Below are 71,107 nucleotides of genomic sequence, written 5' to 3'. Positions count from 1 at the left end.
CTCTAGACCTCAACGAATTCTTTACAACACGTATGGCACAACATTTGGAGTAGATGCCGAGGGACTCTCTTTGCAAATTATACTTTTTGCGACTGTCATCTCTCAACTTCAGGGCCTTGTCATATTTGAGGGAGAATTCATCTCCCCCCTCGGATCACACAGCGCTACGCTGCGGCCCCCTGAACTCGCCGATCTGATGGTTGTACGAGGCTCCAGTGCTGATAATCACATTTCAGTTGCGATGTCGACATGTGTCGACGGCCAGGATTATATCAGTCACCTAGCTTCTATAGTGTCCACATTCCAAAGCAATCATGACATCTGCAAATTGGACAGAGCCAAAATCGCAGGGAAATTCATAAACAGATATGAGGCTTCGTATGTCAAGAAACCCATGAAGGAAGGTTTTACATCCCGAATCCAGCGATTCTTGTGCCGTCGGGGACCGTCGCCATTCCCGCTGTTGCCTCAGTATCAGCAGATGCTAGAACTTTCTATTATAGTGGAACATAGCAGCACACGCGAGCCTAGACCACCTGCAATGCAGCCCTGCGAAGATATTTGGAGGTGGTCGCCCTCTTTTCGACTAAATATATGTGTATTCATGGATCTACGCAAAGCTTTACCCTTGGTACGGTGCAAGATATTGGATTTCCGAGGAAGCGCCATGGAGCCTCCCGTATCCTGAAAGCCAATAGTTTTCGCCCTCTCTCGACGAGTCGTTTAACCCTCTGGGCTGAGAACAAGAAACTAAGACGAAACAAAAAACCCAACACCTTTGCCAGCGCGATTGGGCGGCCCGCAATTCTCAGCAGCGGCGAAATTCGCGTCCTTATGCAGCCAATTTGAAAGGAGCTATTCTGATAGAGCATGGTGGTGCTCCTCAACAACTCGATGCGAAACTGCTTGCTCGGACAATCTCGCTCATGTGGATCGAATCTGCCGAGGCACCTCGTTTGATTGACCTCGAATGGCAAGGCATGGTACGACAGTCTTACTCGAATGGCACAAAGTCGCATCTAACTATGACATAGATGACTGAGAAATGCTTCTTGTACGAGAGACGGAAACTCCGGGGTCTGCTGCAAACGCCTTTTTCGTCCTAGATCACAGACACGTATGAGGTGGTTGCCTCCTTCGAGAATCGTTAGCATCTTCTCCGCCTCTGACGAATAGTTGGTGTGCAAAGGGATGTCGAAGTGGTTACCAGATCGGATCCGATACGCACATCATACTGGATGCAGTCGGCGCCCCAATGGCTGACAAACTCGCCAAGGCTGAGCTCCCTTTCACTAGACCAAAAAAAAGATGGGTTTCATTGCTGTCCGCCCTTCAACTTCGTACGAGCCGTACATGCCTGCAGTTCCCCAGCCTGGACGCTGCAGTTGCGGGGGTCCAGATCGGTCCTTGCGAGATGAATGTATCTTTCTAGGCACTAGCATCCCTTTTTTCATCCATGGTTCGGCCTGAATGCGTACGGATGTGTCGTACCGTTTCCGCAGCCAGGCTATTTTGTCGTACAACCGGCAATGAGCGGGGAAGCTCTCAGGGGACGGAACGATTTACTAGCAATGCAGGGTAGCTGGACTTCAAGGATATATAAGAAGGAAAGAAGGTAGATTGAGCTGAACCCATTGCCGGGAGAGCACTTGCATATCCCATCCTGTTTTTTTGTTCGAGATTGCGCAACAGCCGCAATGATCATCGAGCGGGACGTCCCCATCTCTATGGACGATGGCCTCGTCCTCCGCGCAGACGTGTTTCGACCCGATTCTGGTGCTCATCCGGTGATTATGACACTCGGACCGTACGGAAAGGGCGTACCTTACCGTGTAGGCTTCAAGCCGCAGTGGGAGTGGCTGATCTCGACGTATCCGGACGTCTTACCGGGCTCTTCACGCGAGTACATGAACTGGGAGACGGTCGATCCAGAGACCTGGGTTCCGTGGGGGTACATCTGCATCCGCGTCGACTCAAGAGGAGCAGGCCGCTCGCCCGGTTACCTTGACGTGTTCTCGCCGCGGGAAATCAGGGACTACTACGAGGCGATCGAGTGGGCGGGCACGCAGCCCTGGAGCAACGGCAAGGTCGGGCTCAGTGGCATTTCCTACTACGCAATCACGCAGTGGCTGGTCGCGTCCTTGCAGCCCCCGCACCTCACAGCCATGATCCCTTGGGAGGGTGCGGCGGACTGTTATCGAGACATTGCGCGACACGGCGGGATTCAATCCAATGCTTTTTTTGAAGCCTGGTATCCCAGACAAGTCGTGTCCGTACAACATGGAAATCCGAAAGCGGTCCTGGATCCCTGGATGAACGAGATCGCGAGCGGTCCGGAATCTGACTTGCTCTCTGACGAGGAGTTGAAAAACAATCGCTGTGACCCTATCCAGGACGTCCTTGCCCGACCTTTAGACAGTCAATGGTACCGATCTCGCTCCGCCGACTGGAGCAAGGTCACGGTACCGTTCTTAAGCGCGGCGAGCTGGGCTGGATTTGGCCTCCACCCGCGAGGCAACTTCGAAGCTTTCACGCAAGCGGCTTCGAAACAGAAGTGGCTCGAATGTCATCCGGGTAGGCACGAGGAGTGGTTCTACCTGAACGAGCCGATGGCCATGCAGAAGAGGTTCTTTGACCATTTCCTCAAGGGGATCGATAACGGTTGGGACAGGGAGGCCCCTGTGCTCCTGCATCTGCGACGGCCATTCAGTGACAAGTTCGAGCTTCGAAAGGAGCCATGTTGGCCATTGCCAAACACAAAGTGGACGAGGATGTATCTCGAGGCAAATCAGTCATCGTCACCTCTCCTGGCATGGGAAAAGCCATCGAAATCTTCCAGTCTTAGCTACATGGCGATGGAGGAGAGCCTGACATTTACCTCACCGCCATTGGAACACGACACGGAGATCACAGGTCCATTGGCCGCCAAGTTGTTTGCGTCTTCATCCACGGAGGACATGGATCTGTTCGTGACATTCCAGGCCTTTTCACCCGAGAACCGCGAGGTCGACTTCCAAGGCACTATCGACCCTCACACTCCGCTTGCCCAAGGCTGGCTGCGAGCATCTCATCGGAAGCTGGACACATCCAAGAGTCTTCCTTACAGACCATATCACAGCCATGACGAGGTATTGCCTCTAGATCTGGGAAGGGTATACGAGCTCGATGTCGAGATATGGCCAACCAACATTCTCCTCCCAAAAGGGTATCGGCTAGCGCTACAGATCAGCGGCAAGGATTTTGAGCGCCCTCTACCACCAGACAAACCTAACGAGGCGTGGATTTCCCGGGGCTCCGGGCCTTTCTTGCACACTCTTCCCGCGGATAGGCCAAATGAGGTTTTTGGTGGGCGGACCACCATTTTCACTGGGGCAGAATCTCCCTCGTTTCTTATGCTTCCCATCATCCAGGCTTGAAATTTGGATAGAGTGTGCAGAAATTCTTCCATAATCTGAACATGAATACTCCGCCCAGTACCATTGATAGTGGTTGATTCCATGTTCCACCTCCATAGTAGAAAGAATACAATGCGTTATTGTTGCACACAAGGACAAGTAGGGTTGGGCCCCACGAGTGTGTGTGTAAATGTCTTTGAGAGAATCCAGCTTGAAGGTGAGTTGAGGCGAGCAGGTTGAGAGGCTGCTCAGATACAGAACCTTGACATTCTGGAGGATATTTGCAGCGTCCCTGTTAACACTCCGATAGGTCTGCTTGCTGTATTTGTCAATTGACAGGCACCACTCATCGAGGAAGTAACTAGTCTGCAGCAAGGGGTGAGACCAGGGCGCAAATAGGCAAATTCTAGTCCTTGTACAGGGGTACTGCCGTGCATGAAAAGGCCAGTCGGTCAGGACTCAGTTGTGGACCACTGCCGGGGGATGTGGCACCCTAGAATCAATCTCGAAGAATAGCGAAGGAATGGAAAGGAACGCGAAAACGTGGAGCGGGTAACCAGGGCTAAGACCATGTTTTAATGCAATTGAGACGCCCATGAGAGCTTGCTCCAATGGAGCCTGCGTTTGGGGACGTAGATCCGGGGTGGGTTGTAACTAGAACCAATTGCAAAGGCAAGCCAGTGGAAAGGCAAATGCTGCATCCGCCAAATGCTCCCTTCCATCGTGAGATCCGATCTTGCCCCGTCGACAGAGCCGCCTCATATGTCGTGCCTCGTCCCCACACACTCCAGTTGCTTTATGGGAGCCATCCTGGATTCCGCGCGGCAGTTTGGCTCTCCGCTTCCCAGTCCAGTCATAAATGGGGCTCTGAAGTGTGACTGCGTGCCAACGCAAGGTATATTGAACCGAGTCCATCTATTTGACAAGACTATGTCCTAATGCACATCAAGCAGACGCCGCCAAGTACGATAAAGAGGCATGAGTAGTATTTCGAGTACCAGGGGACGGCGAACGAGGCGTGAGCCTCGACACCATTGTAGCCTAACGCCCTGAAGGTAAATAACTGTAGGGCCGGAACCTGGAATTTTCACTAGCAGGGCTCAACAACCCAGTATGATTGTTTGGTAGTGGAGGTATCCTGAGCACGGTGGAGTGTGCGAAAAAGGCACCTTCGAGCAAGTAGCCAAGATAAGTTCATCCTACCCGGTGCTCCTAGGTGTGAGAGGAAACTATCATTTTTGGTATGTCAGACGCGGGGACGTCACAAGAATCGGGTTGCGGAATGACGGGCGAATGTACCGTGGAGGAAGACGCACTCCAGGTAGAGGAGGACACCGACAAGATCTACAGGATGTGCACCTTTTGAAAGTATACCGGGCTCCTAACGAGACTAAAGGAGGAAGATGATCTACAGTTCAACTGCAATTGGGTGAAAACAGAGTTTTCTGCGGAAGCGAACTTTGGTACAGTTCGGGGACTGGTGGGTCCAGCACATGCTGTACAGGCTTGAGAGGCGAACGGCAAGATTGAAAACTTATGGCGTCTGCATGCCAGTCACCAGCATCGGTTGGGGCATGCCGCTGCGTGTCGGTAGTCGGTATGCCGCTTCGAGGATGGCTGGGAAGATTCGCTCAAAAGACTGAAAGCAAACCCGGGCAGATGAGATTTCCATTCGAGTGGATTAAATCCCTGTGAGGTTGCATATAATCTTGGTCCATGACAAATCCGAAGTCTCGGAGAATTCTATTGAGCCTTACAAACCTGATTGGTTGGGTGAAGTGATCTGAAACTTGGGTGAAGGATGCCGCACCCTAGACTGACGGATAAAAATCGAGAAGTCATCGAAAATCAACTCTGCTCCGAATTCTGGCTAAGGCAGGGGCGAAGCGGTAGCGGGCTGGATGCTGGTGGGCCCCTGCTGCCATTGAGCTTTCGCATCAGTTGAATCGACTTGATGCTAGAGACAGAGAAAAGGCTTTCAGCATCGAAAATGCTTTTAGAATTCTGCTCTGAGCGACATCAGGAGATTTGTAGAGGGAGAACCTTCGGGCCTTAAGAATGACACGGCTCCAGACCTAGGTAGCAGACTGTTTAAAAACTTGTGGTGGACATGTGTGCGGCGTATCGGAGATTATGGAATGCCACAGCTGGTTCCATGGAGATCATGTTTGTGACCGCTGTCATATGGGACGTTCGTCACACAGACAACCCGTCGGTAGCCAGTCAGCGACAGCGAACCTTCGGCAAATCACCGCTCAGTCAGAATCAGGACCCGCCCGAATTCAACGCTCGCAGCAGCGAGAGCATGGACTGCATGCGGTTGTTGGGAAAGCAAGAGGAATGTGACTGGTACTGGCCCGTGCATTGGCAGGGGACTGTGGAGTAACCGTACGCCCCCTCCTAGAGCACACCGAGCAGAACCTGATTCTCATCGACTTCCTCTCTCAAAGAACAAGGCTCTTGAAAAGCTGCTTATTCGATTTGACCTTGTCTAAGTCAATATAAGCTCTCGACATGATTGGTAGATGGACCTGTGTGTTCAAGGGAAATTCCCGAGGTCCTCTGAAGGCTGGAGAGACCGGATGCGCTTCATGGAGAGACCCAAGGAGAGCTCCTAGGACCAGGCTACTCCTTTCACCGCTCACGACTCCTGGTACTCTGGTTGCATGGATGAGGCAGCCCGTGGAGTTACCCATTTTCCTTTCCCTTTGCTTTCATCGAACCGAAAACAAAAGGAACCGTTGTCAGAAAGCGACATTTTCGCCATGTTTCCGGATGCGGCAACAGCTGCAGCTGAAAGCGACCATCGTCGCTCCCAGAGCAACATGGCCGAGACTCTTGCCTATTGATTGATATGTTCACTTCTCAGAGTCTTTCTCCTCCCTTTTTTCTTGTATCAACAAAGATCCTCGTTTCGCTGGCAGTCAGTGTCTCGGTGTTGAGATTGCTATCCATCATCCCGCGGGTAATTGAGACAAACCCAACTGCTTCTGGCGTCATCCAAGTCAGTCTGGGAAGGCTGCCTTCCTCCTCACCGCAAGTATCACACTCCAACTATACTGCAGCATACCGACACTTACTCTTTGAACACCGCAAACCCCTTTTTAATCCTCTTCCCGTTCAAACGACGGGTTGCTGCGACAATTCATAAAGACGGATCTGCATCTGCAACCTAGTCTCACCAAGGACAACGGAGGTCTTTCAGCAATTGTTTTTGCCGTCAAAGCAGTGCCGTTGGGATAAAGCGCTTCCTCCATTGTACGGCTTCGTACTCCAACGGAGGGCGACAGATAGCAAATCTGACAAGCCTAAGACTTGTATTGGATGGTGCTGTCAGCTCGATACAAAATCTGGAACATCGACTCAGATAATAAAGCGAATGCCCCAAACAGTCAGGAGACAGATCAAACCCTTTCTATCCCATATAGTTGTCATTCGCTCCAGTCGGCAAGATATCTCGGTGCTTGATTATTTGGGTGTGACAACAAGGGCAAAAGGTCACGTTCAACTTCATATCAGCTTGCACAATTCCGTTTGCAATTGGAACGACTTACCGCACGAATGGCCCAACACTCTGTCACTAGACGCCCCCCATCACCTCCTCATTCAGCCGATGGCCATTACATCCAAGGCGACGATAGCAGATCAAGCGCACCAGTTATTGTGAAGCCAGAGCCCTTCACACCGCCAATGCCTCAAGCATCAATCATACCAGAGATTATCTCGCACGAAACATACGTAAGTTAATCACAGCACAAACATGGTAGGCAGATGCTCACCTCGTGCAGGATCCTTATGGCGACCCATCCCTTTATCACACAGCCCCCGCCCCGATCTACTCCACGCTGCAACAAGTAAGTTTGGAGTCCACAGCTCGCCAACGCGACACACTGACCAAAATAGACCATGGCTAGATCCGTTCCATCTCACACTCCTCCTCAAAATATCGGCATCTTGACGCGCAGCGGTCGTACAATCGGTACCCCGTCGAGCCCTGCAGGTACTGAATCATCACGTGCTTCACTGTCACCAAAGTCACGTAAAAATCTGAGAAAGAAAGCCAGCAACAAAAAGGGAGGACCTGCGGTCGACCAACCACTCAGCATCCTCACAAAGGATTATAAGACACCTGTCCGTGATATGGGACTATGGGTGAATCGTCCGGTCGAAGAGCGACTCGCAGAGGTTGAAAGAAGGAAAGGATATATTTCCAGGCCGATGAACTCGTTCATGTTATATCGATCTGCGTATGCGGAGCGAGTGAAGCAATTTTGCAAGGAGAACAACCACCAGGTTGTCTCACAGGTGACAGGCGCAAGCTGGCCTCTGGAACCGAAGGAGGTCAGAGATCTGTACGAGCGATATGCCATCATTGAACGTGACAACCATGCTGCTGCCCATCCCAACTACAAATTCGCACCAAACAAGGCAGGGAAGAGGGTAAGAAATGGTGACGACGTCAGTGACAGCGATCCGGAATGGGAAGGCTCGGTCAAGGGCTCTAAGCGCAGTCGCAGCACCCGTCGCTTCGAGAGCAGAAGTGCATCCTCGACGCCATTCGATGACAGGCCATCTGTATACCACCGGGTGATACCACCACAGCACCATCACTTGTCGGGATATGAGATGAGCAATCCGTACGCACCTGCTCAGATAATGGTCAGCTCCAACGGCATGGTTGGCGACTATTATCAGCCTGCAACCGCTATGGGACCGTACGAGCAAGTGTCGGATATCACCTATCGGCGGCTGGATGAGCCGTTCCCTCAGTACCAAACCGCAATGGGCCTAGTAGGGATGCCGCACGCCGAGCACCCGGAGCTGTTGACAACGTATCCTGCGCCTCAGCCGATGGTGGTACCCGTTCAGCACGACATTCTCGACCCTCGTCTCGGACAACTGGATCCCAGCTACCAGATCGTGTATTACGAAGGTGGTGCGGAGCCGGCACATGAAATCCCCAGGCCAATTGCATATCAATCTGCACCACAGCTTGAGCTAAATTACCAGCCTGAGGCGTACCATCCGGGTCTGGCAACGTTGACGGAGGAACATGATGTATGGGCAGAGCCGGAGCAGGCGGGATTGGACTTCGATTCAGAGTTCCAGAAGCTAAGTTGATGATTAGTCCATCGAAGGACGCGGTGATTTCATACTTGTATGAAGACTTGTTGGCTGGACTTTGCATTGCATAGCCTGGGAGTCAGGTGGTAGATTTGGACTTTGTACGTGTTGAGCAAGTCGCTTTGTATTATTCTCCGTTATCTTAGAATCCCAGGGCCATCAGACGAAGTGTCGCTCAAACCCGTCTCGAATTCAGTTCGACGAGAGACAGGAGGCTATTGAATCAGAACAAAGAATAATGCTTGCATTGCTTTTCCTTTTCTGCTTTTATGGAGAAGGAACAAATTTCCGTTTCAGGTCATCTAAAGCGCAGTAGTGTAGGACTAGAATGCATGTCGAAGTGTGAAGGATAATGTGAGACCTCAAAGTTCAAGTGAAGATGGACAAAGCGCACGAGAGAGTATGCATGGCCGTACAACTGTGCGGTGGCGCAAATGAGTCGTTGCAAGAGTCAGAATCCATCAAAAGCTCCAACCCCTCCACAAGACTCTAACTACAGTATCTCTCCATCTGCAGTTAACGACAAAGTCCTAGTCTAGCGGCCCTGAAGGAACCATCGTGGCAGCCCTAGCGGTACCGAAAGGTCCTCAAATTTTACCAATGTCGTAAAAGCGGTGCTGATCGACCAACTGGATGTGGACGTGAATCCTCTCGAAGCTCGGACCGAAAATCTAGGAGAGCGCCATCTGACGAACCTTGCCCGCCCTATCGGTCGAATCGCAAATCCCGTCTTCAACTTTCAAGCCATCCATATCTTGCCATTTCGTTGTTTCCAGGTTGTCTGGGCCGGGTTATAGTGGCCTTGATTGTGATGACGAGCGAGGTTGACGATGTCCAGTCCAGAGCCACTACCGGCCCTCGCCCCGAAGAGGGCCCAACCGGTACTGGACTATAAAGGATATTCCGACAGTCTGGATCTGCCAACATGGAGGCAGTGATGGAAGGTACAGGCGGCCGCAAAGGGGCTGCCGCCGTGGTAAGACCAAAGAAAGTTATTGGTTCCTGTCAACATCGTTGATCACAAGTGAGTGAAGATTCTTGAATGCGTTTCTCTTATGAGTAAACAGGCCAGATATTTCCGAGTCCCACTCCATATGTCCTTAGTCCCTAACATCAACACCCTATGTGATATAATAATCACTTCTTCTACTATGGGCAGATCTAGCGACCAGATCTCCGGCTCGATTGGTTATAAGCCGGAGGTCGACGGTGTTGAGCACTAGGTGTACATTGCCACCCCCATTTAGAATCCGCTGGTCCTTATCCCCAGGCCTGATATCGATTTGTCAGTGAGTCGAACATATCGGGACCGGCTGTACTGGTGGTTGAAGCTGATTTTAGCCACCCCTTGTACTTGGTAGGTTTGCATCTCTCTCCTGCTGGGGCCCACCAGAAGGTTCTTCTCCTTTTCCTCGAGGCCGCTGGGGTCGAGGAGTACTGCCATCGGAAGGACCCTTTTTCTGTCGGCGTCGGGTAGTATCCGAGTCTCTATATTGATTAGGATCTTTTGTATACTCCCCTGGAAAACCATCAGCTCCAGTATAAATTGTATTGTAACAAGGCAAAGTGGCTGTGCTGGGCTGGGCTGGAAGAGTGGTAGCAGGGGGAAGAGTTGTCTAGTCACATGTCAAACCAAAACGGACTGGTAGGGGGGAGTGCGAGACAGTTTACAGTGCTGTATGAGTGCCATTCTTTACATTTTAGACAGAGTATCAGTATTCCATGCTTTTGATGCCGTCTACCTATTCCTGAGTGTTTCATCGGCCCGTTCCTACTTCTCAATGTCGTCGCCGTGCTAGGCGCTCGCTGCCCGAGCTGCTGCCTCTCTGGGGGTGGTGTTGGTGGTGGTGTTGCCCTGTCAGAGTCAACCAGAATCGCGTTCTCAATTCCCGACCTGCTGAATAGGCCTGTGCGTTGTTGAACGTACACATCGAACACAGAAGTGCTCTGTTACAGTGTCTAGACATGAACTAGCGTACTACTTTGCATTTCCAGATCCCCGTCTTTGCATCATTGATGAGATCGCGAATGCTAGCCTAGACGCAAGGGAGAAGTTCAGTCATGAACCGATAATCGATAGAGAGGGCCTTACGGCATTCAACGCTCTTTTTACTAGGATGCTCAAGCCTGTTCGCGTTTTATCCCACCAAAGGTCAGCATGAGCCGAAGATATGTCCATTGCCTTACGAATGGATGGCGAGCCGTTGTTATCTCTACGGCAGGGTCGAGGTATCTTGTAACGTAGTCTACTAAGACTGAGGCGCTAATGTTTTCGCCGGGAACAAAGAAGTGGATGGGCTAAAGCTCGTCATCGTTATCATCGGAGTCACTGCCGTTGTCCCACTTTTGACTCTGCCGGTACCCAGCCCCTGACTCTTGTCTTTTTAACTCTGCAGAGTGCTCCTTTATGGCTTCCCCCGTGAGACCAGAGCCACTAGTGTCAATACGGGCACCATGTGCGAATGAGTCGAGAAAGTTGAGTCCAGGCCTCAGATTCGGACCGGATATCTCTTCATCGGAAGAATTGCTGTCTGCTTGATCCAACTCTTCGGTCGCAACAAGGGATCCCTGTTAACGGTTCAAATTTTCTTCGGAAGGACAAACAAGGCTAGATCTTCCAAGTGGCGACCTAGGTGTTTTTCAAGTAGAACAGCTGGCACATCAGCTCCGCAGTTTAACGGACAGTCTTGAGTTTATCTGGGTCAATCGATGGGATGCGCCTTATCCGTAAGTGTTGAAACCATTCGCGTCGACTCTCGTAAAGTCTCTCCCGGGCCGAACAACCATGAAAGACACAAACATAGAGCATCAAATCCCTAAAAACATGTCGGATCCACGATCGCCTATTCGAGACTGTGGTAAAGGAGAAACAGTATGGGCACTCGAAAGGCTTCCCGCTGGAGGATTCTTTTGGTGGGTAGGGAACAGTAATCTTGTCACTGCTGTCCAGAAGACTTGGAGTATAGGAGGTCTGAGAAGCCCCTGAGTTTGACGCTGTCTCCTCAAAGTCGATATGAGGCTCTTTGAAATTGGTCGCGATAGTTTCTGAGAGGTCAACAGACACAGCATCACTATTTTCTTCTCCATCGCCCCAAGTATTAACTACATGCTCGATACCTTTTCCGAGTTTGCTGCGATGTCTTTCTCGATACTTGAGTACACCTCTCCGTTGTGATATAGCAGTTCCTAACCCATCAATAACGATTTTGCTGGCGTTCAGATACTTATTGGCTGCATGGTCGCGATCAAAACTTTCAAAGACGACCGCATCTAGCCACTTGGTCCCTAGGAGCCTATCGTGAGCGGCAGGCCTGCAGATGATCATACTCAATTGGAAGAGGTAATCAATGGTGTTGACAAGACCACAATATATCTGCTGTAGCTCTGTCTCCTGTCCATCATCAGCCAATATATTTTCATATTTTTCCTCGCCTTCGGTCAGGAAATCATCAGCATCTTCGAGCGTTCGACGAAGCCGTTCGAGGAGCTTGATCGTTTGAGTCCTGCCATGGGACGCATCTCTCGGCGGATAGTCTAGAGCCAAATTTCCTGTTTGATGAGCGCCGATATTTCCGGCCCAGATTTGCAGCCTTCCGTGTTGATAAGCCCATGAATCTCTATGACCATCATTCGCGTGTGCAGCCAACTCGGCGCGCATCATCAGTCTGTCAAAAGATTTGAGACAATCAACGACCGCAGCCGAGATGGACGATGTCATGGTGAATGTAGTTTAAGTCGCTTGGTGCTCAGTCTCGATAACCAACTGATTACTGTAGAAAATCCCACCAGAGGAACGCCCGTGTCGTCTTCAACTAGGTAAGTGGTGAAATTGTCAGCTCCGTGGTCGAGTGGTAGGAGCTGTAATGACTTGAAGGGTCTCGTCACCCTTCCTCAATTGATCGATTTCAATAGGAAGTAGGAAGCAATCATATGCTAATCTTGTCCACGGCAACAATGGCGCTTGGACTCTGATCAGGCTGAACGGCAGAGACGAACTTCTGATGCGGCTCTATTGGCTCAGAATGAAGTGGGGTGATGGGGTGTGAGTGGGGTCTCCTCAATCGTCAATCGTCAATCGCTTTAAGCCGCACCACTGCGAGCGCCGCCTCTGCTCTGACCTCTTTGCTGCTCCTGCAGACCCGGTTGTCGAAGGTTGCGTCTTCGTCTCTCTGACACTGCGGAAGCGGCGATAGTAATCGGGGTTGAAACGACCGGCATTGTCCTTGCAATTCTTCCCCTGATTGTGAACCAGCTCGATTCATATGTGCAAGGGATTAATCTCTGAAGGGTTTTCGAACAAGGCGATGCCGCCGCTAGTTCGAAGAGCACTCCACAAGGCTTGGGGCTCAACATGCTATCTTGCTAAACACGTTGGAACAGTCTCTCGAAGGCCTTGTCGACTGCGATGATGAAATATCAGAGCTTATCGGCAACCCACAGGGGCCGCTTTGGAAGGATCCGCGCTTGCAGAACAAGCCAGTCAAAAAACTCGACCGAAACTTCGGTGCCTTTAATAGAACCATGACCGAGCTTCGACTTTGTTGGAATTCTGTCAAGGAAACTAGGGCTTGAATCTGCGGATCCATTAAAGGTAGGGTGCTACTTAGACCAGCGGGTTTTCGGCCATGCGTGGTCCCCGTGTTGGATACTCTTAACCATTCCTTTGGTGATGGTTCTCTCATAGATCTAGCGCACTGACTTTCGGTCTTTCGCTTATTAGATATCGTGGGGTGAGGGCGGTACTGTCGAATGAGAGATAAAGAAGTTTAAAGACATCTTCTCCAAATCCGTGTATATGGATTTGCTCAATAAGATCGACAGCGCCAATGCCTTGCTCAAAACTCTCATAGACCAATCGGACCATCGTCAGGAGAGTCGACATAAGCATCGGATATCCCAAAATCCACTTTTGCGGTACAGAGCAGCGAGAAATCAGGCGGGCAATCTTTCCAGCACGATGATGTGCGGTAAATATTGGAAATGCTCATGTAAAGATTCACACCGTGTACACCTTCGAATTGAGCCGCATGTCCGGGAAAATCACGATGATCACGACCTGAGCCTAATTATGCCCCGGCTTCGAATGGCGTTCTCTACGACAATAGGTCACTCAAAGGCCATGAGAATGTGGTGATAGGGGCAAGTTGAAACAGTACCAGTTCTGCTCAGCGCAACCACTGTACCACAGAAGGCAGCTTCAACTTCTCAATGTGCTGCTGGTTAACGGCCAGCGGTTGAGAGAAAGATCCGGATTGCGGCTCCGAACGCAACGACAACGCTGCAGAGCCGTCCTTGGCCTGAAGACCCGAATGTCCCACCAATTCTCCCCGTATCCGACTTTTGTTCGCTGCTACTTGGTACCACTGGTGAACTAAAAGACTATCTCGGGCCAATCTCTGAAAGTGATGGTAGTTGCAGGTACTGCTTCTATTTGATGGAGAAGCACGAGGATATCGTCGAATCCCAGTCACTAGAAGACCTGATGAGCTTGTCCTCACATCCCGATGGAGCGCATGACGCTCACCGAGCCTTCCTCTTCAGCTGACGTGACCGGTTATTTTTGGCAGCAACCCTCGCGTCCAGCGTCCTCTAGTTTCATGGAAATTGGCTGAAGAGTTATTGGCGAAGCCGGGATATCCTGTTTCCAAAGCCCAACAGCAGTAGGAAATTCTTCGTTGACCATCTCTATCTCTCTGGGCATGAGCTAAGTAGACCGGCGACGGCAGAGTCGACTACTGGGATGATGACCAATGCGCTCATCCGAAGCGAAGGACTGTTCCCACTGGGACTGGTCTTAGTTGAGTTGTCCCTATGCCAGACTATATCAGCCTTACGGATACCAGAAGGCGAAGATGTCGTAGAAGCAATTACCGTCTCCCGAGTGTTAGATCGGGTCTACTCCGAGAGTGGCTTCCGCTACGGCGACGCAGTGAAAAAATGCCTTTTCCGGTCGGAGACCAGGAACTCAACAGCGGACGACGACGAATTTCAACTTCTTGTCTTTTAGAACATTATAGCGCCTCTGATCGAAGATCTAAAAGACTTTGAAGGGAGATCTCGTATTCGCTGAACAAATTTACTCCTTTCACGGATGGGGTTCTCTGATCCTATTGGCATACTCCATCTCTGGACCTTTTCACAGGCTCAGAGATATTGTCACTCATACACACAAGCTGGAATACATTCTTCCTTGAGACAACTCTGTCAAGGTTCAGGAAGGATCGAAGAGGATCTCCCTGCTCAGTTGACCAACAGCAATATCCCTAGCTTGGCTGCAAGCAATATGAGACCGAAAGCCACACAAATAGTTACGGTGAGGGGATCGTCGGCAAGGAAAACCCTTGTACGATGTCAATCATTGCTTGTCCAGAGACACCAGATGCTCCTTGAAGCCAATCATTGACCAGATCCTGACAGGGTTGGGGGATCGATTCGGGGAGAGGAAATCAACGCCATTGTCCATTGCTGTGCATGAGATGATGATTACTCTACAGGGTGATATCGGCCATAATGTGACTGGATGACACGTCTTCGTCTATACAAGAAGAAATATGCTGAGATAGGACTTCGCGCTTTGTTCTACGCTAATTATGGTCTCTAAGACCACTCCTACCTGTTGCAGATGCCCCTCCCTTTGAGGACAGATGTCAAATTCTTCGATTCGAGGGATGTGTCAGCACAAATCCAGGTTTCAGGATCCAAAACGCCGAAACGCTGAAATGCCGAAGAGAGGAAGAAAAGCCAGAGGGAGGCTTCTTGGCCGTAAGCTAGAGTGGGTCAACCTTTGTTCATGTTCAGAAAGGGTCACGACTAAAACTAGGGAGCTTTGTGTGTCCTAGATATCCATGATAATAACAGGGCCATCTTTGATTGACGCACTGCTCCTCCTTCAACTCTGGGACCACTCTGCACCTCGTTGATGCGCGTCCTTTCAGTCCCTGAAGCGGTCGAATCGATGCACTGTGTCTGGCAACAATAAGAAGTTACTATTAGATAGCGTCTCTACAGATCTCATGCTCCGATTCAAGTATATTGAACAGTGGGTCTTGGAGGTTCTCATCAACCACACTGAAGAAGAAAGCAGTTAAAAATAAAGATCACAAACAAACAAAGCAGCTTCAACCAGGGAACGAGAGAAGATCTTTGGCCGGCTAATCTTCGGGTTCAATCTTAACCTATCACGTGTATTTGCCTCAACTTGTCTTGCTTGTCCTTGTTGTCATTGTGTTATTGGCTGGCCACGTCGCCTATGAAACTGTCAATCAGAAGCACTGCCTCCACCACGTCGTCACCGTGTCTGCAGATCGAGGAGTGATTTGACTGATGAACTGATGTGGAATTCTTGCACGGCTTCCTTCGCACTTGCCGTGCACTGCTGATTCCAGCTCAACCCCTCTGCCCACCAACACCGCAGGCTCCTTGCTGTTTGCAGTCACCGCAAACGGTACCATGGGTCGGCGAAGACGACCTCAACCCGTCAAATTAAGGAGAGCCCTGTATGCTCAACGCTGACTATGGCGCCTGCTCCCTACACCGCCGAACCGGGCAATTGGTTCCTTCGGGGAGTCCAGTCTGCAGTCTTCTACTATGTCTCTTGCTCGCCCTGTCTCGGCTATAGACACCGGCGGAAAAGGAGGAGGGAGGCGAAAGAGCAAGCACAAGCAAAAGCTGAAATTGTCGTCACTCAACCAGGCATTGTCACGCAGCCTGGGCCGTTTCAGACAAATGAAGCATGGGCAGAAGAATTAATGCTTGGGCCCGGACCACCAAAAGGCTGGAAAAAAGACACGCTGCTGCAGAAGCTGCAAAAGAAAGTGTACGAAGAGACACCCAGCTCGGATGCTGCTCCCTCGTCTCCTGAAACACCAGAATCGAGCCCTCAGCCGGCAAAGTCGTCTGCAAGACCATCCGCTCAGCTCACAGACTCGCCTCCTGAGTCGTCAATAAGGACATCTTCTACGGATGAGGTTGAGGATGTGGACTCAAGCTGTGCCAAGTCTGCTTCGTTTCAGGAGAGACCACCACGAGAAAGAAGGCTGTCTAGTGCAATGGAGAACCTGAAAGACTCTCTCCGCACGACACTCCATCCGCCAAAATGGAATTGGAAAAGATATGACCGAGAGGATGAGATTTTAGCTGGGTTCACAGAGAGAGTGACGAGAATGTGGAATCGGGCGACTTCAGGAATGCATCACGAGGATCTCGAGGAGCAAGAAGAGGTGGGAGAACTTTCGGCGTATCGACGGAAGCGTGCGCCCACAAATGAGAGTGAGCGATATGACTACAATCGAGTAAGGCATCCCGAAGTGAATGACCTACATCCTCCAGTTGTATCTCAGCTACCTGCTACAAGAGCCGAAGCTGCCTGGATGCTACTTCCGCCTCCCAGTGCTGCCGTCATGGAAGCCCGCAGAAGGCCTGCCGCGGAACCTGAAATGCGCTTCCCATTATGTGTTATCGGCAGGCCGCAAAGACAGACGGAACTAGCCAAAACGCTGTCGTCCGAACAAGTCAACACCCAGGACCTGGTTCACTCTAGTGATGCTGAAGATGAAGATGACGGCCTCAGCATCAGTGAGGCACAGAGTATCGACCAAAGCACCCACAATCACGAGATGCAAAGCGAAAATAACAGTCCAGCTCGAATCAAGCATTTGTCGGATCCAATTGTCAGACCGCCGCCAGTTGTCCACCCGGTATCACGGATTGCAGGAGACTTATTTGTCCCAAAGAGAAGAGATTCCTGGCAATTTCATTATGTTGTCCCATCGAACCAGCCCATGGAATGGTGAAAGTCGCACAGCCTGGTACACTCCCTTTTGATAGCCTGAGGCGGCTACCGCCCTTGACTACAACGCATTATCATGGATCGAAGTTGCTTCTGAGGGAATTGTGCCAATATGTGCAGGTGAACGTTGGGAGTTGATAGTTTGATTGACGGTTCTTTCCAGGTTTCCGGGCGCTCTGCTAGAGAGCAAGGTGTTTATGATCACGACGCAGGACATACGGATTGAGCGAATGTGTGAGTGAAAGAGTGCACGGACAGGAATGTTACATATTCCCCTTGATTTTGCATGCTTCACCAGCGTCCTAGCTGCTTTCAGACTGCGTGGAGTCCTCCGTAACCAAAGGAGCGCCGTAGCTGAGCGCGACCGACGCAAGGTACATGCGTGCGGTTGGGTAGCTTCTCTGGTAGATTGCTGGTCCAGGGATCATCTCGTCTACATTAACCGGGGAGTCTAAAAATTAAACGAGCCAGGCACGGCGCTGGGGTCCGTTATGCGATCTGGAGAATGGAGATGAGATGGCACCATTTTGCTGCAGGTCATGGCGAAATGATTGGACGAGCGACCAACAGTCAACGCCTGAGCTGGTGTGGAGGTGGAGAACGAGGCTCCTGGTGGCTCCCTCAGGGAAAATCATCTGTAGTCGTGGTAGAGGAAGAGGAGAGGCTCAAATTACAGGGCGACTTAAGGAGCTGGAGGGGAATCGGGGGTGAAGGAGCCAGGGCAGCATCTCAGGAGAAGCATCAGCGAGAGAATGTAGTAGTGGTACGAGTACGAGGCAGATGGACATCGATCCATCTGGTAATCATGAACGGGGATGAACATCAAAGAAAAGCAAAGTGATTACCACCAACTAGTGAGTGAGTGAGAGATTGACAGATTCAATGGCTGTGCCGTTAGGCGGAATTGCCTGCGCTGCGCTTACGCTTCCATCACCACCAACACCAACACCACCACCACTGCGAAGCTACTCTCTACTACCAGTACCGCCATTCCTCTTTCACGGCTGTGTCACCTATCTTCCCGCCCTTCACCCTCGTATAACAACACGAGATCACCCTTCGTACGTGCACCCCAAGCACCACCCAACCCACCACACACCACAGTCGCTTCTTACCTGCATCATACGGAATCTCTCCTCCGTCCAACCATCCACCAACCACTGTCGCCATCACTCCACCAACTGCTGCCCTTGCGGCGTCCTCCCTGCGGTCTTCTCCACCTTCTCGCAACACATATCCCATTACCCTCCCTCTCTCGCGCGCCGCCAGACCTCCGCCATTCACGTTTACTGCGCGGCAAATAAGTCATTGCTCTCCGGGTCCTCAAAGCCTCGCCTAGGTACTCTGTGATCCTTCCCGTAGATGCCCGTTGGTTCAATCTGAGTCTGAGCCACTGTGAGAGAGCCGCCTTGACCCCGGATCTTTGGGTCTTGTTCTAAATTTCGCTGCATTTCGGCCATCCACTCTCCTGAGACATTTCAAGACCGTTTCCCAGTCATCGGCTCTCGTTCACCAGCAACCCAACTACTTTTGAGCTTGTCCTAGCACCCGTCTCCTTTGCAGCTACATACCACCTTCTTTTCTCCCCCAATTTGCTCCGACGCCTGTTGAGTTTGGGACAAGCCGCTTGGCCTCCGGCTCGAAATCATCCGTCGCATCATCCCTTGCTTCGCCACGTCTTCTACGAGTACCACCTCCCTCGTCCTGGCCGTTCGAACCTCATTTCAGAACCTTACAGCAGAAGAGGATCGTCTAACCCAAGATATCATCTGTGAGCCCGCCGTCCAGCCTTCAAACGCATCTCTATACCTGCGAACACTCTGGCAACCCCCAAGATGTGGTCCACCGCCGCCTCTTGGGTCGCCCTGCTTGCTCTGACCGCGGCTCTCACCCGATACTACAATCCGGACATGTTCAATAGACTTACCGGTCGGGCATTCGCACGAACACCACAACCGTCAGAAGGGTCGGAGAGGCTTCCTGCCAAACGACAGAAGGCCAAGCGGACACACGCCAGTCGACTGGAGACTAGCAACAGTGGCACGTCCACCCCAACCAGTGCTACTGAAGGCAAGGCCAACAAGAGAAGGAAGCTCATCTCTGCCCCCATTGAGGACACCGTTGTCGTTCAGACTACCGAGGGCCAACGGGTGACCCTGGCCCAAGACGGGGACGATGGAATGAGCAATAAAGAATTCGCTCAACAGCTTGCCAAAGCGCAGGCTGGGACAAACCTGGAGCCGGCCAAATCACATGTAACCAACAAGAAAGAGCGACGTGCCGCCGCAAAGACTGCGCAAGGAAAGCAAAATGGTCTGGAAGCTTCAGGGCTGTCCACTGAGACTTCTTCCACCACCGGTCGTGATGCAGACGATGATCTGTCTCCGATTGGATCTCCCTCCTCTGGTCCTGTGTCGACTGCGCCCACCTCCCGGGCTGGTGACGTCTCGGACATGTTGGAGGCCCCTGCAGCCAAACCTGGCGTTTTGAGATTGACAGACGTCAAAAATGGGAGCCCAAAGGCAACATCGAGCTCTTCCAAAGCTGCTTTCCAACCTGCCCTGACCAAGAAACAGAGACAGAGACAGGCAAAGGCAGCCGAGCGGAAGGCTCTGCGAGAAGAATCTGATCGTATACACGAGCAAAAGAAACAGGCACAACTACGGACTGCCAGAATGGCGGAGGGAAGCTCGAATCAAACCAAAGCAAATTCATTCACAGCGAAGCAGAATGCCTGGCAGAGTGGAAAACCAGCTTCGGAGAAGTTGGTCCAGACTACTACCAGCACTGAAGTTGCACCTCTTTTAGACACCTTTGAAGAGACAGATATACCCACAGTCACCGTGAATGGGTCCGTCACTTCAGAGCCTCTGTCAGATGTCGCCAACACTGTCCCGGAGGCAGCAAGTGTCAGTGAAGTTCAGCAAAACATCGAAAAAGGCAAAACCAATGCGTTGGGTGTGTCGGACCGAGAGAAACTTGCAAGACCCGCTCTGGGGAGCCGACCAAGCTGGGCTGATGAAGTCAATGAGGAGGAGCAAGATAAATGGGCGAACGAGCTCGCACAAGAAGAGCAATGGGAATCTGTGACAAGCAAAAAGGGTAAGAAGAAGGCAAAGAAGGATCTGAACGACACAAGCAGCGAAACGAGTTCTTCGATTGCAAGACCGATGCCAAATACCCAGCCGGTCATCAACGGCAGTCAAACAAATGGGGTCAAACCTCGCGTGGAGAACCTGAACCGGTTCCAGTCGATTGAGCCGGTGACAGATCCGTCGTTCAAGGATGCCGAATGGGAGGCTTGACCATTTCTAACAATGCTATGAGGACACTTGCCATGAAAGTGTTGATGGGCGGATGTGACGTGCCTAGTCGCCGATACTTCGTGGGCATTTGAAAGACAGGTGCATGTTTTTGTTTGTGTTTTCTTTCTATTTCTCTTTCCTTCCTCTTCATCATTTTTTTTTAAATTCAAGGCTAGCCCACATGGAGCATTGTTCAGGGAGTATTAGCATGGGCATGGATGTTCACAAGGCCAAAAGGCCAGAGGCAAAAGCAGAGCAGAAGTTGTGGAAATGCAGATGGGACTCAGCGAGGTCAAAACTTCTCCATATGGGAAAGGGAGAAAATATGTACTACTCTGGAAAATGGAGAAAAACGATTGCGCCACCGGCACAGTCCTTAAGATAGAATCAGGGAGGACTTGTGTATACATATGATATGCAAGTCATGTTGATGCAGCAGTAACCCAGCGGTGGCGGGTGTTCTGGAAGACACAATCCGTGGCTGATTCAAAAGAGGGATTGTGGACTTAGTCAGAACCAAAATCAGGGGATGCAGACGGGGCGCTCAGTCTTATTGGCCAGGTTGAGAATAGCACCGCCAGTGGTGCACAGAACCTCCCCTCAGTGCGGTGGCTGCTAGTAGCCAGCGTGTTAAGAATACCAAAGTCAGTATTTTGTGCCTGCGCTGAGCTCTGCTGTGCTGTGCCTCCATCACCACCCAACAGGGTTACAAAGTCACCCAGTTGTTCAACCTACCACTGGTCAATATAATCTTACTCCTCCTGCGTGGGAGATTTCTTGGGCAGTCGCTGCTTTGAAACACACGCACACGCCCAGTCTCTTACCACCACACCACGCCCTCTCCCTTTTTGGTCGCCCACCCGCTTCCTCCTTCTTTTCTCTGCCGAACCCAAATTTCGATTTGCGATCTAGCCCTTCCTCACCTGACCCGACCCAACAGCAAGCAACTGCCACCATTTACTTCCTCCCCAGCGTCAATATGGCGCAAATAAGAGGCACCGCAGGCTACAATCTGGGTTTGAACAACCAGTTCGGCTCTCAGCGGAGCGACAATGCCACCAACGATCCCAGTCCACTCGACCAGATCCGAGAACAGACGAGCAAGATTGAGGACTGGTTGAACACAATGGGCGAACCGCTTAAACCGTGAGGAGTGCCCCATTCCTCCTTTCTTTGGCTCCAAAAGCTATATGGATTGCTGGGAAGACAAATCGGAAGCTTACTCGAAGAGACTATACGCACAGATACCTGCCCGCCATCGGCAGATTTCTCATCGTCGTGACGTTTATCGAAGACGCAGTCAGAATCGTTACTCAATGGAACGACCAGCTGATATACTTGAGGGATTTCAGACACAGTGCGTGAACCGTGGGAAGGAAAAAGGAGAACTGCAGATACTGACGATTGTTGACTAGTCCCCTGGGGCATCACCCACCTGTTCCTCATCTTCAATGTCATCACCATGTCGGTCTGTTCAACACTTGTGATCATGCGCCGCTATGGCGAGTACGCCGTGGGCGGTTTGTTGTCCGTTGTGGTTGTCCAAGCTCTCGGCTACGGCCTCATCTTCGACCTGAATTTCTTCCTGCGCAACCTATCCGTGATCGGCGGTCTGCTCATGGTTCTAGGAGACAGCTTCGTCAAAAAAAGGGTATTTGCAGGCCTACCGTCGATCGATGAGAAGGACAAGAAGATGTACATCCAGCTCGGGGGTCGAGTCCTCCTGATTTTCCTCTTCATCGGATTTGTCTTTGCTGGCGAATGGAGTGTCTGGAGAGTTCTGGTCAGTCTGATTGGATTCGTGGCCTGTGTGATGGTGGTGGTGGGATTCAAGGCCAAACTCAGCGCTATTATTCTGGTTCTCTTGCTCAGTGTCTTCAACGTGCTCGTCAACAATTTCTGGACAGTAAGTGGGATTGTGGTTCTTTTTTTTGCCGGATGACCGTGCTGACGCTCTACATCTGCAGCTCCATAAGAACCATCCACACAAAGACTTTGCCAAATACGACTTTTTCCAAATCCTGTCCATCATGGGTGGTCTCTTGTTACTGGTCAACATGGGTCCCGGTCAATTGAGCGTTGATGAGAAGAAGAAGGTCTACTGAAAACGCCAGCCATTCACTGCGAGGATGGTCGTCAGGGAGAAACAGAGGCAAGCTATCCTCACAACACGCGTCAATGGTATAACAACGTGGAATGAGACCACACAAGACAACGACAAGGGGCAGGCGCATGAAAGGAGACAGATACAAGACACCGCGGGGTGTGTCGAAACAAGTGGTCTCATTAGTTGGCTGGCTCAATACCAGCCCCACGGAGGAATTCGACGCGCGGCTTCAGGGGCAAGGGCCATGATGAAGAAACAAGACTTGTGATATCTTGCATAAGCGGTTGCGTTCTCGGGGATAGAGCGTAGGTTGGGACAAATCCCGCTCACATGTTCCCTGTCTTGCCTTATGATCCGGAACTGGACAGATTTAGAAAAGCAATAACCTCCAAGCCAAGCGAGCACATTCTCCATTGAAACCTTGTTTTGTGTCGCGGCGTCTCGCCTTCCGTGACGTTTGATTTATACAAGGATGCGGAGCGTGGAGTATACCTAGCACGGAAATGAGGCTCGAATGCTGCCCTTGGACATGCGGATGTAATGCCAAGCCGTCGATCTCTCATCCTCGCCGAAGCGATATTATTAACCGGACATCGCCGAACGTGGGTGCCTTGTCCCTCAGAGAAAAGCTAGACAAAAAAGAAACACCACGATCTACTCGGGACAGAACATCATCGACCCGCACCAAATCGTCTGCTAACCAGCGAATCCATTAGGCAACACTACTTCCTTCAATTGCTTCTTTGAACCACAACTCGGCTCGTCCGCCTGTGCACTCGGCTTCTCCGTGACCAGGCTAGCTTTGTCAATCAACATCATCACTTCTCCATATACAAAGCCGTTCAAGTGGGATTGCGACGCCATGGCGCCCAAAAATCGCATCATCATCGACACCGACCCGGGCGTGGACGACGTCCTCGCGATCCTGCTTGCCCTCGCCGCCAACGCTGATGAGCTTGAAGTGCTCCTCATCTCGATTACTTTCGGCAATGTCGATGTACGCTCCTGCTTACGCAACGTCGTCGCCATCTTTCATGTTCTGGAGAAAGAAATTGCATGGCGCGAGCAACAGGGCAAACCAGTCGGTTTCGAAGGTCTCACCAAATTCAAGCCGATCGTAGCCATCGGTGCGGATGAGCCCCTGCAGGATCGCATCGAGAGCGCCGATTACTTTCATGGCAAGGATGGATTGGCGGGGACGCACACGAGTCATCCCCATTTCTCTCCCGAAGAGAGTTGGAATAGGCTGTTCGAACAGCCTCCACCGGACAGTTTCATCACTGAGAAGGCCAAGCCTGAAGTCGACCTCAAGGAAGACACAAATTCCTTCATCCCCTCGCTTGAGCCTGCACACAAGGAGATTCTCCGCCTCCTGCGGGAAAATGAACCGAACACCATCACCCTGATTGCCATTGGCCCCCTCACCAACTTTGCCCTCGCCGCGGCCGAAGACCCGGAGACCTTTTTGAGATGTAAAGAGGTTGTCACCATGGGTGGCACAGTCGACGGGATCGGCAACGTCACGCCCGTATCGGAGTTCAACGTCTACGCCGACCCCTACGCCGCTGCTCGAGTGTATGCACTCTCGTCACCCATCCCCGCGAGTACAATGCCCGTCGCAACCGAAGGGGAGCGCAGTTTCCACCTTGCGCAATATCCTCCGCACCTGCCCAGACAGCTGAGGCTCACGCTCATGAGCCTCGACATTACGGAATACCACATGCTCAGCCGCGGTGAATTCAACACCTTCGCAAAGCCTCACCTCGACGCCGGTTCGCCGCTCGCGGCGTGGATGACCGCGTTCATGACGCCCATGCTCGACAAGATGGAACGGCTGCACATCGGCCACGAGGGCGAAGGCGCGGCGTTGGCCCTGCATGACCCGCTATGCATCTGGTACGTCCTGACACACGACGATCCGGCATGGAAAGCCAGCGCCCGGAGTCCCGAGGATATCCGAATTGAGACCGCCGGCCAGTGGACCAGAGGCATGACGGTGGGCGATAAACGGGCCAGGCGGAGAAGGAACTCGGACGGCGAGGTGCCCCATGATAGAGGCAACTGGCTGGGAAACAGGAGTGGGAATCGTGTGTATCGCATGCTGGAGAGCCCCGGCAGGGAGGAGGCCTCGAAATACCTTATGAAGGCGATTTTCGGCGCCTGATGTGTCTGTCCTTAGATGGAGGGCGGAGAAGGGAAAAGGCGAGTTTGCGAAACCATGATGACGAGGATGGTGGACGGAAAGGAGGAACGTGGAGCGCGGTCACGAGAACCAGACACACAATCCATAAGATAGAGCTAGACTGCATCGGCTGGTAAGCTTCGAGAGACAGATAACGCCCTTCTCGCCTTTGGTCCCTTGGTTGACTGCTGCATACTCAGTCCAGACACTACATAGCTATCACACCCAGCTAGATAGAGTGAGACGTACGCGGACTGGAACAGACAGCTGATCTGCACCCTTGGTTACAGGAGTTACCAGGCAGCGTAGGTACAGGAGAATGAGATCGATGAAACTTTGATTGTCATATACCAGCCGTGGAGGATAAGTACATAGGGAGAATGGGTCGCCGGTGGGTGAGTGAGTGAGTGAGTGAGTGAGTGAGTGAGTAAGTGGAGATCTTGTGCACGCTTGATTCCCTTTGTCTTGCCTTGCTTTTTCCTTCCGGGGCTTTTTTTTCCCTTTGCGTTCTGCTCTGCTTCACTTTATCTTCATCGCCACTATCCACATGCCATCAGTCCGGTTGGTCCTATCAGTCCCATCGGTTCCGTCGACCGTCTCGATCTCTCCCTCTTCCCCTTCCCCTTCTCCCTTTGCCGCACTTTGGTCTTCCTGTCGTTCATGGAGATTTGCATGGTGTACACTAGTATATATATATTATATATACCCCGAACCGTACTTCGTCCCTTACCATTTTCGTTCAGGAAAGGGAGCGAGGCCGCTTTAATCGGGCACGTGACGGAGCATACAGGAGGCCCGACCGAGCACGGGAGAGCGTCGTGGGAGCCACGGCAGAGTACGGGGGAGCGCGCCCGAGCACTGGGCGAGCCATAAGGAGCGCTGCCTAATGCCCATTCGTAGAAGCCAGTTTAGGCTTAGGGGTCCTCTTTAGGCCTCGGCTATAGTTGCCCAGCAGTAATATCTCATTCTTTTAGCTAAGTCTACTACCTAATAACTTTCGATTCTTTTATCACTTAATCTAATTCTAGCGCTGATATCTAGAGAGTATATACTATACTCACTATTCTTCAACGATATAGTACTACCCGTAAACGGCCTCGCCGCGCAACGAAGAAGACGTGAAAGATAAGAGAGTGTTAAGGATCCCTACTGATCCTAACTAGGTTAGGGTTCTCAGCAATAATCCTAGAATAGTATGAGCTGGTTAGGGAAGACATAAGATATAAGTAGGGTTCTCCGTTACTAAGAACTATATAGTTCAGTAGATAATATAAGTTAGCTACGGAGAGAGTATAACTATCTAGGGTAATGAGGGTGTATATATAATGCTTACGCTCTATGCGCTCTATATGCTCTATGCGCTCTGTGCCAATAGAGCTAATAGGGCTAATAGGGCTAATAGAGTATATTACGTGACCTAGCCTTATTCCTCCGCGGATTCTTCTAAATATCTAATAAGCGTAATGAGTCGCGTCCGTGCAACTCGTGACCGATCTCTCCTAAGACTATATCTAACACTATTCTTTCTCCGATTAGATTCTTATTCTAAGAATTCGTCTTAGCGATGATATAAAAGCGAAACACTACTTAGCTTAAATTCGTCTAAGCCTAAAGATATCTTCTTTCCTTTTCTTCCTCTCTTCTCTTTCTCGGCCTACTATTTCTAAGTCTCTCTCTCGCGTTCGCGATCGTCCCCTTGAGCGTCTTCGTTAGTCTCGTAACGTTTAGTTCATCGATTACCGTACCATGGTACCTTATTTAAATTGTGATCGCTCTCGTTCGATCTACGTAATGAAGTATAAGGTCTCCCGCTGTTCCGAATACTTAAAGAAGAATATAAAGTATAATGGTTAGTACTCTAAATTAGAGTATTAAAGTATTAAGCGGAAGAAGTCGGAGTTACGGAATAAGATGTAGAAGGCTTAAGCTCGTATAGCCCAGCGCGCTTAGTGATATACGGGGGAAATGGCTCGTTTAGCGCAGTAATAATCTCTAAAGTTGCTTTAGAAATAGTTCCGCCTAAGTTAAGTGAAGCGCTAACTAAATAAGTTAATATAAGCTTAAAGTGATATAACGATCCGGGCCTATATAGTACTTAATCGTCTCGACGAGAAAGAGAAATATACGCCAGATGAACCTAAGCTACCGATAGCTCGTGAGTTTACTTTCGACGATGAATAGTTAAACGCTTTACTAGCGTTAGGAACCACTTAGAGTAATCCTTCTTTATTTTCTTTAGAAGTTCCCTCGAAAGATTAATCTCCGGCTCCCAGCTGTTCTCGCACTCGTCGTATTTTAATTATTTAATTAGATATTAGAGCTAGCCGCGCCTAACGCGTTTTCTAAGAACCTTCTTAACATTATATTTCTTAGATGCTATCTTCTCATCTAGCGAAAGTATTTAGATAATTTTAGCGTTCCGCGATACTAGTTTAAGAAGTACTTTATAAAATACATTATAAATTTTTATATTCTTCGATAATTCTAGTCGATATATAACGTTCTTAAGTTTATCTTTAATCTTAAATAGTCTAAGTTTCGTATAGTCTAATTTAGTACTTAGTCTTTCTATCTTAATGTTTTTTCGTAAAAGATAGACGAGGTCTCTCTTCTATAGAAGCGATCCCTTAATTCGTTTCTTATTTACGTAATTCGTTATTCTTTCTATAAGAAATTATAGATCTAATTTAAGTTATTTATGAAGTTCTTTTATAGTTAAAGCTATATTTTTAGCTCTTAGATTTAGACTTTCGTCTATAACTTCTTTAAGTTATAAATGAAACCCGTAGTTAGTAAAAAATAGACTTATTTCTATTATCGACTTATAGTTATTAAAATAGAATTATATAACTAGTAGTAGTTTTATTTAGTTCGTCTAGCTATAATCGACGTATATCCTTAGATATTACTCTAAGATTTAGTTCGTTCTCTCTATTTATTCGTTTATCTAGAGATAAAACGACGTCGATAGTTTATACTTCGTTATTAATAACTTCATTAACGCTTTCTAAAATTTTAATGTAAAAAGTTTATCTCTATCTATAATAATTTCTCTCGATATTCTATAATTAGCGAAAACTATTCGTAAGAATTTATATACGAATTTCTCTACTATTAATTTCTCGAGATATAGTCTAAAGTATAAAAACTTCGTTAGTCTATTATATACTATTAGTATACTATCGTAGATTACTTTCGTAAGAGACTCTTATAACTTAAATAGCTTTATAATAAAGTCGAATGTAATGAATATCTAGACTTCTTTAGAGACTTATAATGACTTTAGTAGTTCGTAAGATCTATATCTTATGTACTTAGTCTACGCGTATACTTCGCACTAGTTAATAAATTCTTAGATCTTCTATTTTATATACTTCTAAGGATCGTAATATCGGGTAATGAGCTCGATTATCTTATCGGCTCCTAGATGTCTTATTAGTAAATCGTTATAGTAGTATTTTATAATCTCTAGGTGTATAATCTCGTTATACACTCTATCTACGAAGTAATATTCTATTATATTAATTTTTAGATTAAATCGGTAGTTATCTCCCTCGAAGATTACTTCCGCTACTATAAACGCTAATTATACGTATATAAAGTATTCTCCTTTCTATCGTAGTAAGATTAATGGGGTTAGCTTTATATTCTTTATATAGTCTAGTCGTCGACTAAGAGTATCTACTCGACTATTCTCCTTTCCCTTATCGTAATAAATTTTAAAATTATATATAGTAAGTGTTTCTATTCATCGCACTTATCTTCTATTAAGTATCTTAGTCGTATTTTAATATAGAAGATTTTTATAATTCGAGTAGACTTTCACCGAATATTTAGATTCTTCTAAATATACTCTCTAGTGTTTAAATACTTTCACTATTACGAGTAATTCCTTATCGTAAATATTATAATAAAGTTCTAATTCTATTATCTTTCGTAAGAAGTAGGCGACTAGTCTAATCTTCTCGTCTCGTTCTATCTATACTTATTCTTTTTCTAATAAAGAGTAAAGAGGTCAAAATATAGGTTACTTTCTCTTTTATAGATATATTTTATGGTCTTATGGCTTATATTCTAGTAGTGTATTAGTTCCTACTCTTTTTTTAAACACTAATTTTAGATACGTATATTATGGTGGACATTCTATAGTTATATTATTAAAAACCCGTGCTAATCGCACCTAAATCATCTTTTTTACGTGAGTTTATGCTGCCCCCATCTCCATTTCTAGAGTTCTATTATTATAGTCGCAATTATCGAACCGTATCTAGAACTTAGCTTAGTCGATAATAGAATTGTGATACTTTAGCCATAGTATTCTAAGGACCATATCGTATTTTATTTCTATAATATCGAGGTCTAGCTTTTCTTAGTGATCATCGATCGTTAGTTATATTGCTTTTAACTCGTATATAAGTTATATTATAATCGTTCCATTAAATTCGATAATTATATCGGATTCTACTCTTAGAACTTTCTAGTTCTATAGTCTCTCCGCTATTCTTATATATACGAGGTTCTCTATATACTCTAAATCTATTAGGATACTAATCTCTTAGTCTTCGAGTATCTCTTTAAGAAATATAGCCCTAGCGTTAGACCTTATGATCGTATTCACTTTAAGTTTTAATTTTCGTCTTTCTTCTTTAGTCCTAACTAGATAAGCGCCCTTACTATTAATCTTCTAGTACTAACGCCTTCTAGAGATATGCTTTCGATGATATAGATATTCTCGATTCTCTTACTAATTTAATTTTTTAATTAGTGAAGATAGTGAACTGGGGCGAGGCTACTAGCCATGGGCATTAACTCGTACGGCGGTGGGTATGGTCTCTTCTCAACGCGCACACTCAACTAGGGGAAGTCCTCTCTATTGGTAACTTGGTTGCTTATGTTGTCTATGAAAGATAGTCCCCCAGAACTATATAAGAAGAACCATAGTCTAGGGTCGGCGCCCCAGCCAATCATAACTCTGTCCATCACTTCTAACTTCTCCCATTACAATAGTCTATTCTTTTATTTTATAGTTACGATATATTATAATTATAGTTACTATAGCGTTAGACTAACTTAGTATAAATCTACTACGTCTCTATAGCCGTTATCTCTAATTTCTCGGGCTATAGATAGTTAAGATACTATTCGTAGAGATACGAAATTAATCGAAGAGAGTAGTTATAGACGCGATTATAAGAAAATAGCTTAGTAATAAGTACATTAAGTAAGGTCTTAATATATCGTAGAACTAGGACTCCTCGTTCTTAATAAGCGCGTATAATTATCTATATTCTAGTCTTCGCTCGATCTATAATTTTTATATAGTTAATTCGCTCGCGAATTTCTTCTTCCGAAAGTCGCGTTATTCTAGTAATATTTAGAATATCTTTTTCGATGAGCGATCGTAAGAAGACTTTTTTCTAGTTCGTAGCTTCCCTTACTTCCCGAGTAATTTATTCCGTTTAAGCTACTATAGCTATGACTCGTTCGGTGGCTTCTTAAATTAGTTATCTAATCTCTTTCTTCGTGAAGGACTCGTTCTTAGGCTCTTATACTTAGCTTTCTCTAGTGTAATTAGAGTCTAAGTTATATTTAGAATTAGCTATATTATATTCGAGTGGCGTCGTATCGTCGGAAGAAATCTATATTAATAGTTATTCTTACGAATTTTCTCCTTAATAGATGTATATAAAATTCGGGTAAGTGTTAGCTTATGAATATTCTCGGCTTCGATATAGATAGATTCTAAAGATTATTTCCGCGTCTAACGATAATTCGTCTAGCTTATATATAGTGTAATTATATTCTATGGCTCGTCGTAAGTAGTAAAGATCGAAGTATAATTTTCTTATTTAGTACTTAGTTCGAATATAAATCTTATTAGTAGTGATCCCCGTAATAATCGCCTTTCCCTAATTTACAAAATTATCTAGGTGTATATATTCTCCTTTAGCTATATTAGCTTCCGGGGTCGTTTTAGCGATTTTTTTCTACTTCGATTATTTTTCTACGACGACGATTTACTTCTTCTTCTATTTATACTTCTTTACGTAATATTCTAGTTTTTCGTAGCTATAGTAGATAACTTCTTTCTTCTTTTCTAAAAGCTCTTTTAGCTTATTCTTCTTAGAGTTATTTCGTCGTTTTTACGTCTAGCTTAGATTTATAAGTTAAGGTTCGTAGTACGGTTTACGCCTTTTTTAGATATTTATCTATTATATCTTTATAGCTTATATCTTTCTAAAGTTATAAGGTTCTTACTATCGATATTCTTTAATATCGTTATTCTCTTTAATAGCGGCGGCTATTTAGTCTTCTAGAGTAATCTTTTCGAGATATCGTAATTCCCATTTAATCTTTAGTTTTAACTCTTCTCTAAAGATCGAAATAGTGATGTTATTCTATTATTCTAGAGCTACGTTTAATATTCTAAATTTTATTACGTATTTCTAAACTAATCTCGTTTATCGAAGACTTACTATTTTCTTTTAGACTTTCTTTTTCTCATTCTTTACTCTAAATATTAGCTTTATCGTTTTCTTAAACTCTATAAATATTTTAAATAGATTAATGGTTTTATCTTCTCTATCGTCGTCTTCGTTTTCTATATAATTCTTAATAAAGAGTCTTAGCTATACCTTAGTATCTTCTTTAAAGTAACTTCCTATGAAAAGGATCTTCTATAAGTTATTCTAAAAGTTAGTGAGGTTTATTAAGATATATATATTTACATAGTGAATGAAGGGTATAAGTTTAGATTCCACGCCGTTAAAGGACTTAGGTGGGTTGCCGATCTTTTTCTTATTAACTGTTAATGGTACGTCTCTTAATAAGCTTACTATACTTATTCTATACGCCGGTGGCGATACACTAGCCGTAGTCCTTAGGGTGCTCGGTGTTAGTCTTAGTGTACTTATAGTCGTCGATATCGTGTTATCGTTTAGTGATAGTCGTACAGTACGTTATATAAGTTCGTCTATGGGTAAGGTGAGTCGGTTCGGCCTACTCATAGAGATTATCCTCCACAACGAGGGTAATAGCTAAAGTGTTAAGAATCCCTACTAATCCTAACTAAGTTAGGGTTGTCAGCAATAATCCTAGAATAGCATGAGCTAATTAGGAAAGATATAAGGTATGAGCAGGGTTCTCCGTTACTAAGAATTATATAGTTCAGTAGATAACATAAGTTGGCTACGGAGAGAGTGTAACTATTTAGGGTGATGAGGGTGTATATATAATGCTTACGCTCTGTGCGCTCTATGTGCTCTGTGCGCTCTGTGCCAATAGAGCTAATAGGGCTAACAGAGCCAACAGGGCATATTACGTGACCCAGCCTTATTTCTCCGCGGATTCTTCTAGGAGTTCAATAAGCGTAATGAGTCGCGTCCGTGTAACTCGTGACTGGTCTCTCCTAAGGCTATGTCTAATAGAGAGGCACCGGGGAAGTTCGAGACTAAGCCGTGAAAATTCGGTATAGAATTGTCGTCGTAGCTTAACGCCCTAACTAGGTACTATAAGATATGAATTACCCGTACTCTCAATAGTTAGATAAGTCTTATAGCTCTAAGTAGTGTCCTTCTACACTCTTAATTCTTCTACTAAGTGGCTAACGCTAAAACGTCTCTACCTCTCGTTAATAATCGCTATCTAGTTCCGATGTTAAAGTCTTTCTCTTTACTAGCTAATTTAATGATTTCGATACCGCTTTAATCTACTTAGTCTTAAAATCTACTTACTCTCTTATAATAAATATAAACCTAGGAAGAATTACGATCGAGGCCCTTTTAACCGTGAGTTCCGTGATGCGACTAGTAGTTAAGCTAACTAACTCATTAAAACGGTTATAATTATTACGAGTTCCTGTGATGAGTGGAGACGACGCGATGAATTCATAAAAATAACTACTAAGTACTATCTATATACGTACGGAGTACTTTTAAATATTAATTATTACGTAATAATATTATATTCTATTGTTAAATTTAAAAGGAGCTTAACCCTAATATTTTTGAAAACTAGAGCGTAGTTATAGCTTAAATCGTAAAGATATAGAAAGCTAATCTTCTTTCCTTCTAATCTCGCACTACACTTATAATTTTTAATGGCGGTTACGTAAGTTAAAGACTTACCTAATCTACGTAAACGTTAATACTCCGTAGTAGAAGTTTTAATACTTCTACTACTCTCTCGTTACATCATTAATTCTAAATAATGTAGAATTAGACTCTATAGGACGGGTTATCGTACTTATCGTTAACCGAATTAGTCTTATTATATCTTAACGACATAAGGGTAATAGAGAAGATTATTAAATAAGGCGCGATAGATATTATCATTAAGTAGGGAGAGTATACGCTAAAGCTACCTCGAATTTTAAGATATATTAAGATTAACGGAGTGTCTATAGAAATTAGGTCCTTAACATCTAAGAAAGGTAACTACGATGAGCGACCCTCTCTTATCGAATCGATAGAGATTAAGAAAGCTATTTATAAAAGACTAGGTGATTACTATAGAATCGTACGCTACCATAATCTTAAATTCATCGATGTTTCGATTTAGATAGATCTAATGAATGACGATCTCCGATATTATCTAGCGGGAAATCGACTAGAGCGAAGGACATAACTTTCCTAGTTAACTAAAATAATATATATTATAGTATATATCTACGAACATCGCATTATTATCGCTAATGTTCGATTAAATAATCTCTTACTCGACGACGCTCTAGCAGTTAAATTTTATAACTTCAGAGAATCGACTTTAATATCCCTCGATTAGAATCTAGATAGTACTAATGATCTTAGTTTCTTAGTTTTAACCGATATCGAATAATTCGGCGCGGTAATGTACGAAGTTATAATTAAGCTTAGATATAAATTCGATCTAATATAAGATCGAAAGAAACCGGAGAATTTATATACTTATGTTAGACATAGCCTTAAGGAAGACTGATCACGAGTCACACGAACACGACTCATTACGCTCATTGAACACCTAGAGAGATCCACGGAGAAACAAGGCTAGGTTACGTAATATGCCCTATTGGCCCTGTTGGCCCTATCGGCTCTATCAACAGAGCGCATAGAGCGTACAGAGCGCATAGAGCGCAAGCATTATATATATATCCTCATTGCCCTAGATAGTTACACTCTCTCCGTAGCTAACTTATATTATCTACTGGACTATATAGTTCTTAGTAATAGAGAACCCTGCTCATACCTTATATCTTCCTTAACTAGCTTATACTATTCTAGGATTATTACTAAGAACCCTAACCTAGTTAGAATTAGTAAGGATCCTTAATACTTTAGCTACTATCCCCGTTGTGGAAGGCAACCTCTATGAGTAGACCGAACCGATTCGCCTCATCTATAGACGAACTTACATAACGTACTACACGACTATCACTAAACGATAACACGATGTCGATAACTTCGAGTACACTAAGACTAACACCGAGCACCCTAAGAACTACGACCAGTGCACCGCCACCGACGTATGGGACGAGTGTGGCGAGCTCATTAAGAGACGTGCCATTGACAGTTAGCAAGGGAAAGATTAGCAACCCACCTAAGCCCTTCAACGGCGTGGAATCTAAACTTATACCCTTTATTCACTACGTAGATATATATATCCTAATGAACCCCACTAACTTCCAGAATAACTTATAGAAGATTCTTTTTATGGGAAGTTACTTCGAAGAAGATGCTAAGGCATAGTGTAATAGGAGAAGTTAGAAGTGGTGAATAGCGTTATGATTGGCTGGGGCGCCGACCCTAGACTATGGTTCTTCTTATATAGTTCTGGGGGACTATCTTTCATAGACAACACAGGCAACCAAGTTACCAACAGAGAGGACTTCCTCTAGTTGAGCGTACGCGTTGAGAAGAGACCATACCCACCGCCGTACGAGTTGATGCCCATGGCTAGTAGCCTCGCCCCAGTTCAATAGTAAATTAATAAATAAGATAGAAGGTAAAAGAGATAATGAGATAGAAAGATAAATAAGTAATTAAAGGAAAAATTCTTATCTATTTACTTCATTTTTACTTCACTTTTATTTTACTCTTACTTCACTTTTACTTTACTTTCACTTATATTCGTAAGTAAATATTTATTATTTTTATTCTTAATTTTTCTTAACTCTTTTCTTACTCTCTTCTCTCTTTCTATACTTAAACTACTATTAATCTTATTTATTCGCTGTCTATTATATCGTCTATTATAACTAAATCGCTCTCGTTAGTATAATAGATAGTAAAACGCGTGAAATTAATCTACTAAGCTCTCTAAACTCTCTCGAACTAACTCCCGAGTAAGTAATCTCTTCTCTAAAGCGATATTAAGATTAAAGAAGTCTAACTAATATCTTAATTAATATAATAGCTCTAAAATATTATTACTACTACATAAGAAGATTAAACTTCATAGTGATTATAAGAGCTAGCTATCGTAAGAGTAGATTTCGATAGCTTCGACGGAGCTAGCAGAGATTAAGTAAGTCTATTATCTTTTAGAGTAATACTTTTTTCATAGTGATTAGCGATACTCTTACTAATTCTAAGAAGTCTAGTCGGAAGTCTAGTAGTGGCGTAGGCGAGCGACGTAAAAAAACGATAAACTATTTAACTAATAAGAATAGTGTTAGAAGTAAGCAGCGCTATAAGAAGATAAATAATATCTAGAAGGCGTTAGCTCGTACTACTACTATAGATCGTATAGCTAAGTCTAGAGCTCTTAAAAAGCTTAAAAATAGTTATGAATATTAATAAATAACCTCTAAAAAGAGAAAGATAGCTGAAGATCTCACGGCTACCTAAGTTCTAAAAGAAAGATAAGTAATAATTAATGTAATAGCTAATTTACTTACTAATAGGCTATTCGAAGACTTAAATAGAGATATTCGTAAGCGTATCTTCGTTAGAGTCTAGTTGCATAATAGACACTTCTTAAGGAAAAGCTTAATTAGTAATAAGAGTTTCTAGCGTAACATAGTTAGCTAGTATAAGATAACCTAGATAATACTATCTTCTAGGATGACATTAATAGTGATGTCGAGGAAGATTAGGGCACTTAGGTAGCAATCCGCCTTAGTCTTATTAATGAGGTTAAGAAGAATTCTAGGCTAAAAGAAGCTATTAAGTCCGCCCTATTAGACTTAATGTTAAAGGACTTTAAGCCTACTAAAAGTTTTTAAGACTCTCGACTATACGCTAATTAAGCGGCAGCATTTAGAATTAGTCGAGCTCGATAAAGGTGAGGAAAGGCCCTTAAATTTACTTATTATAATGGCTATAACTAATTTCACCTAGTCTACATCCTTAGATTACGTCTACTAGCTACTAATCATAGTTAATCTTTCGCTACGGTGTGATGCGGTAACTAGTAGCCTTAGCTAATAAGTGTAAGAAGCTTAAGAAGCTAGGAGATCGCTATATATACTTCTACGACATCGCCTAAGTTTTGTAAGCTATTTAGGCAGGGGAGATTAAGACTAACGTCTTAAATCTTAGTCTTTATCGTTAAGCGTAATCTTTTACAATTCTAGGAGAGATTACTACTCGTTGAGCGTATATGGACGTAGATAAGTAGTCTCCTAGTTATTATAATAGCTATTACTAATATGCTCTAGCTAGTTTCACCTCCCCTAATAGATACTTTACGAAGATTAATCGAGATCTTCTATGATCTCTTTAGGGTGTAGATACCGATGAGTGAATTAATCTTCTTAGTTCTACTAACTAGTGGTCTAACGATCCGAGATAATACTTATAATAAAGCTTTAAACTAAGATTAGGTTAGACTAATAACTATTGAAAAGGACTAGTAGTTATAAAGGAGAATAAGGTAGTTTCTAGGTGGGAAGATTATCTTCTTTATAATAGTGCCCCCTATAATATTATTTAGAATAGATTCTTTAGGGCTAGTACTATCTAATTAAAGATATGTATTTAGAAACTGTGAAAAGAGGTGATAATGACGGTTACAATATTAATATAAAAGGGATAATAAAGACTATTACAATTTCTCTACGCTTTCTTACACTTCTAGGGTACTTTAACTTAATAAGAGTTAGCTTTAGATATTGTAATTTAGAGAAGACTTTAGAGCCGTAAAAACTATATCATTTCTTACTTTTATTAGTCCACTCTAATAATAATCTACTCTATTCGAATATCTTTCTTCCGAAAATGCCATCACTATAAGGTTCGCTAATCTATTAAGGGCAGTTAACTTCCCCTAGACGTAGTCGAACGAATATAACTATCTTATAGATTATCGAATAAATCTCTTCCGAAAAAGATTAATTAGTAATATGATCTAATAAATAAGATACTATAGAAGTCTAGAATATTTAGTAATAATAAACGTAATGACGTCGTAATAATCTAGATATTAAGATCGTCTAGGATGTTTCAACTCTATCCGCATTAGTCTAGAAGGTATTTCGCGCTATTACTATCGTTAAGGATGAAATACCACTCGTCTAGTGTCTACGCTATTAGTGTACTCTCAACCATTCTAGTAATGATAACATAGGAACGACTACGCTTCGCCGATATATTGAACGATAAATATATTAAGAAATCGTAAATGTCACGAACCCACCGTTGTCCCTAAGTACTCTACGCCCTCCACCCGAATCGGGTGGACGGTATAGAAAGAAAAGGAAAGGATAAGGCAAAGGACGGTTGAGGCACAAGGCTATCGGTTAACGCTGCCTTACCCTTTTCACGTGACAGAAAGAGGGGAAGCTATAAGAGTCTCCTCTCACCTGAATCGGCTGAGAGAGAACTCTTCCTTTTTCTCAAGCGTTGAGTCGTTGTCAATAGGGCTACGTGAATAGAACAAGGCATTCAGCTACTCCAATTCCTTTGTACCTACTGCGTTGCGTAGGTCCCTGATAGTAAAACAGAAGGGCGTATAGTCTATTAAGGAGTACTTCCAAAAGAAAAATGAATGTTTATTATAATAATTATTATATTATTACTAATATAACTATAGTCTCGTTAACGTCTCCTTAAGAATACACTAAGATATTCATAAGAAGCGTTTAATCGATAACTAATTAATGTAGTCGCGTCTCTCTAAATATCCTTTAACGCTATTAAACATATCGAATTCTAGCGCCTTATTTAGATGGTAGTAGCTACGCCTATAAATGCTCCTCCTAAAGTTCTATCGGCCAAAGAGATTCGACGATAACTAGATATATAGATTAATTAAGCATAAAAAGAAATGCTAACGAGGATTCCGATAAGTGAAAGGATATTAATCGCGGTTAATTATTGAATAAGTCTATACTACTTATTCTTTCTCGTAATTACTAAGTAAGATCATAATATTAACGATATAATGATTCCGGACTAATATTAAAGCTACTTTATTAATTATAACTAATATTATTATAAAGTCCTTCTAGAGTTTAAATATATCACTAGGTCGTACACTAATTAGTAGCTCGCGTAAATTATCCTTAATACATTGAACGATTATAATCTACTACCTAATCGAATCCTTAGTGTTACTGGAGATAACGCTGCAAACAACGACACGATGGTTAACTAACTCCAAGATACTATTACTATCGTCCAGACCGAGCTACTAGATATACGTCTAATATATGTTCCCTATCTTACTTATATTATCTAACTAGCCGTAAGGGTACTTATCGATATCGTTAAGATTATAGTAAGAAATAGTAAGGTTATTAAAGAATAGAACGAGAAGAACCTAAATTCAATAGTACATTTTATTATAAGTAAGGATGACGGTGCCCCTTAGACTCTTCGAAAGGTAAGTAGAACCTTCGTAAAGTCGTCTATTATAACAACTATTGTAATAATTATTTTAGCTTCGAGAAGTTATTATTAAGATCAACGCTAGCCCCCAGCGTCGCTAGAAATTCCATAGTGTATAACTTTAACGTCGAAAGCTAATTAATCTTATTTAAGACGTAAATACTCGTTAGAACTCGACCCTATAAATGATTCGACGAGCTCGGAAACTTAAATACGTAATTAAGACTTTCATTAAACGATTTCTAGAAGAGAAGATTAAAGAACTATCTATAATTGAATGGAAATATATTAACTATCTCATTAAGATTCTCTACCTATTTAATAGATATACTAAGATAATTAGAATATCTACTAGTACTTTAATAGTTCATCGAGTCTTTACGGTCTATAATTAGCTTTTTAATTACCTTAACGAATATATTTATCTTCTCGAGAGAAAAAGGATCTTATAGAAAGTAAAGATACGTAAGGCTGTATTTAAAGCGAGAGAAAAGCTTTCGAAATACTACGATAAAACGAGAGATAATCTTAGTGACCTCTATATTACTGTAATAGTACTCGCACCAGAGTATAAGCTTACTTTCTTTAAGTTAGAAGAGTGAGAAGAAGATAATTTCCTACGCTATTACTAAATAAGGTTAGTACGTTATAATATCTATTATATTAGCTAATTTTACTAGCGAGATTATTATCGAAGCTATCTTAATAAATTAATTTCCGAACGCTAGGCTACTCTAACGAATCGAACACTACCTCCTTCTATCATTAAAACCGATCTAAGTTTAGAGAGTCGGATAATATCGTCGCTATTATTAACCCCGATCTATTAATACTCTACCTTAAAGCGGAAGTCTAGAGATTTTCTTAGTCGTCTACTCTTAAGTCGCTAATCTAAAAAAGTAAGAACGACCTAAGAGATATTAGAACTCAATGAATATCTATAGAATGTATTAAGTGAGGACCCCTTAATTATTATATTATTATTACTAATATAAGATATAGATTTTAGTCTTAAACTAGACTAGATTCTCGAATACTGAAAGACTACTTAAAAACGATGGCCTATCCTTGCAGTACTTACCCGAGAAATTCTCGTAATTCCTGCTGTAGGGGTGAGCGTTAAGCGTCTTTTTAACGTTGCTCGAGATATCTATTTATATCGTCGCTATAATCTTAAGGCTAAGACACTACGATTACTTATGCTATTAACGTATATTAACTATTCTTCTATATAAGAGGAATATCGATAGATTACTCTCTCTAACCTGGAGGAATAGAAGGACGAGACTCTAAGTTTCGACGATAAATTAGAGAAGGATTTTACTAAAGATGATCGAGTTTAGAATCTAATTAGCGAAGACGAGGACGAAGAAAATATTCTATATTAAGATACTGAGATCAATAATCGGCACGACACTATGGAGTAAGAGACTAGCCAATGTGACGATTAATATAACGATTAGAGTAGTACTCAAGACATTCCTTAGAATAATTATCGACAATCACAACTACGGAGATTCTTTCCGCGCCCATCGAAATTAGTTATACTAATTTATCCTCGCTTAATTCAGAGCTCTTACGGAAGTAGCTCTCGACGAGTCTCTATTTCTAAGTAAACGAGAATCGATACTCTTAATTTTGGTGGAGACTTATTACTTACTCCTTTACGAGTATTACGATCTTTAATTCCTATAAACGCATTAAATAATAGAGGTAGGAGGGACTATATACTTAATAAGGAGCCTTAAGGCTAAATCCAGGGAGCTAGAAGCGATAAGGGAAAAGATAGAGAGGAATAAAGGAGTTAGGAGTTCGAGGTAAACTATGATTAGCTATTAGCTATCGTATAATAACTACGATTATAATAATCATTATAATAAATATTTAGAATCTCTTATAAGAAGGTTCTAAATATAGTTATATATACTAAAGTTTTAGTATATATACGTAATAGTTTATAACGTTATATACTATATATAATCTCTTAGCGAGTTTTTAGGTCGGGTCGGGTCGGGTTAGATCTATATCTAATTCGTTTCTTAGCGGGTTAAGTTAGCCTAAATAGGAACCCAACCCGACCTAAAAACCCGACCCGACTTAAAATTCGCCGGGCTAACCCGGCCTATGTTAGAGCCTAGATCGTATTAATTCTCTAAATAGATATACTCTAGACTTATAATATTTTCTTACGGGGAACGCCTAATATCGGAGCGTCTAGAAAAGCTAATTATTAAACCTAACTTAATATTATTTAAGAAGGAAGTCTTAGTGAAAATTCTATATAATCGAGAAGGCGCTTTAGCCTAGAATATCGAAGAGATTAGAAGGATTTATTACGATGTAGCGCCGCCTTAGACGATTTAAACTATATCGTATATTCTATAGTAGGCGAAGAGTTTTCTAGTCTCTAAGATACTTAAGCCGATCGTAATTAAGCTAGTTAAAGATAAGATTTAGTCGCGTCTCTTCGAGTTTAGTTATAGCTCGTATAGGAATCTCTTCTTTCTAGTTAAAAAGAAAAAGTCTAGAGAATATCGACTAATAATTATTACTTAGAATATTAATTCGGTGATAATAAGGGACGCTAACTTATCTTCTTCTTAGAACGACTTTACTAAAGAATTCTTAGAGATGTGAATAACTTCTCTCTTAGACTGGCTTTCTAAATACGATTAAATAGAGCTCGTAAAGGAGAGCCGAGATCTTACGGATATTTATACACTTATTAGATTAGTTCGATGCGTAATATTATCTTAAGGAGCGACTAATTCTATAGCCTAGTTCGTACGTATTACGAATCGCATCTTACACGAATAGATTCCGAAATGTATACGATTATTCTTAGATAATATCGCGGTAAAAGAATTAAAGATCGATTACGGATAGAAAGAAATAGTTCTAGAAATACGTCGCTTTATATTAGAGTATTTAACGAATCTAGACGAGATACTAACTAACCTCGAAAGGATCGGCGCTACGATTATAGACTAGAAGCTATAGCTCTATATAAATGAAATCGAAGTAGTTAGGTACGTCTATAATTAAGATAAACGATATTCTTAAGAATCGAAGACTAATAAGATTCGAAACTAGCCTATTTCGACGAACTAACTAAAGCTTCATAGTGTAATGGGAGAAGTTAGAAGTGGTGGATAGAGTTATGATTGGCTGGGGCGCCGACCCTAGACTATGGTTCTTCTTATATAGTTCTGGGGGACTATCTTTCATAGACAACATAAGTAACCAAGTTACCAATAGAGAGGACTTCTTCTAGTTGAGTGTGCGCGTTGAGAAGAGACCATACCCACCGCCGTACGAGTTAATACCCATGGCTAGTAGCCTCGCCCCAGTTCAATAGCTTTCTTAGAATCTACGTATATTATTATATCTAGATCTTCTATTTCGTAATTATTACTAAATCGTTATACGCCTTACTTCGAAAGAATATAGTTTAGATCTAGAAAAGAGCTTACGATGAAAGTATAAGCGCCTTAAAACTTATTTTATCGTCGCCTTCTACTTTAGTTAGCTTAGATTATAGTGAGGGTAGCGAATAGATTATTCTTATAGTTAACGCGAGCGACCGAGAATAGAGAGACGTAATTATATAAATTAATCTAATTATCGAAATACGCCGAGCTATAAAGTACGAGAGCGAAGTATAAGTAAAAGCCGAGCTAAAATACGATATCCTTAAGAAAGAAGCTCGGGAATTACTAAAAGTTCTTAAGAAGTTTAAAAGATAATTATATACTATACGCTTTATCGTGAAAACTAACGTAATAACTCTCACTACGTAACTTAATCGATAATCGATAGATTTACTAAGAGTAATAGTTAATTAATAATTAGTCTAGATTTATAAATTCGACTTTAATATATAATATATATCTAGTAAGAAAAATATAGTTATGAATACTCTATCTCGTCGTCCTTCGACCGAGAAAGATCTTAAAGAGGCGAAGAGAGAAGAAGAGATTAACGATTAGATCGAGGTGAGAATACTAATCGTTCGCGGAAATATTCGTCCGATTAAATAGAACGCTACTCGCCGAGATTTCGTAATAGTGCGATCGATAGTAGTACGCGCGAAGAATCGATTCGCGAGCTTAGTAGTACCGCGCGTAGTTTAGCTCTTCGAAGATAAATACTCGGAAGGTTCGAAGTAGCTTACGAAGTATCTTTAAGATTAATAGCGTTCTCACGGAATAAGTAATAAGGATTTCCGATAGTTATAAAAGAATTTAATGAACTTCTTCGTCCGCGGGGACCATTTATTTAGAAAACTAATAGTGAATAAACTAAGTAGACGGATAGTTAATAATAATGCTAAGAAGAAGAGAATTCTCGAAGTAATGTATAATAATACTAGACACTTTAAACGTAAAGCTATATATTAGTGAGTGATCGATCGTTATTTCTAGAAGAGTTAGTATCGGGACGTCTAGAAATTCGTTAAGACCTACCCGGAATATTAGTTCCGCGAAAGTAGGAGATTATATAACGAGATGTTCTTAATATTAGTTGATATACGCTGAGAGTAAATTAGTATCGATTACATCTTAATGCCGATATCTTAAGGGAAAAGATATCTTATGAAAGCGCGAAGTAATATAAGTGGCTAGATTAAATCTAGAGATATTATATCTACTAATAGTATAATAGTGGCGAAGTTTCTATACGAAGAGATTATCTATCGTTATAGTCTATTTAGAAGATTAGTATATAATAACGGACCTAAGAATAAGAAATAAATAAAAAGACTCGCCGAAAAATATAGAATTAAACGCGTAATTACTTCGGCCTACTACTCTTAGATAAATAAATAAATAAAGATAGAATATAGAGATATTATGAATACTCTTTTAAAAATATACTAAACGAATGAGAGAGATATATAAATATACTATCTTTATATTATTCTTTAGATAAATCGAATAACTATTAAAGTCGATATCGAAATAACACTATATAAGATCGAATTCTTAGATAGATTAATTTTATCGATTAAGCTTAAGATTACGATCTAGAATATTATAAATTAAGATAAGATTATCGATACTATGGACTTAATTACTATAAGGCCCGGGTCCTCGAAAGACGAAGTAAAGATCTAGAAGAGATAGTAGCTTATCTAAATAGAATGCGAAGGCTCGGGAAGGAATATTTCGATAAGCGATATAGTTTATATCTCGAATTATTTAAAGTAAGTATACTAATTCTTAGTTATAACATCGTAGAATTAATGAATATATCTATAGAAAAGAAATTAGTCTTTCGATAGTTTAGGCCGTTTAAAATTATGAAAGCGAATTAAGAGAAGGGTACGTATACGTTAGCGAAGCTTAATGAGGCCCGGCTAAGTAATATATATACTACTAGTCGCCTAAAGAGATTCTATTCGAGACTAGCGGACTTTCTAGCCGATATATCTTCATTATTAGAAGACTTCGCCGACGACGAAGAGTAGTAATAAATAATAATTCCGAATTCGCCGTACTTAGCGGAGAAGAAAGATTCTATAGACGTAGAGTTCTCTTCCTTAGAGTAGAGAGAAATCTACTTACGTCGTAGTCGTAGACTTCGAAATAAGGCGACGAGGCCGCCACTCTTAATAGTAGTAGTCGAAATTCCCCTTATAATCGACTAAATATAGAGAGAGTATAATAGTTTAAATATTTTAGAAGAATCTTTTAAGAGATGAACTACGTAGAGTTCGTTACTATCTCTTTCGCTTAGCTATTACGAAGCGATAGGGAAGATAACGCTCTAAATTTAAAGACTTACGGAAAGTTTATACGGAAGAGAACGGCGGTAGATATAGTCTTACGCTCGGACCGAACTACGATGCGTCTAAATCTACGACTCTATTAGCTCCGGAACCTCGCTAATAAAAGGAAGAAAAGAGGGAATGAAGTATCGTAAATCGTTTAGTTATAAAGAAAACACTACGAACGTAAGGAAGTAAGCGCGTACTCTAATTAGCTAAATTTATCTAAACACTATATAGAGAAAAATGAAGTACGCTAATTAGCTAAAATTTTACGGTTATCGGGGTAGCCGTCCTCGTCTAAAACGTTAAAAAATAAAGCGAATATTATAGCCCGAAGTATACTTTCATCGGAAAGTAATGACGCTAGGGAACGAGAGCTTTAAGAATTCTCGCTCACTAAGTAAGAATATCGTAAGACCTTTATAGATAACTAAAAGATTAATTATAGATAAGATAAATTAGGTAGCCGTATAGACTAAAGATAACGAGAAAGATATATACTAATAATACTACTAGTAACGATACTATCACTAGGAGGTCGAGTCTAGCACGGGATTAGTTCGGAGAGATAATTTAAAATGTAAAATATCGAGGTTTTATTATAGAGACTCCGGGATATATATATTTTTACTAGAGATAAATATAAGTATCTAGTTCTTATCTTTCTATTAATCTTTCTTTCGATTGCGATTCTACGATTTAATTCTTCGTTACTTATACTATTTCGAATTATTCTAGACTCTCTCGACTCGTTCTTTACTCTTAAAATTATCTTTCTAAGTAAGATTCTAAAAGCGTAAGCCTAGATATCTTTATATAACTTTATTATTAAGTTTAGTATTTCGACGACGATAGTTTAAACTAGTAAACTGGGGCGAGGCTACTAGCCATGGGCATTAACTCGTACGGCGGTAGGTATGGTCTCTTCTCAACGCGCACACTTAACTAGGGGAAGTTCTCTCTGTTGGTAACTTGGTTGCTTATGTATTATATGAAAGATAGTTCCCTAGAACTATATAAGAAGAATTATAGTCTAGGGTCGGCGCCCTAGCTAATCATAACGCTATTCACTACTTCTAACTTCTCCCATTACACTAGATTATCTTTTTCTTTTCTTTCTTTCTTCTCGGTTTCTTATCTTAATAATTCATTACGCTATTAAGATATTCGGAAATCCTAGGCTACTTTACCGAGACTCCTAATGATTTATCTAAATTCTACTTCTATAGCCGCTATTAATAGAGATACTAGATATTAAGTATCTAATGTCGGAATCATCGAAAATTAGTCTATTCTTACTATTAAATATCTAGACTATATTAGAGAAGTTACGCTTAAAGAAGCTATAGCTACTATAAATTAGGATAATGCGAATCGGGTTAAAGACTTCTATAGCTCTCTTAAATTAAAATATCGGTAAATAGACGAAATCCGCGACTTTATAGTCTAATGAGTCTACGACCTCACTAAAGATCTTCTAAATATTCGTATAGAGTTTTAAAAATACTCTAGTCTATATACTAAAAAGAAAGAGTTTAATAATAGACGAAATCGTTGCGTAGAGATACGTAATAAGTTACTCTCTAAATACGGCCGAATAAATAATATAAGTCTCTTTAATTATAAGTATAGAGAGAGAGGCGTTCTTATCCCGCGCGGAGGATTCGTGAAGCTTTCTACTTAGACGTTAGTGGAATTCTTTAACGAATTAATTATTCTATACGGAGAGAATGTAACTATACTCTTAGACTAGTATTAATTCGCTCGGAAACACTCACTCTAGTATAACGTAATATCTCTTCGGCTACTGTAAGTCGCCTCGTATAAAATAATAGCCCGTCTTACCCGAATTCGATAGAATCGACACTATAATACTTCGTCGCATCTAGTTACGGGGGACATTTAGATCGTTCTCGACGATAAAATACCTAACGATAATAGGCGAATCGCTGAGCGTAACCGTCCCGAGTAGTTAGAGATACTTAGCCGGTACGGATTTATAGAAGCGGCTAAGCTATACTAGGTAGGCGTTCTTCCTATAAACTATAATAATCTAATTATATTCGAAGGAAAATCTAGGCTAGTAGTACTACTTACTACGTAAGATTTAATTACTAAGAACGTTTTAGGCTCGGGAGTTCATCGACTCGTCACTTATTCTGGCACTAATAATCTCCCTATATCTCGAACGACGAATTTCGCCGGCCTTATCGATTCTTTTAATACTTTCGTAAGACGTCCGAATACGTAAACTACCCGAGACGATCGGACTTCTACTTCTACGGCCTTTACTACGTCTACTCTTATTACTCTAATTTCTATACGACTATAGTAAAGCGTCCTTTCGATACGGCCTAGTTTAATAGATATAGGACGAAGAAGTTTAATATAGCTTACGAAACTAAGAGAAGAACGCTCTATTCTTAGGAGTCGCGAATAAATAAATTAAATAAGAAATAATTTAATTAATATCTTAGGCGTTGTAAAGAGATCGCGGCTATAGATAATAACCTCTAGTCTAGGCTTCGTAGCTCTAAGTCCCGGCTATAATTTAAGTATAAAGAAGCTAAGAATTTCGGAACTCTTTTACGGAATCGAGATTAGATAGTAATTTATAAACTAAGAAATGCGTATTATTAGTTCTTTCGAAGCCGTCTTATTACTACACTTCCTTAGAAGAGATACGCTCAATAACTTACTAAATTTAATTCTAAATTCTAGAAGCTCTATCGTATTTATATAGTTAATGATTTAGAAGTATATAAGATAGATAAATTACGGAAGAAATATACTCTTAATTAGTCGTGAAGATATATAACGATACTACGAATTTAGAGCTAAAAAGATAATTAATGTATTAAGCTTACTTACTAGATATATATCTAGTCGATATATATTCGTCTATTTATATATAGCCGAGAAAGAAATCGCCTTATATCTAGAAGAATTAGAAAGAATCGCTGCGCCTTATAAAGATTCTATAAAGAATCTCGAATAATTAATAAAGTAGTAGGAAGAAAGGTTCGAGACGATAAATTACTAGGTTTTACTTAGCTATCCCGACTATAAGGCTATCGATGTCTTAAGTAGTACTCTTCGGAGCGCCCTACTAAGTCCTAGATATAACGGATAGATTAATTAGTCTTTCATCGATGCGGGAATTATAGTAAGTCGGAAAGAATTATATATAAGATGTATTATTATCTTAGGCGCCGCGTTTCTTTTCTAGATTAACTAATGTAGGAACGTAAATACATCGATGAAATTTAAAGTCTAGGGAAACGTCGACGATGGTATAAGACGACTTATTATCTTTAACGACGACTTAATAGATAAAGAGTATTATTAGCTAATCTTTATAGTCGATGAGATAATATAGTCGTACTCGATTATTAATTCGATATAAGGTAGATTAGATATAACTAAGATGGCACTCGATTTCTTCGTTCGGTGATTAAAGAAGAGCGTTTTTAGTATTCCACCCTAGGAAATACGCCTAGAATCTAATCTTTAGTAGAACACTAGTAATTATGGGCTCTAGGTAATTAAAAATTCTTTAGCGATCATTAATGCGGAAACTTACGAGACGACTTATTTATAAATGATCTTATCTAATATTTAAGTCGATATCGAGGATCGTTTCACTATCGCCTTAGAGATCTATAAGATAATTATGCGTAAATCGAAGCGTAGTAAAGATCTAGGGGCGTTGAAGAGCTCGAGTTCGAAGGGGTTAGATGAAAGATAATTAAATAACTTCGTAGAGCGTTTAAAGGATATGAAAAAGAATTAATATTTCCGAGAAGAATAGGCGAAAATTACAGTTAAATCTTGAGCGAGGCCGTTAAGGAAGCGAGCGATAATGGGAGGGATGTAATGGGAGAAGTTGGAAGTGGTGAATAGCGTTATGATTAGCTAGGGCGCCGACCCTAGACTATGATTCTTCTTATATAGTTCTGGGGAACTATCTTTCATACAATACATAAGTAACTAAGTTATCAATAGAGAGGACTTCCCCTAGTTGAGTGTGCGCGTTGAGAAGAGACCATACCCACCGCCGTACGAGTTGATGCCCATGGCTAGTAGCCTCGCCCCAGTTCACTAGAATATCTATTATAATAAGACACTAGCGTTTAATGATCTAGCGAGATTATCGAGGGTGACGGCGTTTAGAAACGGCCCTTAGTAATGAAAGTATACGGAAGATTAAGGGAGCTAAATCTAGCCGGGAGCCCGAAATACTTCCTTTTTTAAGTCGCTAAGCTCGTAGAGGGGAATCACCGCGACCTAATGCGTACGCTCCGAGGACGATGCCTATCACTTAGAACGCAACGAGGTTTCCGATCTATAGGTTTCTAGGTTCGAAATAGTGTAAAATATCTAATGCTGTTAAATTTCTATATTGGAGGACTCGGTTCAAGGCCGAGGAATTCCTTCTAAATGCTCGAACCGAAGTCCTTAAGCAATGTAAAGATCGTGTCTATAACTTCCCTAGACTTAGTAGTAATATCACTAAATTTCTTTACTTCTATTTTCCATTTCTAGATATACCTCTCGAGCTTTCGACTATTCTCTCGGACCTTATTAACGACGATCTTCATTCGAGCCGCCTTCTCTTCTACCTTTTATCTTACTTCTAACTCTAGGCTGGCTTATGCCTTCCACTTATTTAGCTCGCGAGCTAAAATCTCCTTAGTCTTCTTAAGCTCGTTAATTCTTACCGTGAAACTCACGTCTAATTTCACGAAATGGCTCTACTTTCACATATTTAGTTAGCCTCGTAGCCTAGGTGAAATCGTCCACAATAAGTATGCCTATCTATATATTTCCTATGGAGTTCATCTAAGACGCTTTACCGGAAGGCTTCTAAGTTGCGGCAACATAGTTATCGTCGATACATTTACACAGTTATTGAAGAGATTTAATGAAGAATTCACTTAGGTTCTTTATAAAGAGATGACCTATCGCTTCGGTTTTTTCCTATATATATGGGTCGTTGTCGTTTATTTTAATCCGTACATGGGATGATTCAACCGTAATTCTAAGCCTACTGTCTAGAGAGGCGTTATTAGAGCATCGACCAGATGTTAGTGCATCTTACGGATATTTACCGCTAACTTTTCTCGATATTTCCGATTTCACTGGGTTCGCTTTTAGTTCTTAGACGGACGATTTACCATTCGTAGAACATAATCTCTGTTTGTGTCTCCCTACCCGTTGAAGAGATTTCTTTCCTCATATGTAAATTTAGGACGGTCCATAGTATGACAGAGAAGTAGAGGCCAGCTCTGCGAGCCGTAAATATTAACACTACTTTAGGATAAAGATAGGATCTTTTCGGGTTCCCTTTTTAACTATCTGCCCATTTCAGCCCCTCAGCTTAAGCTGACACTTGAAGTCCCAAAGCGGCTCCTTCGAACTTGGTTCGCTCACGATGAACTCGGTAGCTACTGTAGACAGTCTCACAAGTTCAAGGCCTGAGCATGTAAATTCTGATAGCCCACGGCTTCATGGTCATTGATTGATTGATTGATTACGTCATAGTCTGTCCCAGCCGCTCTATACAGTAAGCAGCTATGCAGCTGAAAAAAAAACACCACCCACAGTTCAGATCAAATTTTTGAAACGCGTAACTTTTTGAAATTTTCCTGGTAGACCCACGTTATCTTAGGCCGTTATCACGATTGACGCGTCCAAAACGCGTGATTTCGTGGTAATGGCGCCTAGATGGCCGCAGGTAAACAATGGCCCCGAACACATCAACGAGCATGCCACATACCTTAGAGAAGCGTGCAACCAACTGCAGGCAGCGGATAAAGGCAGAACCAATCAGATTCCATGGCACATAGTCCAAAGTTACACCGAATCCACCCTCGCACTCATTGGTAAAGTGCTGCAGCAGCCATCCGTGGGGGAGGTGCTCCATCACATCCAAGACGCGGCAAAAGACATCCAGGCCATTCAGAGAGACGTCACGGCTGTCAAGAGCTCCATAGGACTAGGCACTACATCACTCAACTCGGTAAATTTCAGTGGAGTTAAGACCACACGGACATTATGGGCCTAAGTCGCGGCACAGGCCAAAGGCTCAACGCTACTACCACCACCGTCAGTGCTAGTACAACCAGGATCACACACCACAAAGACACAAAGCACAGTGACCGCATACAGAGACCGACTGGTGACAGTTAAGCTCAAAGACTATAGCATCGTGCAACGGTACCGCAATCATCCGATCACCTGGACTAAACAACAAGTACAAAACTCCATACGAGACAACACTGCTACTAGAGCGATCAAGCTCGTCGACGCACATCAGCTCAAAAGTGGTGATCTGTAGATATTCGCGAGCACAAGGGCGGAGGCTCAACAACTCAAACAGAACATAGGATGGCTAAAAGGCCTAGGAGATCAAGCAGAAGTCATCGTGCCGACCTATGGAGTCATTGTCCATGGCATCTCTACCAAATCCATCAATATCAAAGATCAGAGGGCAACCATCCAACAGATACTAACAGACAACTACACCGTGATCCCCGATGCCAAGATATCATACGTAGAATGGCTAACCAGAGAAGGCCCCCTTAAACATGCATCCTCCATAGTAGTTAAATTCACTGCCCCAGAGATGGCGAATGCCGTCATTTATGCTGGTATGATATGGGAGGGCCAGATACACTAATGTTAACTTTACGACCGCGCCTACAGAGTGAAACAATGCTTCCGTTGCCATCATTATGATCACATCGGCGCTTAATGCAACGCATTCCAAACATATAGCTATTATACGGAGCTACACGAAACCAAACACTGTCGGCAGAAGGGAGTGGAAGGGTTCACTCCTCGATGCCCAGTGTGCAAAGGTGCCCATACGGCATGGAGTAACGCCTGCCCAGCAAGAAAGAAGGAATTAAAGAGAGTGGAACACGCGAAATAGAATCGGAGCATCTACTGGTACGTCCCCGCCAGAGAACACACTACACGCCCAGAAATAGACAGCCCACATAATGTCACCAGTATCCAGGAGACTGCTTTATCAGTAGGCCCGGCCCCGACTCCCACTGTCCCGACACAAACAACAACCCGGACCTCCATGGGATCTACGACGACTAGAGCTACACAAGCTCAGGAATAAGCAACGTCATCACCGAATCACGCCTCTCACCAGCTAGGAGGATATACAGAAACACCAGCACAGGCACCTATTGAAGAGATGGCGGTATAAGCACTCCTCGGTCTCCCTATCGATGAGGAGTTCACCACACCAGCGACATAACAAGAGCCTACATCAGAGGAGATTGGCTCGCTCATCGATCCACAGCTTAGAGCGATGGGTGAACCTCTTCACGCGACCCTAGTCACCGAGGATAATTAACACGAACCATCTCTATACCCACTAGATACAGGAGAAGGAGAACTCGGAATGCAGAACGCGGACATCTGGCTAAGCAATATATTCGACGGAGAAGACGGGGAATGGGTGCCGGACATGGCAGACGTAGAATCGTCACCACTGACCTCCGTAGTAAGCGAACCAGACACAGCTGGGGGAAGAATCTTCAGAGGGTGTAAATGCCCTGCACACCAACGCATTTACGACGACTGGCCGATGCACGATGCGGAGCTGATAATCGCTAAATGCATGACAGTTTACATGTATTGCGGTGTGGACTACCATCGACCGCCGACACTACGTATGCATTTGAAGTCCGCAAAGAAACACGCTCAAAACAACATCAGCGTCGTGCGAGAGACAATGGGAAGAGGCAGCTCGGACACTCCATCTTGGACACCGAAACCACGGGTGGACAGTGCCAACGATGCTCGAGTTACGCGCAGACAAGCCGCCACAAACAGTGCCAAAGTGACCTCCCGTCGATGACAGGACACCAATTATTACGCATCTTACAGTACAATGTCCAAAAGTCCAAAAATGTCGTCCTTGCCAGTCTCTTCCAGGACCGTTGGATCTCCGAATACGAAGTGCTGGCGATTCAAGAACCCTGGCGTAACCATCGTACCTCCTATCATCCATTGAAGACGCATTTCCAGTTGGCATATCCCAATGACAGGAACACAAGAGTGTGCTTCTACATCAACAAGCGGGTTGATGCCAGCACGTGGAATGTGTCATTCATCACCAAAGATATCATCGCTCTGGAGATCATCCACCCTGTCCTACACCATAAAGTTTCCATCATCAACGTGTACAATGAATTAGGGACCAGCACCCTGGACGACCTGAGATAGGCCATGGCTACGCTGACCACCAACCACGAGGTCATCGTTCTGGGAGATTTTAATCTACATCATCCTCTCTGGTCAACCGTGCATCGCTACGCTATCCAGGGGATTGCTGCCACACAGCCTCTGCTCGCGATCATTGAGGACTTCCAGCTTCGGTTGCTAACCGTGCCGGGTACCACTCATAGATGGAAGAATGGGGAAACAACGATCGATCTGACATTTGGCAGCGAGGGCGTGGCGTCTCGCACAATCTACTGCCGTGTGGACACCAGTCGAGATTGTGATTCCGACCATCTGCCCATTGCCACCGCCATCGCATGGGATTGGTAACCTGCCATCCCCGTGAGAAAACGATTATGGACCAAGACTAACCAGTCGCGACTTCGAGAAACCGTTAAAGAACAGCTCCCTCCCTGTCTGAGCGCCGCGGAGCTTAGAGACAAAGGACGCATTGATGAGCATGTGGATTCGATCATCAACGTACTCCAAACCGGCATCGATGCCTCGACCCCTTGGTCCAATCCTTCGCCACGGTCTATACCAGGCTTTGGTCCGGAGTGCAAGGATATCTGTCGCGAGGTTCAACGGTTGCGACGTAGGTGGTAACGGACAGAACTCGAGGACGATTATAAGGCCTATCGATAGGCCCGGAACAAAAAGAGAGGAAAGATTTAAAAGAGTCTCCGCAACACCCACCGAGAGCGAGTGGAGGAGGCATTAAGCTCGAAATCTGGCCTGTGGAAACTGGCTGTTACGGGCGCTACAGCGGTTACACCGAAACGGAAACGAAACCTCAAAAGAACAAAGACAAGCTGTCTAACATGTCGGAGACGGAAGAAGAAATTTGATGAAGCCCAACCAGTTTATGAGTTTAGCTAACTTCACTTCCGAATTGCTATTCTCTAATTTCTACACTCAATAGGCAACTAGTGTGTCCGAGGTGGCTTTACTAGTAAAGGCTACAGCGTGAGCGAGCGCGTCATTCCAACTAAGTCCCTTCTAACCTACACCTTTATACCGCTATAGTCTAAGAACGGTTAGGTTAATATATTTAATACTCCGCCTTCTATTGAGTCTCAGATGGAAACCGGTCATCCGAGTCGTCTACCCGCCCATTATGAAGGCGGTTATGCGAAACCGATACCTAGAGATAACAATGATGAGTAGCTTTCATCTCTATACGGGTCGAGCACACTACGAAACGAACCTTAAAATCGACCGTCTAATTATGATTAATAATAATAGCCATCGTAATAGACTTAAAGTTCTAGCTCTAACTATATTTCTCTTTATCTAATATTAATCGATTAGAGTAATCTTTAAGTGCTCGACCTCGAGAAATATCTCGATCGCTAACTAAAGGCTCATCTTACTCTTAATATTCTTTATCTTCTTATTAAGGTTAGTCTAGCGTATAAATATAATATCTTTCTAGTATACGGCATCGCCGCCTTATAGATCCTTATTCTTCGCTAACTTCTTCGCCATAGTAATAAAGTTAATAGTACTAACCCGAATATACGTTCGCGTATTCTTCATCCCCGAGTTATTTAATAGAACTAACTTATTCTCGAATGTTATCTTCTAGCTTCCATTATCCGAAATTTAACTTTAATATTTTTAGTTAAGAAGACGTTAAGAAATCTAAGATGTTGAGGTCGGTTTAGTATAATTACTTCGATTCGACCTTAGTGTATAAGCGCTAATAATACGAATAGGCTCTTAAAGAATATAATGCGGCTTATAAGCTAGACGGTGAACTTATTAAGTAGAAAGTAAGTAATCTCTTACTTAAAGCAGTTAATCTAAGTTAAGACACTACTTATAAATTCTCATCTCGGAATCATAGTAAATATTATATCGATCTCTACGTTAAGATCGAGGCGCCGTTAATATATATATATAGGTACAATCTTAAAATTTAAGATAATATAGATAAAGAGTGTACGTTTAACGATGCCGGCATAGTTAAAATTAGATCTCGAACTATTATCGCTCCCGGCGTCACCATCTTAATAATAGACTACGGTAAAGATTTTAAGTATAGAAAAGGCACCAAGGGTCTCTGGATCGCAGGGGACGTCATTATAGCTTCCGGAGTGGTAATCGGTGCTAAAGCTATCATCTATCCAGGTGTGAGGATTGAAGAAGGCGTAACGGTTGAACATTGCGCAGTGGTTCGCGGGTCGCTCAACGCGAACTAGATTCACCGAGCTAGCTCAGCTAAAATCATTAATACGATTTCTCACTAGGTGCTGGAAGAGGATCAGACAAGTTTTGGTCTTTCTACATGCTCGGAAGTGGACACCGTTATCTGATCCTGGACGGCATTGCCGAATGCGTCTTTGAATTGCGGAGTGTGTCAGAGCGTGAGCAATGGCAGGAGCTGTTATGTAATTGTCCACAATTGGAAATCCTTCCTCCTTTGGCCGCACAGCTGGCAATCTTTTGCCTGCGAGTCGGTGAGTTCAGTACGGAGTATTTCAGAACGGCGGAGCAGAATGCCCGAGGGAGGAAACCTTCCAAAAGCGGCGGGAAATTTCTCTGCAACCCGCGTTGAGCTGTAATGCCACGATGAGCGACATTCATACTCAAATACACTCGGCCTAGAGATAATTGCTCTGTTCCCCTTTTGCAGCCAAACTCCTATTCAAGGATAATCTCGCGCCAGCGAGCCATCGAGAAGGCTGCCCTAAAGACCTTGCCCAAGCCGACCCTTTGCCATCCTCGGTTCCCAAGTTTCAGGAGCAGAACGTATAACAGATCCCATTCAGAATCTTCCCTCTCTTTGGGGACATAATATGTCCAGGTCTCGCATTCCTCATTCGTGAACGACTTGGCTTCAGATATTGCAATAAACTCGTGCCTCGCCTGGATGAATTCCTTCACCTGCTGTTGCCCAAGGACGATCGTTCCGCACCAATCCCCGTTATCATCAGCAATATTGCAACGTTGAAGGTCCCCGGGCAGTGAATTATCCACTTTTCCTTCGTCCATGGGAATGACGTAAAGGGAGGCTTGCCAAGTCCAAAACTGCAATATTGGTTGATCCGGGAACTCGGGATTCGGACCACCAACGCTCTCGAGGACGCGATAGGGGTTTTCAGGCAGGGTTTTACGAAATGGCTTTCTGAGTGCTATGTATGTTGCTGGAAGACGGCGGCCATATTCGTCGATGAAATAGCCTTTCCGTCGGCCAGATTCGAGTGGCAGGGTTGCCTGAAATGAATCTTCTTGATGTTGAAGATCGCCTTCATGACCTCGAACGTCATATTCCCGATCTTGATCTCGGATGCCGTTGTACCGGTCCCGGAGAACCCCAATTCGATACGCGGGCTCGCGGGTAGAGGGAAGTCGATCGCGATCTGCGAATTCATCCGTTCGAGGCTGCTCTCGACGACCCGGAGTAGGGTAGACGCCAGTTGGGGTGGAATAGATGCTAGTTGGGGTAGGGTAGAGGCGGCTTCCACTTTTTCCTCGACCATCGGAGTAAACAGAGTCGTTTTCCCGATTATCACCCCGAGTAATATTTGGGCCACGGGTTTCTGTGTCATCATCATATCGGCGGCTTCGAGTCCTCCCACCGTGACTTGTACTATGATACTCTCGAACCTCGCGGGTGCGGTCAAGAGAACCGAATGTCTCATCACTTCTAGAAGGGTAACGTCGTGGTGGTGGTGGTGGTGGTGGTGGGGGCAGCGCTCTTCCGTGGTCATGGATAAGTATTGGTTCTCTGTGTTCGTCCACATCCGCTGCATAAGTAGTCGCACCATAGCCTCTCCATCGCTCTTCAGTGCTTTCGTCCACGAGAGAATCCTGACCTGGCCATATTGGCCTAAGATTCCCACGGCCATCTCTTATATACCAAGAGATCCAGGTGTGGTTCAAGAGCCACTCATTCAAGTTCGCGACACAATCCCCAACCATTCCTGGGTAGTAATCCATGGTAGCCGATTTCCAACCACACCAGGACCAAGTTGGAAATTTTGTGTCTCCCTCAACAGCAAAGTTGTTATCAACGCGAAGTTCGACTGAGCCCCCTATCTCCCAAAGAAGAGCAAGGTCAAAATGTGAACTTGGGAGACCGAAGATAAACGGTGCCTGTAGGGTAGCTTCCATGAGATTGGAGATTCCTTTGTATGCAGCCAAAATGTCCCCATCTCGTGTAATCTTCCTGGCAGTATAAAGACGTACGCTTCTGAGATAGAACCAAACCGCACGTCGGTGGATCTCGGGGAGGATCCTCGATGGCGCATCTACCAAATCTAACGACCAGCCAGCGCCCAGTTGATCCGCGAAAATGTCTTCCGACATGCCTGTGGACCGACACTGAAAATATACGCGGCCTTCAGAGAAAACTAGACAACGTCGTGACAGTAAACGCTCTTGAAAAGTCCAAGCTCGACTATTCCAAACAGAGTTTCGGATTCTCGTTTCTGGTGGGTGGGATATCATCAGAAGTACGTCCTCGCATTGTTCTTTGATTTGCTTTTCTCGTCCTAGCTCAGGGTGCATAGCTTTCAAGCCAACTGAGCTGTCTTCCCCGTCAGCTGCGCATATTGTGGCTATAGCGTGACCGTAGATGGAATCCATGTAGTCGCAATTGAGTTTGAATGAACGAGTCTTTTGAACAACGCACAAATGATCCACCCACAGGTAGCGTAGACCAAGGCGTTGTACAAGGCTGATTGCATCCCGCGTCACCTGGGGAAAGTCGTCGACGTGCTTCTCCAGCCCCCCTGGTCGGCGATGTAGCAGCACATTTCCCAACTCTGTCATATAAGCTCCTCTGTCGGATTGTGGGCCCCAAGCATAGCTTAAAGCTAGGTATGGCTCGTAGGCGATTTTTGACCCATCACTTGCAAAATAGACAGGGTGATAAGGGTCATCTGTGGGAAGTTCGTCCGCCCCCAGTCTTCGGTGAGGAAGAGAGGTCAAGGTCATCGTCACCACGTCAATGACTCCAAAGAAGGAGCTCTGAATCATGTCGCCAAAGTCACTAGTGCACTTCATCGGAAGCCTACAGTATCCCTCGTGGGTTTCGCAGCAAAGGTCAAGCCAGCTTCGCATGAGTGCCTTCTTGTCACTGGAGGACTCTATTGGACGGCCAAGGAATAGGACCTCGTTGACGAAGTTCTCCCTCGCGTCTGAATGTGGGAGGTTCGATGGTCCAACATAGAACACGAAATGCGCGTCCCAGTTTTCAAGTTCGGATTTATCCCAGGTGATATGGATACGACGGGTGCGCGGTCTCATGATACCTTGCGTCCGCTCGCGCCCATCAATTTCCCAATTCATATAACAAGAAGCACTTTCACGAAGCCGGCGGTCTGGATCCTTCTTGGTCTCGATGGACTTTACAATAAGCCAGCAAAAGGGGCAGGAGTCGCTGGTCGAGATGATGTCTTGCAAAAGGCCCAACTTTCGCTTCCCAGATCCTGAGTTTAGGTCGGCTTCGCCCAGCTTTTTGGAACTTTGATTAAAGACGTGAGAACCTCGCCTTGCTAGCTCAACATTGCGTTGAACAAGAAATTTCTCGATTCGCAAGCCAAGTCCTTTACATCTCTCGCAAAGTGTCTGGTTTGAGTTTAGGACAAAATTTGAGAGATGAGAATCGCATTTACCTTTTTTCCGTTTCCCTGCAAGGAATTCGCTTTTGGCATAATGACATCGTCCTCAGCGAAAGAAACCTTCTTCTTACCGGATGACTCGGTGTCGCTCCCATCCCCGCTCAGTCCAGACCCCATGTAACCATTGACGCCTACGTTATCCTCCATGGCAGACAGATGGAGCAAACACATATGAAGATTTATGCTCTGTGTGGTAAGGACCAACAATAAGACACAAAACATCTGTCGAGTTCGTTTCCAAGTACATTGCTCTCGCCGGACAAATAAAGGAGAAGCTATGCTGAGCCTGCTTTGTGAGACGGCTTGCACTGGAAGTGCATCTGTGATCGGAGTCAGCCGCCCCACGGGAATCTTTCTCCCGCCCAGGTGCTGCTGTTGAACAGCTGATAAAAGCCGAAGAGGAGTCAATTGTCCAAAGTAGTTCCATTCCTGAGCGTTCTGCTTCTGTAGGGGTGCGTTGTCAGAAGCCTATTGGATGCAAATCTCGGCAATATTACTGAATGGGTATTTCCTAGCGAGGCTAATGCACGCTGTTGGAATCGTTCGTCCCGTAACACCTCGGCATTTGGTGCTTCACAACACCACAGCAATTTATACCACAGCAATTTAAGCCACCTGTCTACATACCACAGATTCCTACGGTACGGAGGCGCACACCAAAGCATCTGTCGGCTAAGTCTGACCACCAAGTTTTGCACCAACCCTGTTTTACACCACGCGTTCTACCACCCCACCACCTCTCTACCAACTCAATCAACCAACTACCACTCAACCAATTCGCCTTTAATCACGCGTAAATGGCCTCGAATCGAGAGGCTAGGATCCAGCAAGCAATCTCTGACTATCAATCACGTCGATATCCTAGCATTCGCGCAGCCGCGGCCGCGAACGATGTCCACCACTCCACGCTCGTCCGCCGACTACAGGGCACTCAATCGGCCGCGTTATCCCACGAACCACAGTAGATATTATTAAATATACAGGAGGAACTATTAAAGAGATGGATACTCGACCTTGAGGCACAAGGACATCCTCCTAGCTATTTCACTGTGCGAGATCTCGCTGATATAATTAGTAAGGTAAATGGCGGCCCTGAACGCGTTAGAATTAATTGGCTACCACGGTTTATTTAGCGACATCCTGATATCCGTTCAAAGGTAGGTAGGAAGATCTATGTTAAGCGCGTTAATTGCACACTTCCTAAGCTTCTGGAACAATGGTTTTAGGATCTACAGACGATTAAAGAGCGATATTCAATTTAACTTCGATATACCTGGAATATGGATGAATCTGAATTAGCCCTAGGCGTTTACAGTAATTAAATCGTTGTAGGAACATCTACAACCACCAGTTCATTGTAAAAATCGCCCGAGACACGCGAATGGGTAACGCTCGTTGAGACAATCTCGGCCCTTAGTCAACGTCTATAGACGCTAGTCATCTTCAAAGGTTAATCGCTTTAAACTACTTAGTTCGACGAGTCTAGTCCAGATTATCGATATATAATCTCTCCGAACGGCTGAAAATTAAACGAAATCGGACTAAGCTGGCTAGATTAGATCTTTCTACCTTAAACAACTATAGAAGGAACTACTCGCGGCGAGTATCGACTTTTACTACTAAATGGCTATAAGAGTTATGTTACGCACGAGTTTATATGGAAATGTCACTAAAATAACATCGTGATGTACTACTTACTACCCCATTCGAGTCACATTCTTTAGCCACTTAATCTTACTTATTTTTCGTTAGTTAAGTCTCGTTATCGAGCGTAGATCGCTAATCTAGCTAGGTTCGACGATGTAAGCCTAGTAAAGAAAACGAGGTTTCTATAGATCTATTAGAAAGCTAGCTAGGAAGGCCTCAGTGTCGCCAATATTAAGTCTAGCTAAAACGCCAGTGGTATCTATCCATGGAATCTACGGAAGGCAATTCGATCGAATCTCGTTCTTACTAGCGCCGTAACTAATAAGATTACGCCACAAACACCACCTTCTCGCAAGCGCAAAGTTCTCGATAGCGATGTCTATCTATCGCCTAGTAATAGACGAAATTTCAGCGATTCAGTTCACAGAGCAACACATCAGGAAGGGATCTCAAGGCCACTAAGAACCTTTCTAGGAAAAACGGCTAAACGACTCGATCGTTTACAGTGGGAGAATATATAGAAGGATAAATAAATCGCTAGGCTTGAGTCTTAACTAGAGCGATCGAAGGCCAGGAAACAAAAAGGCAAGGCAATTAATGCCAATAAGACCTTTGCTAGCATCGAGACTATACAGCAGGCTAAAGAGGCATGGGCGACATTGAGAGCGACAACGACAACGACGCGGAGGACTAGGCAGTCTATAAACAACGGGAATGGCACGTCTAATGACCCAATCGAGGCGTTCACACACGTGTTCCACATCAACGATAGTGTTAGTTGAGTAATTGAGACTTGTTCTGTTACGGTCGCGATTCGATTAGGTGGTGTAAAACGGGGTTGGTGCAAAACTTGGTGGTCAGACTTAGTAGATAAAATGACCACTACTTAATAGTATGACAGCTAATTTTTGAGGCTTAGAGGCGAGGTATGCCTATCAGTGCCTAAAGCTTTATTAAGTATAACTTATATCGTCTTCGAGCATTCTGGTCTCTTCGAAGGATTGTATGGTCATGTGAAGGGCCTGCACAATTTCACAATCGATCGTTCTTAGTGCATTCAGTGCCTGTAACCGTACACAGAAGCCGATTATAAGAGTGGTCACAAATAGGGAGACGTGCACAAAATCGTGTGACCACGCTAGCATTTAGAATGACCACTAGCAAATAAATGACTAGATATTTATTTGATGGTTGCCCCTTAAAACGGAGTCTAGGGGTTACAGCGCCCCTAATACCCTGTACATTAGGCTTTACCACCCTAATATTTTAGGCACTAATAGGCGTGTCGCACCCATAAGCCAGAAAATCTAATGTCATTTTATGCACTAGTGGTCATTCTAATTCCTAGCAGGGTGACGCGATTTGTGCGCGTGTCCGTATCAGGATGCCAATGACACTTGCAGTGACGGAAAGTGGGCTATCTTTGCATGTAAGGTGGTTGGCCATCATTCAAGGTCAACGTCGGAAAATCTTCACATGTATTCCGGATCGTGCACAAGACGTCAGCTCCCTGGCCTCGCCATTTACGTGATATGCATCCCCTTTGCGTAAAGCTGCAGGACATGATCTCTCTTAGTGTGGGTGACACCTCAGCACGCTGACCTAATTTGGTAGCCGCTTGAACGGGAATCAGTTGCTTTAGCCAATCCCAAGCGCACATCACCCCCCACTGCAAAAGTACGTTGTCATGGTAGAACCCACTCCACTGGCTTCAGCTCCGATATGTCGCGTCCGCCTGTGGTAGGCATGCCAATTATCGGAGTACCAGTGCACAGGACCATCAGGTGGCTGATTGAATCCTCTTCGGTGCGGCTGCGAACTAGCAACGACCCGAGCCTTGGTTGCGCCTGGTTTGGCTTATAGAGTTGCGGGATATTAGGCCTCTCTGTTCAATTGCTGTCGGGCTGCTTGTCTTCCAGCGACCCTTCCTGGCGAAATCATTGCTTTCTGTCCCCAACTTCGCGGATACATGATGGGGAAAACCGAAGTCGCGGCGTCAAGTGCGACCGCTGTCAATGAATCTACCTCGCCAGCTTCCTCCAGTATTCGCACCAGGATCCAAGTTTGGTATAACAGTGTCTTTTGGGTGGTCTCATTGCTATTCCTCTCACTTGGTTGGCTTGCCTGTATCATTGCACTCCTAGTCCTGAATTTTAAGGGGTATATAGCTGGCGCGAGCGCTTCCTGCGGCGTCCGCTCTTGCAATGATAACCCATGGTCCCAAAACTGGCAACATACCACCGACCGACTTGACAAGAGCGACCACAATATCCTCGGCGCCTTACAACTGGTTGCAAAAGCACTGGAGATATGGTTTATCTTTTTAGCAGGCAGCCTCATGCTTGATCTCACAATGCTGTTGGCCAGAAATGGGGACGGGCTTCCATTTCGTTGTCTCGTCCTTCCCAGCGACTTTGGTGAGCTGATGAGCTTCAAGTCTCCTAGTCTGTGGAAATCACCACTCTCTCCGCGCACTGGGAGTGTGCCACTTCCTTCGACAACAGGGAATACAAGAAGGCGCACAATCTACCTTTTAATCACATTTGCAGCTTTGTTATCTATTGTTTGCAATCTCATGGGACCCGCTACGGCGGTATTACTCCTTCCAACCCTGGGCTGGAGGACGATCACAGTCCCTGAATACCAGCAGGTCGTTGGGATCGGAGCATCCAAACCCCCAGGCTCATCTGAAATCCTAACTTGCTCATCTACTCAGATGGCTGATGGCCAATATTCATGTCTGCAAGGCGGTGTCGGAGACTTGCGGTATATCACGGATGAATCAATCAATTTTCAGTCTCTCATGAGGTTCTCGTTCAATATCACCGGCACAGTACCAGCTCTTCCTATCATCCCCAGTCGTCAAACGTTGAACCGGATCAGCATAGATTTCAACGAATGGTCCTTCTCTGGCGAACAATCCAACTTTACCTCGGCCGCTGAGTTCGCTGGTCCCGGCCTCACTTCGAGTATGTACCGCGCATTTCGAAATGCCCAACAAGTCATTCGTCGAAGACAGGCACCTGGGTATCTCTTCTCTTGCGACTGCATGGGAGCGTTCCTGCCTTCTTCGGTGACACAAATCACGGCCAAAAAATATGTCCGTTGCTTCGATTTCATGGCGGTACTCGGCGGGCCTTCGACAGGCTTTTCCAGCAACGTATTCGAGAATCTCTATCCTGTCTCGTACACGATCGAGGGATCGCCTATCTCCACAATGTGCATTCGCACGGGGCCTGGTTGGTCACATTCTGAGAATGCACATGCACAGTTTTATCTCGCAAACTCCTCGTCGACGCCAGTGACGACTAACGTGTATTCTTCTGACCGGGCAATTTATCTCAATTCTTCCAACTATGAATGCCCAAAGCAGAGCACGACTTCTGAGAGCGCCAGTAGCCCCTGCGATTGGGATGCTCTCTTTGCCACAGAGCCAACTCCTCTTCTCAGGAATGTTTCCATGAATCCGCTTATCACAGAGTACATCTTCTCTGACGATTCCACAACTTCATGGTGCTCATCCTTTGTTTTTCCTCGGTTAGCTACCTACGTGTTTGACACGTCCCCGATTACCAATCCATTTAGCACCGTCACCATGGAGGACGAGGGTCCTCTTGCTCTAGGAGGTGCTGTCGATCCCATTTATGTCGATCCGAATTGGATCTTAGCTGCCTGGAACGTGGACAGAAACGGTACATTAAGCAATGAGCAAGCGTTTGTTGGCGAGGAAGACTTCATCGTCTCTGTTGAAACTCCAACCTTTGCCTCTGAACTTTCGGACCCCCAGTCCATCATCGTCGCACAGTCTCTGTCGCTTATCGACTATACACTTCAACCTGCCTCTCCGGATTCAGCTGGTGTCCAATCTCTCGTTGTCAACTTCCTGGTCCATGTCTGGTCGTACGGACTGGACTCTCGAACGTCCAAGGTGGGTGTCACCATTGCGATTGCCGGCTGCGTGGTGGCCTTGGCCAAAATAGTCGTCGGTCTGGCAACCCGGACTGTATCTCGTGACAACCTCGATTTCATTATGAAGTCGCTTGAACAATCACCACCACCGAAGAGTGGGGCAAAATCTTTCCATGATTTGGACGAGAAGATTAAAACGCGAGTGCGATTTATGATGGAAAACGAGCCAGACGCAGAAATCAAGGTTGGAAAGTTTTAGTCATTTGCGTCTTCAATCACTTGTTCAATAGCTTGCAGGACATTGGCTCTGTCGAAGGGTGCAGCGGCCTTAATACCCGTACTTCTACTGCTCTGGAACGTCTTTGATGCCGGAGCATAGGGGAAGAAGATACCTGGAACGTAACCTATGTCTCCACAAGAATACTGTGCATGAACGAAGTTTGTGCCTCGTTGGGGCCTTTTTTGCTCCTTGTCTTCGGCCAGAACCGTTGCTGGAATAGCGATGCCGAGAGTCCTCAACGGACTTGCAAGTATATTTGTGGCAAAGTCATGGAAGAGTCTCTGTTGGTTCTTAAGGAGTTCAAGCGAGAATCGTAGTTATGGGAAAGCCCATTTCCAACCACCTAATTTTAACTAATGTAACTAGCTAGCTGGAATCCTTGGGAGCTGGGTTTCAACAGGGGGTCCGTCTTCTAGAAACATCTCTTCAAGTGGCTCTTTCACTACACCAGCAGATTTGGACCGCTACATTCAACGGAGCTGTCTCGTTTACCTCCCTTCCCTTCTCTCTTAGTTCCTCGATTCCCCGTTTTTTATGATCGTCGTCCCCGCCCCTTTTTTCTCTTTCCAGATTGGCCCCTGTCCTGGAGTTTAAGGCGGAGCGTGATTTTAGGCTGGTTGACTCGCAGATGGATGCAAGTCCCATTCGCGGCGTGGCAAGGGTTATCTTTATCTCGAATCATCTCACTCTCCGGCGAAGTTTCTGGAGCTGGACTTCTCAATGTCTGCGTATATAACTCCGGGCAACCACGGGTCCGATCGCCGCCGGCATTAAAACAACGTTGACCCGCTTAATTCGCTGGTCGTGTCCTCCGGTGAAGGGATGGGCGAGGGCGGGGGTGAAGGAGAGCATAAATACTAATCGAACATGGCGTCGTCCTCGACCTCTCCTGGCTCGAGGGAATTAGTCACGTCATTAGGTTTATGCAACGGGATGGGAATAAATCGAGCTCGGTATATTTATCGCCATCGCCGGTGAACGCTAAGGCATCCTCCGCTGTCCGACCGTCGTCTCTGTTTACTCCGATGGGCGGAAGATTTCTCGCCCTGCGATCTAGCCACTGGCCTGTTGAGGGACTAGGCTCTAGGAGTGTCTGCATCGTGGCAACGTCCACCATTTTGCTGACAGGAATACGGGTTCTTTACTAGGGTTCCACCGACGAGCGGGTCCTAGCCCCCGCATCCATAACCGCCTAGCTCGGCAGGATCGGCAGCTCAACGGGCTATGACGCTTTCACCGCGTCTAGCGTGCGAGGCCCCGATTCCGATGGGCTATTACCGGTCGCACTATGCTTACGTTCGGAGAAAGGGTAGGAAGTCCCGAGGCTCATCGGCGAGACGAGCTTCGTCAGCTCTAAATCGGAAAGACTTAGGTCGATCGATAGATCTGGGTGTAGGCCGCTATAGAAGTCGTCGAAAGTAGGTATCTTACTTAGCCGTAGGTTAGCTAAGGAAAGTAGAGCGTCGAAGCGGTCCCTCGGTGAGATAGTAGGATCGATGGTCTCATCGGAATTAGATATCGCTGTAGCTTCGTGTTAAGGATCCCTACTGATCCTAACTGGGTTAGGGTTCTCAGCAACAATCCTGGTATAGCATGAGCTGGTTGTGGATCACACGCGATATGAGCAAGGTTTCTCTGTTACTAAGAACTGTATAGTCCAGTAGATAACATGAGTTGGCTACGGAGAGAGTGTAACTATGTAGGGGTAACGAGGGTGTATATATAATGCCTGTGCTCTGTGCGCTCTGTGCGCTCTGTGCGCTCTGTCAACAGGGCCAACAGGGCCAACAGAGCCAACAGGGCATATCACGTGACTCAGCCTTGTTCTCCTGTGGATCCTTCCATCTGTCCAATGAGTGTGGTGAGTCGCGCCAATGCAACTCGTAACCGGGTTTCCTCAAGGCTGTGTCTAACATATACGTGGGTCCTTTTTTCGCCCAGGGGGCCAACCCCTACAAAAAGTTAGTGGTGCGTACCCTTGGGCGATTTGTCGAACCTCGTCACGCCCTTTTTTGCCTTCTTTTTTTTAATTTTAGATAGTGCATGGTGTTGTAAACTTTTCACAGTTCAGAATTACGTTGCTCTTACCACTGCTATAAATTTCTTCGCCTTGCAGTTCGCCGCAAGCGTTGCTAATCGCCTTATAGTCCCCAATATGGGCCGGGCCGCTACTACCGTAAACCGGTCTAAGTGTGGGGGATATTGTCTTGGATGCTGTTCTGTGGGGAATCAAACAGCTTCATTTCAATATTTAATACTTTAAATCTCTGCCCATTCGGTTAGTCCTCCAACCTTCCTTCGTTGGTAACAAATGTAATTCTTCTCCCAGATCCACGTATTTTATCTCCGTCTTGTTAGTTTGCTGGCACGGAGCAAGATAGGAGCCAAAATGGCAAGCAGCGGTAAAAGATATGGGGGAGAAAAGAAGTTAGCAAGGAATTTCTTCCTTACCCGCTGGCGCTTTTCGGGTCCACAGGGCACAGTTGTTTCGGCTGAGCAGGAGGTGAGGCGCTTACTTAGCCACTCGCAGAACTGAAACACAAGGGGCCAGACGGGCCGGTTACACCATACGGGGTACGAAGTACATGAGCAGCCCGGGCCTGCAATTCCAGACCGCCGCCCCCCTATATTGGCAGCCCGAGCGAATCATGCGATGATCGTCTTGCCGAATACACCTCTGGAACCCTAGGACGCGTACCTTGTATAGTAACAGGCAAGACGTAGGTAGCGTAGGGTGAGGGCCTGTGAATGAGTTGATTGCTGTGCAAGCGCGGTAAATCAGGCTCTTGGCATCAGGATTGACTTGTGAGTGCTGTCGCCAGCTACCGCTCCAAACGGCTGTCGTCTCAGTCTTTCAGAGCCGTCGTCAACTCGGCATTTAGTTCGATCCGTACGGGAAGATGATGCAGCTTTGTCAGACGCCAGGCCTCAATTCAGAGTAAAGCGCCCATGCCTCAACCTAGTGATGTTTTGCGATCTCACCCCGGGCCTCCCCAACAAGACCAGCGCTGACAACAAAGCTGCCCTTTTGTCCACACGAAAATGTTGGTCAATGTACGGCTCCAGCCTTACCGGCTTGTTGTGTTCCTGGGCGTCTTCATCTTAGTTACAATTGCTCTCTACGGTCTCTCAGGTCGCTCGTGGTTGATCTCACCCGCCGGTGCTGAATATGACAGGACGGCTGGATTATCTGGAGCTGTGAGCCACGATGGCTCGAACACAGAACTGCTCGAAGCTGACCAATTTGCCTGGCCGTTCGAGTATAGCACGGTATCGAATCAGTCATTGTTCTGCGAGGAACGCTTTGGACTCGGCTATCTCGACAACTTCAGCCAACGGTCTGCTGAATACTGTACCGCTGAATCGGCCTCGCGCATGACTTGTTTCAGTAGCATCACCGAGACCAAGACCCGACGCAAAGATGCCTTCTGCATCGCCGGTCCCGCCACCTTCGACCTCGACCAACACAAGTTCGTGCTGGACTGCAGCCTCCGTGACCTCTTACCCGACGAACTTAACAGCGGCTTGCCGCGGTTCATCAACCTCCCAGGTTACTGGTACTCCACGGGTCCAAAGTACATTTTCAGCACCGCCGTGAGCTTTGCCACTATGCAGGGCGCGACCCCTTCGAGTACCATCCAGGCTTCTCCAGTGACCATCGTCCTCAAGCGGGAAGACGAGTACAAAAACATCTGGCACGCCCTGCTGGAGATCTTCGCTACCTTCATGACCTTGGACATCCTCCGCATGGCACACAATCCAGCCACGAAGGCTCCCTTTATTCAACCTTCCGACTTCTCTAACACCCAGGTGCTCCTTCTAGATCATCTCCCCGACGGCCCATACTCTGAGCTATGGCATCTCTTTGCCCAGAAGCCGATCCTCAGGCTGAGCGACATCACAAGCTCTTTCCCACTTGAGCCAGGAAACATTATAGTGCCTTTGGCGGGTGGAGGAAACCCCTTTTGGCAGGGGGACTGGAACCTGCTCGACTGTACCGACTCCCCTCTGCTGCGCGCATTCTCGCGGCGGGTGTTGAGTTATTACCAAATCCATGACCCCCCCAAACAGCCTGACGACCCGCTTGTCATCACCTACATCGATCGCACGACTAAACGGCGGCTGGTCGACCAAGCCCGCCTGCTCGATGCCTTGCGTCTCCGCCACCCCACCATTCAGCTCAACGTGGTGGACTTCGCGCAACTGCCCTTCGCCCAGCAGCTCGCCGTCGACCGGTCGACTGATATCCTTGTCGGCGTGCACGGCGCGGGGTTGACACATGGCATGTTCCTCCCGCGGGGCTCGGCCCTCGTCGAGATCCTGCCCTTCGGGCTCAAGCATAAAGGCTTCCTCAACATGGCGGCCATGCTGGGCCACGCACATTTCAGCGCCGAATCAGTCGATGACCGTACCCAAACCAGCGCCCGCGGTGACTGGCAAGCTGACGACGTATATATCCCACAGGGGGCATTTCTGGAGCTGGTTGAGCAAGCCATAAGGAAGAAGATGGAGTCGTGAAGAAATAGAGAGGAAGAAATATCGCTGACTGGAGAAACGATCCCGTTGGTTTGCGATACGGCGCGAGGCTGTCTGGCGCAAGCCAATAGGATGATCAATGTCCTTAATTTGGACTTCAATCTCGGACAGACCAAAGAGACATACTTGCCAGTCTCTAAAAAGGATCAGTCAATGATGTGCAGTCACATGAGGACTAGAACATAATTAACGCGGGTCAGAAAAGGAAGAGTTAATCTATGTCCTGTTGTTATTGCACCATGTGCTTTATTCAGAGGATTGAATCATGATAAATCAGCTTCAATCGGGTATCTTGACACAAATGATGAAAATGGGGCGACTCGTCCTGACTATTACGACATCCGACTCGCTGACTTTGATGAGAAAGCAGTGAATAGAGTATGCGAAAAGAATGAGTAAGCCGTGCCACTGAAATGGAGCGTGGAAATATGAATCTTCCGTTCAAACTTCGGTTCTTTTCACAATTCTGGCGTTGCCCCAAGCCCACGCGTGACAATCTTCGCCCTCCTCGTACCTGCGGGGCTCTCCAGCTTTTGCTCTGGGGACATCGGTGAGCATAAACACAGTCTGGATCACAAACAATCCGTATTAGCAACGCGTCACCTCGTATAGCCTCTCGCAGAACGTTCTTCTCGGCCCTCGATCATATCGGCCCCAAGGGCCGACAGGTGGCTGGGGGGAGAGGGACAATTAAGCAAGAACCAAACCACTCACCACGGCCTTGATAGGCTTCGCTATAGCTCTGGAATTAAGCCGGAGGCCTTCGATTCCGTCTCTATCTCAGCGTGAGCGTCCAGAGCACTCCCTGACCCGAGCGTGGGGTGCCTGATCTGGCTCTTTCGCATACCTAGGTATATACAAAGTGGGGACTGGCGGTGACGAATAGACCGACGACAGCTGTGATAAGTGAACATATTAAATCACCATTCAGGATCTTCCTTACAGGAAACTATAAAAGTGTGTTCCTTGTTTCATCAAGTCACTTGGACGGTAAACATCCTGTTTATCTATATACTGAGTTACCGGCATTACACCATTGTCTACCAAGACACAGCCTTGCCATCGAGACTGACCTCCGCCCACCTCCTTTCCTCCAAGGTTGCTTGTAACACCCTTCAACGCTCTCCATAGCTTGGCGCAGTCGCGAGATCTATTCCAGCCACACAGAACATCTCAAATCTGCCGAACCTTCCAAAGTCTTGCTAACCTTTCGATGTCCAATGTGCTTGCGGTCTTAACATCCCAGCCGGTTCCAGTTGTTTTCGCTTCTAGGTAGATGACCTTGTTAAAGACGGAATTCGGGTCTCTTCGGGCTACCAGTGTTTGGGCTTCAACCGTCTCGCTACTCCTCACCCCTACACTTCCGAGCATTGCGCTTCCAATGTAGACGGATATTTTCTTCGAGGTGAACATATCCTGCTGTATCAGGTAGGCCAGGTATCCATTTGGGTTGAGAACAGTGATCCTATTGTCGCTCTTGTTGTATGAAACCCTCTCCGGCTCGTATGCTGCTGCGTTGCCACTCAATTTCTTCGGCAGCGTTGGGCCATTTGGCTTGCGCATGTAAAAGTATATAGAAGAATCTCTTCTTGGTCCGTCTTTCGCTAGATTCGGGGACCACGAGATCGGGACGAGAAATCAGATCCCACACGACCACTGACAGAATGGGATTGCACGCCGCTTGTTTATTCAGCTACAGCATCGGGTTGATATTGGTCGTCTAATAGGCATCTGGTCCAAGGCTGGGAACGGTAAGCGGACTTTTCTCGAATGCATCATATGCGTCCTTGAACTTCGTAACATATCTTGATTCGTGTCAATGGTAGTTGGCTCCGACCACTCGTTTTGTTTTGCATCACCCCTTTCCTGGGAGGGATCTGAATAATGAGAGTAGTTCTTAAATTTGACCATGAAACAATCGTACTTGTAGAGGTCGTTGAACCCAGCTTCTCCACATGTTCGCGTACAGGTCGCGGTGTGTTGAACATCACGGACAAATGTGCTTGAGCTCGCATCCAGCGGTCTGGCGTGTGAGGATAGCGAGGAAAGTGGCCTCTTTCGATGACTCGAAGGCATAGTTGGAGTGTTGCAACAATATCAACTCGAGTCATTTGGAGGACCAGCAGCTGCGACGACAGTAGCAAAATGGTCTGATAACTCGTTGAAAATTGGATGCGTGTCACGAACCCACCGTTGTCCCCAAGTACTCTACGCCCTCCACCCGAATCGGGTGGACGGTATAGAAAGAAAAGGAAAGGATAAGGCAAAGGACGGTTGAGGCACAAGGCTATCGGTTAACGCTGCCTTACCCTTTTCACGTGACAGAAAGAGGGGAAGCTATAAGAGTCTCCTCTCACCTGAATCGGCTGAGAGAGAACT

At 44.9% G+C, this 71,107-nt stretch overlaps 12 protein-coding genes across 12 annotated transcripts; 9 read left to right on the top strand and 3 right to left on the bottom strand.

Annotated features, from left to right (window-relative positions):
* Window positions 1-1,697: 1,697 nt before the first annotated feature.
* On the top strand, window positions 1,698-3,416 carry Z519_03614 (uncharacterized protein; the record flags this gene model as incomplete). Its single annotated transcript, XM_016761364.1, has 1 exon — window positions 1,698-3,416. The coding sequence occupies one exon, from the start codon at window positions 1,698-1,700 to the stop codon at window positions 3,414-3,416; it is 1,719 nt and encodes a 572-aa protein (XP_016621702.1).
* Window positions 3,417-6,956: 3,540 nt separating this feature from the next.
* On the top strand, window positions 6,957-8,516 carry Z519_03613 (uncharacterized protein; the record flags this gene model as incomplete). The annotated part of the gene is made up of 3 exons (XM_016761363.1): window positions 6,957-7,133; window positions 7,184-7,249; window positions 7,299-8,516. The coding sequence occupies 3 exons, from the start codon at window positions 6,957-6,959 to the stop codon at window positions 8,514-8,516; spliced, it is 1,461 nt and encodes a 486-aa protein (XP_016621701.1).
* Window positions 8,517-10,817: 2,301 nt separating this feature from the next.
* Window positions 10,818-12,237, bottom strand: Z519_03612 (uncharacterized protein; the record flags this gene model as incomplete). The annotated part of the gene is made up of 2 exons (XM_016761362.1): window positions 10,818-11,087; window positions 11,203-12,237. The coding sequence occupies 2 exons, from the start codon at window positions 12,235-12,237 to the stop codon at window positions 10,818-10,820; spliced, it is 1,305 nt and encodes a 434-aa protein (XP_016621700.1).
* A 3,796-nt stretch (window positions 12,238-16,033) lies between these two features.
* Window positions 16,034-17,311, top strand: Z519_03611 (uncharacterized protein; the record flags this gene model as incomplete). The annotated part of the gene is made up of 1 exon (XM_016761361.1): window positions 16,034-17,311. One exon carries the CDS (start codon window positions 16,034-16,036, stop codon window positions 17,309-17,311), a length of 1,278 nt encoding a protein of 425 aa, XP_016621699.1.
* Window positions 17,312-19,142: 1,831 nt separating this feature from the next.
* On the top strand, window positions 19,143-20,612 carry Z519_03610 (uncharacterized protein; the record flags this gene model as incomplete). The annotated part of the gene is made up of 1 exon (XM_016761360.1): window positions 19,143-20,612. The coding sequence occupies one exon, from the start codon at window positions 19,143-19,145 to the stop codon at window positions 20,610-20,612; it is 1,470 nt and encodes a 489-aa protein (XP_016621698.1).
* Window positions 20,613-21,591: 979 nt separating this feature from the next.
* Window positions 21,592-22,717, top strand: Z519_03609 (uncharacterized protein; the record flags this gene model as incomplete). The annotated part of the gene is made up of 4 exons (XM_016761359.1): window positions 21,592-21,758; window positions 21,857-21,969; window positions 22,028-22,518; window positions 22,580-22,717. 4 exons carry the CDS (start codon window positions 21,592-21,594, stop codon window positions 22,715-22,717), a joined length of 909 nt encoding a protein of 302 aa, XP_016621697.1.
* Window positions 22,718-23,581: 864 nt separating this feature from the next.
* On the top strand, window positions 23,582-24,883 carry Z519_03608 (uncharacterized protein; the record flags this gene model as incomplete). The annotated part of the gene is made up of 1 exon (XM_016761358.1): window positions 23,582-24,883. The coding sequence occupies one exon, from the start codon at window positions 23,582-23,584 to the stop codon at window positions 24,881-24,883; it is 1,302 nt and encodes a 433-aa protein (XP_016621696.1).
* Window positions 24,884-50,195: 25,312 nt separating this feature from the next.
* Z519_03607 (uncharacterized protein) lies at window positions 50,196-52,729 on the top strand (the record flags this gene model as incomplete). Its single annotated transcript, XM_016761357.1, has 6 exons — window positions 50,196-50,501; window positions 50,559-50,808; window positions 50,869-51,132; window positions 52,006-52,047; window positions 52,129-52,343; window positions 52,391-52,729. The coding sequence occupies 6 exons, from the start codon at window positions 50,196-50,198 to the stop codon at window positions 52,727-52,729; spliced, it is 1,416 nt and encodes a 471-aa protein (XP_016621695.1).
* Window positions 52,730-55,372: 2,643 nt separating this feature from the next.
* On the bottom strand, window positions 55,373-58,503 carry Z519_03606 (uncharacterized protein; the record flags this gene model as incomplete). Its single annotated transcript, XM_016761356.1, has 2 exons — window positions 55,373-58,303; window positions 58,351-58,503. 2 exons carry the CDS (start codon window positions 58,501-58,503, stop codon window positions 55,373-55,375), a joined length of 3,084 nt encoding a protein of 1,027 aa, XP_016621694.1.
* Window positions 58,504-61,975: 3,472 nt separating this feature from the next.
* Window positions 61,976-64,171, top strand: Z519_03605 (uncharacterized protein; the record flags this gene model as incomplete). The annotated part of the gene is made up of 1 exon (XM_016761355.1): window positions 61,976-64,171. The coding sequence occupies one exon, from the start codon at window positions 61,976-61,978 to the stop codon at window positions 64,169-64,171; it is 2,196 nt and encodes a 731-aa protein (XP_016621693.1).
* Window positions 64,172-67,234: 3,063 nt separating this feature from the next.
* Z519_03604 (uncharacterized protein) lies at window positions 67,235-68,710 on the top strand (the record flags this gene model as incomplete). The annotated part of the gene is made up of 1 exon (XM_016761354.1): window positions 67,235-68,710. The coding sequence occupies one exon, from the start codon at window positions 67,235-67,237 to the stop codon at window positions 68,708-68,710; it is 1,476 nt and encodes a 491-aa protein (XP_016621692.1).
* A 1,191-nt stretch (window positions 68,711-69,901) lies between these two features.
* On the bottom strand, window positions 69,902-70,291 carry Z519_03603 (uncharacterized protein; the record flags this gene model as incomplete). Its single annotated transcript, XM_016761353.1, has 1 exon — window positions 69,902-70,291. One exon carries the CDS (start codon window positions 70,289-70,291, stop codon window positions 69,902-69,904), a length of 390 nt encoding a protein of 129 aa, XP_016621691.1.
* Window positions 70,292-71,107: the final 816 nt, after the last annotated feature.

Source organism: Cladophialophora bantiana (genome assembly GCF_000835475.1).
Source record: "Cladophialophora bantiana CBS 173.52 unplaced genomic scaffold supercont1.5, whole genome shotgun sequence".
Lineage (NCBI taxonomy): Eukaryota > Fungi > Ascomycota > Eurotiomycetes > Chaetothyriales > Herpotrichiellaceae > Cladophialophora > Cladophialophora bantiana.
This window is presented reverse-complemented; position numbering and strand designations above follow the sequence as displayed.